Here is a 65,678-nt window from a genome sequence, read left to right on the forward strand (position 1 = left end):
ACAAGTACAAGTAATTTAAAGTATCGTGGCCTAATTATCGGAGCCAGAACTGAACCCCCTCCTGAGGATACCATTCAGCCAGGTTTCGCGCTCTTTAAGGAGGTGTATGAGCTCATGAACTGCTCTACATCCGTACCGTGAGGCTTAGCCGCAAGGATAAGACCAAAAAGAGTTGCTAGATTTTTGTAGTTCTGAAAGTCTGTCTGTATTTAACAAACCTCTAAAATCTTGATACTCGAGGTCTATTTCTGATAGAAATCACTGCCAATGATATTGATCAGGGACGGATTATTACATCATCGCGATCACCCGCGCCTGTTGTGAATTCTGTGGCAGAGCTCCCTCCTGTGGTCACAAGTGGTACTTCGGCTGGTTTTCTCTGTGAGCTTCCGTTGGTGGAGCAAAGTGGTACTGCGGCTTCTGAGTTTCCTTCCTCAGGTGATGTGGTGAAGTCGTTAGGTGCTGCTCTATTTAACTCCACCTAGTGCTTTGATCCTGGCCTCCAGTCAATGTTCTAGTATTGGACCTGTTTCCTCCTGGATCGTTCCTGTGGCCTGCTGCTCTGCATAGCTAAGTTCCTCTTTGCTATTTGTTTGCTGTTTTTTTCTGTCCAGCTTGTCAATTTGTTTTTTTCTGCTTGCTGGAAGCTCTGGGACGCAGAGGGTGTACCTCCGTGCAGTTAGTTCGGTACGGAGGTTTTTTTTGCCCCCTTTGCGTGGTTTTTGCAGGGTTTTGTGTTGGCCGCAAAGTTACCTTTCCTATCCTCGCTCTGTTCAGAAAGTTGGGCCTCACTTTGCTAAATCTATTTCATCTCTACGTTTGTCTTTTCATCTTAACTCACAGTCATTATATGTGGGGGCTGCCTTTTCCTTTGGGGTATTTCTCTGAGGCAAGGTAGGCTTATTTTCTATCTTCAGGCTAGCTAGTTTCTCAGGCTGTGCCGAGTTGCATAGGGAGCGTTGGGCGCAATCCACGGCTGCCTTTAGTGTGGTTGGAGAGGATTAGGGATTGCGGTCAACAGAGTTCCCACGTCTCAGAGCTCGTTCTTGTTTTTTGGGTTATTGCCAGGTCACTGTATGTGCGCTGACCTCTATGTCCATTGTGGTACTGAATTACCTTTCATAACACGCGCCCACAGGCTTTGCTCGGGAGATCGCTGCCGGCTGTCAGATGATTCTGACAACTGACACCCGGCACTTTAACCCCCGAAATGCTGCTATCAAATGCGATCCCAGCAGTCCGGGAGACAGCAGAGGGCTGACAGTCCCTCTGCCTTTGGATCGGAGACACGGCGGGATGACACGGGGTCTCGATTGTTTCCATGGTGACCCGATGTCGTCATGACATCATCAGGGTCACCAGAGCTAGGAAAGTTGCTGATCCTGTGCAGTGCATGACCAGCAACCTTTCCTATCAGTGCAGAGCTGACAGTTTCTACAGCATGGGGATGCTGCTGCATCCCCATATTATACAAGCAATCAGCCTGCAAAAAAATAAACTATTGTCCCATAATGGGACAAAGTAAAAAAAAAAAAAAAAAAAAAAATTTTTAAAGTTAAACATTTTTATAAAATAATTATAAAAAAATGTTTTTTTTTTAAATGATTCCATGAGATGTCAAGTTTCCAAAATGGTGTGACTTGTGGGGGGTTTCCACTGTTTAGGCACACCAGGGGTTCTCCAAATGGGACTTGACATCCCCTAATTATTCCAGGAAATTTTACATTCAAAAAGTCAAATGACGCTCCTTCCCTTCCGAGCCCTGTTGTGCGGCCAAACAGTAATTTTCTCCCTCATATGGGGTATTGGCGTACTTGGGATAAACTACACAACTTTTGAGTTACGGTACATTTTTTCCTGTTACCCTTGTAAAAAAAAATGTATAAAAAAAATGGTTCTGAAGTAATTTTATTTTTTTAAAGTTAAATGTTCATTTTTTTTTCTTCCCCACATTACAAAATTCCTGTAAAGCACCTGAAGGGTTAATAAACTTCTTGAATGTGGTTTTGCGCACCTTGAGGGGTGCAGTTTTTACAATGGTGACACTTTTGGGTATTTTCTGTTATATAGACCCCTTCACTTGAAATATGAGGTGGCCCCTAAAAAAATGGTTTTGTCAATTTTGTTATAAAAATGAAAAATCGCTGGTCAACTTTTAACCCTTATAACTTCCTAACGAAAAAAATGATGCTTCCAAAATTGTGCTGATGTCAAGTAGACATGTGGGAAATGTTATTAATTAACTCTTTTGGGTTCTGATTTAAGGGAATCAAAATTCAAAGTAGCAGAATTGCAAATTTTTCTAAATTTTTGCCAAATTTATGTTTGTTTTTGTCAAGTCATATCAAAGAAATTTTACCACTATCATAAAGTACAATATATCCTGAAAAAAAACAGTCTCAGAATCACCGGGATCTCTTAAAGCGTTCCAGAGCTATAACCACATAAAATGACAGTGGTCAGAATTGTAAAATTTGGCCCGTCCATTAACATACGAATTACTTTCGGAGGTAAAGTTGTTAAATATCTTGATTACAGGGTTAGAGCGGCTTCGCAGAAGGAAATAATTTGTAACAAAGATGCGACATGCTTGGTGGTTTGAGTCTCACAAGAAGCAATGAACTTGACAGTTTCAGTCACCACACAGAGATTGAGTGTTGGCAGTCACAACAATGGTGGACTTTCCGTTGTAACACTGTCATTAGCTGGCTGGGAATCCTAATGCTCCGGTCTCGGCAATCTCACTGGTGTGGAAGCTCTTCGCCCATGGGGACAGTCTGTAATGGCGATGGTGCAGGACAGGGCTTCCATTTGGGGTAGTGCAAAATGTGTAACTGCTTCCCACTTGATAGCCATCTGTGCCGCAGACACTTTCTCCCGGCGTCTCGGTGCTTATTCTTATTTCCGACCTATTTGCAGCCTTCTTACAAGACTGATTCACCTTTGAAGATTCCTTCACCTTATTATTTTAAGCTCCTTGCTCGGTTACTATAGGATGAGACTGGGACTGGTACTATGTGATGGCTTCGGACTGATGCAATATTTTGCCAGTTTGGGCAGTTTTTTATTTTTTAGGCATGAATGGTTTTAATAAATGGAGGCGTAGTCACTTTCCAGTGCCCCCGCGGATCCAGGACATGCTGCTCCAAGAGTGATGTCTGCTCTGATTGGAGGACCTCTGATTGGCTGCAGCAGAGCACGTCATCACATAGTTCTCTAACGACTTGTCCTTCTGGTCACCTGATTGGTTGCAGTGGTACTGTGACTTCTGAACAGAGCAGACATCGCCGCCTGCACTGGGTCCATGGGGGCACTGGAAGGTGACTATGCCTCCGTTTATTTGCTTTTTCAGATATCAAGAAAATCTGTAATACTTAATATAAGCCCATGGATCGCTGTACAAGTGTATTCCTACTTTTCCCGGGTCACCAATATCAGAACAGTGAGACCTCCCAAAACTCGGCGCCCCCAACGATCCGTTGTTTCCCCTGTGTTCCCAACAGCGCCACTCACTGTCCGGTGGCCGTTCCCAGGTACTGCAGCTTCAATTATTCAATCGACTAGTCCAAAGAATAGGCCATCAATATTGAGTCCTGGGCGACCCTTTAATGAGAGCGATCGCTGCTGTGTGAAGCGCCGCAATACTTACATCCATAATTCAGGAGAATTTGCAGCAGCCGGTATTATGTCATTCAATTAATCGATCCTAAATAAACCTGTGATCCTTGTTATACACTCCAGTGAAAGGGTTAACATCGCTCCCTCCATTTAGCCAGGAATCTCTCTCTCTGTACATTATGACAATGAACCTCCTCTGATCCGATGACGTCGTCTGCCGGCAATGGCCATATAAGTGCAGGATTCTCCGAGAACTGGGGAACCCCACTGTATGGTCATCCTGTGTGCATATCATGGCCTCCAGGGGTGGATGATGTCCCTGTGTGATAATGCAGGTGAGGACTTGGGGTCCTCGCTCACTGCACCGAGGCAATGCGATGGGAATATAGGATTATAGCGCCACCTGGTGGTCAAGGGCTGATGTGCACTACATTCTGCCCCAGTTCTAGTCTTCAGGGAAACTTCAGCTTTCTAATGGGCAATGAAACGTATTGCATGATACTTTGTAAGGTTATGGAAGGCGTGCGTCATGTGGCCGTTCTTGTATTCACCACACATGCAGTTATACATATAAACAAGAACTTCTCGAAGTGACCTCATATTCGTGAGCAGGGATTGGGGTTTTCCAGATAGTTTAATCCAATTCATAACTTACGACTCTTTAAAAAGAGGAATATTTTGTGCAAATGTTGCCACTTTTTAGCAAAATATACAACATTTTTTATTTAAATGTTGCAAAACAGGTTAGACTTTTTTTTTTTTGTTGCATTTTGTACGTCATTTTTTAATGAATTTTGTGCAAAAATGTCAACAAATGCAAAAAAAAATAATGTACGTTTTGACCTTGATATTTTTATTTTTTTTTATTTTTATGAGAACTATGTTTCCATGCACTTGTGGGGGTCACTATTCTCAGCAGCGCAGCAGAAAACTGATCCCTTTTTGTGCCGGCGAGCATTTTCAGCCGACTGGTATAGGCAATAATTAGACTTTCCGGATCAATACATGGCGGCCATTAGACGGCTCGATTACTGGAAGTGATTCTTTCTATATACTGGGGGATATATGATCCGTACATGGGATATCTATACAGAGGAGAATCCGCGCTTGCAGCAGTAAAAGGTCATGACGCATTTCTGCCTACTTAATGAGGGAGAAATCCCAGCGCTCGGGAATAGACTTACTGGAGGAGATGCCGATATTATGTGTCGTCCGTCGGGGATTTTTATAAGGCTTTTTTTAGAACACTGTTATTTTTATGTCTGCTAAATTCGTCTCCTTCACTTAAGTCCTATTAAAGTTTAATGTATCTACCCTGGAAAGTATCGGCTGACATTAAAGAGCTGCACAGATAAGCAGCGAGGGGGCTGGAAGGTCACTAGGACGCCTTTGGAGAGGTCATTGGGATGTTGTAAGCAACGGCTCCTACTATCAGTTACCCCATATTGAGGCCCTATAATATGGGTGAGAATTTCTGGAGGCGCTGGTTGTGGTCTTCAGATTGATTGGTTATATTTGGGAAAGGAGAGAGGTTATATTTTATGTTCTTTGGGGGAAATTTACGAAAAGACTTTTGCCAGTTTTCTGGATGATAAAAGTTGCAAATTTGGCACATATGTTTGTTTTTGTTTTTTTTTCTTCCAAAAACAACTATTTTTTCTTCACTTTTCTGAAGATTAACTTTTTGGCAGTAGCACACTCAACATTTCTGCCCATGGTGAGTGTAGAGTTCACTTTTTGGTACATGAACAGGTAAAAATGTATTAAGAGCAACCGTCCTAGAGTCAGTGGGACTTTACCAATTTGAGGGGTCAGTTCCTCCGTCCCGGAACTTAAGAGCTTTGTCCCGGCTTCTACTCGCCCCCTCTACGGCTTCTTCATTGCTCTCAAGTTCCTCCTCCCCAGAGGACAGCGCCACATCTCTGCTCAGTGCATACATTCAATTACACTATTCTCTTCTTTTCTTGTCTTGTGTTCTGCTCTCCCCAGGACTCAGACCAACTATCTCATGTTTACAGATTACTGTTCTAGGGATGAGCCACAGCCCACAGTGATGCAGATAGGAGAATTTGGTAATTTTGAGCTGTATTGCAGGCAGTAAACCTTGAAGGAGGTTATACATGTACATAGAGATACGTCGTATACAGCAGTGTATTTCTATATACAAGCACTTCTCACAATATTATTCAATACAAAAAGTGAAACTCGTATATTATATAAGTAGTATAGCCAAACTCCCAGAAATGACATGGGTACCATGTAGTTGAGAACGTATTAACCAAAATAGGTGTCTGTATTCTTCCATGTGAATAAAAGATAGTAAATGTATACTCCCAAATTTATGAAAACTAATGGAGCTCTATACACCTCTTAGAAAGAAAAACGTATCAAATTATCTTTATTAGGGTAAGTTCACACAGAGCGTTTTTGCTATTTTTTTATGCCAATTTTTAGCTGTTTTTTTCCAATTTATTATTATTATTTATTTATATAGCACAATTGATTCCATGGTGCTGTACATGAGAAGGGGTTACATACAACTTACAGATATTACTTACAGTAAGCAAACTAACAATTACAGACTGATACAGAGGGGCGAGGACCCTGCCCTTGCGGGCTTACATTCTACAGGATGGTGGGGATGGAGACAGTAGGTTGAGGGTTGCAGGAGCTCCGGTGTTGGTGAGGCGGTAGCTCCGGTGTTGGTGAGGCGGTAGCTCCGATGTTGGTAAGGCGGTAGCTTCGGTAGTGATGAGGAGGCAGCGGGGTCAGTGCAGGCTGTAAACATTCCTGAAGAGATGGGTTTTCAGGTTCTGTCCGAAGGATCCGAATGTGGTTGATAGTCGGACGTGTTGGGGCACAGAATTCCAGAGGATGGGGGATATTCGGGAGAAGTCTTGGAGGCGATTGGAGGAGTGAATAAGTGTGGAGGAGAGGAGGAGGTCTTGGGAGGATCGGAGATTACGTGAGGGAAGATATCGGGAGATTAGTTCAGAGATATATGGAGGAGACAGGTTGTGGATGGCTTTGTAGGTCAATATTAGTAATTTGAACTGGATACGCTGATGGAATGGGAGCCAGTGAAGAGATTTACAGAGGGGGTAAGCTGAGGAGTAGCGAGGAGAGAGATGATTTAGTCGGGCAGCAGAGTTAAGAATGGTCTGGAGAGGTGCAAGGCTGTTAGCAGGGAGGCCACAGAAAAGGATGTTGCAGTAGTCAAGGCGGGAGATGATGAGGGAATGCACAAGCATTTTAGTAGATTGGGGGTTGAGGAAAGGACGGATCCTGGAGATATTTTTGAGCTGGAGGTGACAGGAGGTGGACAGAGCTTGGATGTGCGGTTTGAAGGACAGGGCAGAGTCAAAGATTACTCCGAGGCAGCGGACTTCCGGTACGGGGGAAAGCATGATGTCATTGATTGCGATAGATAGGTCAAGTAAGGAAGATCTATGGGATGGAGGAAAGATGATGAGTTCAGGTTTGTCCACGTTGAGTTTGAGGAAGCGAGAGGAGAAGGAGGGTATGGCTGATAGACACTCTGGGATTCTGGACAGCAGAGCGGTGATGTCTGGGCCAGAGAGGTAGATCTGAGTTTCAGAGTGTCATCAGCATAGAGGTGGTACTGGAATCCATGGGACTTTGAGTTGTTCCAGGCCAAGTGTATAGATTGAGAAGAGTAGGGGTCTAGAACAGAGCCTTGAGGGACACGAACAGAGAGGGGGCGAGATGAGGAGGTATTATGGGAGTGGGAGACGCTGAATGTGTGGTTGTAAAAAAGTTTGAGGAGATCCAGGATAGGGCGAGGTCTTTGATGCCAAAGGAGGAGAGGATCTGTAGTAGGAGGCAGTGGTCAACCATGTTGAAAGCAGAGGACAGGTCTAGAAGGAGGAGTACAGAGTATTGTCCATTAGCTTGGCTGTAAGTAGGTCATTAGTGATTTTGGTCAGGGCTGTCTCAGTTGAGAGATGGGGGTGGAAACCAGATTGTAGATTATCAAAGAGCAAGTTAGATGAGAGGTGGGAGGAAAGTTCAGCGTGGACCTGCTGCTCCAGGAGTTGGGAAGCGAATGGGAGCAGCGATAGCTGGACATAGCAGTTGGATCGAGGGTTGGCTTTTTAAGGATAGGCGTGATTGTGGCATGTTTGAAAGCAGAAGGGAAGGTGCCAGACGTTAGTGATAGGTTGAAGAAGTGAGTTAGGGATGGGATAAGTGTGGTGGTGAGGTTGGGGAGGAGGTGGGATGGGGTCGAGCGCACAGGTGGTGAGGTGCGATTTGGAGAGGAGACAATTAAGCCCCCCGTCAGTGATGTTGGATAGGGAGGTTATGGGGTTTGGGCATTGGTCTGGTCGATCTTATTTTTAAAGTGTGTGGCAAAGTCCTCAGCAGAGATGACAATACCAGCAAAGCCTATGAGATTTCAGAAATCTCATGCACACACATTGTGCTTTTGTGTGATCAGTATTTTGTGCTTTGCTGCGTTTTTTGGACATAGAGCAATGTCACTTCTTTCAGCGTTTTTGCTGGGGTTTTTTTTTCAGCGTTTTTCACCCATTGACTTGAATGGGTGTTAAAAAAATGCTGCAAAAACGCAGGTATCATTATTTGCTGCATTTTGGCTGTTGATAATTCAAGGACATTAGCATGGACAAAGAGAAAAAAAACACACCAAATATGCAACAAAAAACGCACCTAATCCTGAGTTTTTGCCGCAGCCTCTTTACTGCCAAGAAGATCAGGTTTTGCTGCAGAAAAAAAAGCAGCAAAAACGCCCTGTGTGAGCTTACCCTTAAAATAATGCAAGAATGTAGCTCAAAGCACAAACACAGGGTATATGACTCTAGTAACAAAACATGGGTCCAAGGCATACGAAATCATGGTCCATATCATCATGGTAGTAGAATAAATGCACTTTCAAATCCTAAAAATATCAGTGCATCCTGTCGGCTAAATATAATTGCAATCAAATCCTGAACAAACAGTATGATATCATAATTCCGCTGACATGCTTGCACACAGTAAAAAAAAAAAAACAAAAACCTGTCATGAGAAAATCCCTGGGACTGTCATAGTGACATTACACACCCAAAGGGAAAAACCCATGCCTTCTATATATATAATTGTCTAAGGGTTTTTCCGTCTGTCTGTCTGTCTGTCTGTCTTGGAAATATCACGTTTCTGATTGGTCGAGGCCACCAGGCCTCGACCAATCAGCGATGGGCACAGCATGGCGACGATGATGTCATAAAGGTTGCCTCGACCAATCAGCGACGGGCACAGTCTGCCGCGAATTCGCCTCGACCAATCAGCGACGGGCACAGTATCGACGTAGATGTCATAATGGTTGCCATGGCGACGAAGATGTCATAAAGGTTGCCTCGACCAATCAGCGACGGGCACAGTCTGCCGCTAATTCTGGAATCATCATTGTCCATATACTACGGGGACATGCATATTCTAGAATACCCGATGCGTTAGAATCGGGCCACAATCTAGTTAATTAAGTGCTTACCCATGATGGAAGCAGGAAATTTCCGAGTTCAGTAAATGCACTCAATACTTGGTCCTTTTGCATCAATTACTTCATCAATGCGGCGTGGCATGGAGGCGATCAGTCTTTGGCACTGCTGAGGGGCTATGGAAGCCCAGGTTGCTTTGATGGCAGCCTTCAGCTCGTCTGCATTGTTGGGTCTGTTGTCTCTCATTTTCTTCTTGACAATAGACAAAGTCAAAAGACATGGTAGATGGGCGTGTATTGAGGTGTGGTAATGGACAAGGCCAATTTTCTGTGGCGCGCTACACATGCTGCATAATTTATTTCTCTTTCAATTCTAGGTAGGAGGTATGTAAGAGGCCTGTGGCTCTTTGTCACACTTCACTCCAGTTAATTTTTGGAGGTATTCATTATTTTTACCATTTTCGAGATCTCTGCTCGCTGGCATCAGGGCTCTTCACATGGAACTTCAGAATATTAAGGGTAAACTGGGATGCATAATGCTTACTGGGAGCAGACACTGGTAGATTGCACGGCTTGGAAAATAACAATCTGACGTGCTGAACCCAGCGAAACACAGAAGGCGCGTCTATGAATACCATTTACTGGCCCCTCGCTGATACTGTCAGTCAGCAGGAGGATATGCTAGGAAAATTGCAGGGTGCAGCCACGCTTGATTGACCTCCTAGATATTGATTAATTAGCCTCTTAAAATGCAGTGAAAGAGGGAATCTCATGGATACATCATCCGGATCACACTAAAGATCAACGCATGAGCGAATCCCTTCTATTACATGCAACAATAAGAACATTCAAAGGAAACAATAAGGCTGTAAAAAGTGTCCACTGGTGTAAGATTTACCAAATTCATTAAGAGGTCTCCAGTGAAGTTGGTACAAAACTTACAGTGCACCCGTCTCCATCCAGAAGACAACCATTCTCCAAGCCTCAAAAATAGGATACTCGCCAAAGATTTAGCATTTTGTTGTTGGGGCAATGTAGATAACATTAAGGGCAATGCGTTCCCACTTTTTTGGGGTCTTGTGGCTGACAGATGGTGAGTGTTATTCCCGAATCCCAGCTCAGGCGCTGGGTCTTGTTTCCTTACCCTGTAGCCATCTCTTTCTGCTTGTCTGCGCCACGTTACTGTGGTAGTTTGGAAAACACCTCTGACATTCTCGCGCAAAGCCTAGTAAGGGACTGCTCAGTCAGCTATGTGCGGTCTTAGTAGTCAGGGAGGATAACCTGCAGTTACAATGAGTTTGCTGCTGTGGAGGCTTCTCTTCAGTTTTCAGAAAAATCCCATCTGCTGCTCAACAACCTTTAACTACTTCCTAGCTCAGGCCTGTGAATCCTAGTGCTCTTGCACTCTCAACTCTGCTGCAGCAAGGATCTGTTAATGGACTCCTCTAAGCAAACACCATTGCAGTTATCAATGTATTTGCAAGCTAGGTACTTGTTCATTATTCTTCACTACTATTTCTCTGTGTAATCATCTTTGCTAGCAAGCAACCAGTTTGCTTTTTCAAAACTGCTATCCCAGTTAACAATTTTCCTGCTGCAAGTTCCTTATTGCATGTGTCTGCCATTAACCATTTGCCTGCTGCCATTCCTCGATTGCATACACCACTGCTGTTGACCATTTTTTTACTGCAAGTCCCAGATTGTCTACACTGTTCCTTGGTGTATCTGCACACCATGCTCTACATCTATTGTTGCCTGTCTGTCCCCTCTGTCCACATGTCAACTATTAGTACCCACTCCGCTGCACCATCACCTCCGGACAGCGCTGCTCACCCTAACCTACAGCTTAGAGTCCACCTCACCAGGTGAGCCCATTTCAGCTGGGACTATGAGACTTTGCAATGATCCTCTGTTTGCTCCATTTATGACTTCCTCTCTAGTTTTTGTAAACTTCATAAAGTGTTTGGGCGCAATATGATCGATATGTCATGTTCTCTTACAATTAACAACCTCGAATCCCACTTCTTTTGCAAAGTGCCACGGTGGATGACCAGGATGCCACCATTTAATCTTTGCAGCACATGTTACTATCTATTTATGCAGATCGGTGCCATCTACACACTTGTTCCAGCACGTTCCTCTGATGTAGAGACTAATGGCTTTTGTCATACAGCTTGGGCCAGTGGGTTCCATTAAGACCTTGCAGCATCTGGGAATAAGCCCTTTGAACTAATCTCTCCTCCTCTCAGCCCACCGGTGAAGCCACGCTTGCCGCGTTGCATATGAAGCGCTCTGCTTACCTCACTGATATATATAGATATTGCAACTTAAATCTATGAAAAAAACAGAACCCTACCATGTCAAGATTGACGGACTGATTCTGAAAATAGCAGCATTTATGCAAACGGGAAAATACAGTTTGTGCCGCCCCCCCCAGCGTCGGTCATAACCTTGTACTGGTATCTGACGCTGGATTCTCGGAGGTCTCGCTTCTATTTTCATCATTTTATTATCTCCAGCAAAACTCATTCCATAAAACACCTTTTCTTTCAACTTGTGAAAAGCCTTTAAGCTAAGTGGCGATTATCCCAGTGATGTACGAACACACGGAGATGACGGCGACATAGGGCACAATCCACATCGGAGCGATGCGCCGATGAGTCATAAGAAAATGATGTGGCATAATGTGTAATTAAATCCTGTTTAGCCATCACATCAAATAGCGCCACAAATCAAAGCAACCCTCATCTATTCATCCCGGCCGACGCCGTCCACTCTGCCGCAGCACTAATGAACCAATAAGGCTTACAAATCATAGACATGTATTCAGGCGATGATCGGAGATCCACGTGTGCGATGTGCTGCATGTGATGTAATGGAGGCTACACTGCCGAAGGACAAAGGATGTGCACAATGGGCCGCGTGAGGGCCATGGCGGAGAGAGGAGAGTTCATTGTAATAAAGAATAGGCTGCCGAGCTGAAGTTTAGGAAACACAAGCAGTCATCGAAACTGAATCAGGGACTTGTCATAAAGTGCGTTATCTGCCTTAGTCATAGCTGGTACACTAAGCCCCCCGCCTAATTACTAGACTTCAAGGCCCATCCAGTACACAGGACAGGAGGAGCGGTGCTGTGCAGTGTATATATACAGGAGGAGCGGTACTGTGCAGTGTATATATACAGGACAGGAGGAGCGATACTGTGCAGTGTATATATACAGGACAGGAGGAGTGGTACTGTGCAGTGTATATATACAGGACAGGAGTGGTGGTGCTGTGCAGTGTATATATACAGGACAGGAGGAGCGGTGCTGTGCAGTGTATATATACAGGACAGGAGGAGTGGTACTGTGCAGTGTGTATATATACAGGACAGGAGGAGTGGTACTGTGCAGTGTGTATATACAGGACAGGAGGAGGGGTACTGTGCAGTGTATATATACAGGACAGGAGGAGTGGTACTGTGCAGTGTATATATACAGGACAGGAGGAGTGGTACTGTGCAGTGTATATATACAGGACAGGAGGAGTGGTACTGTGCAGTGTATATATACAGGAGGAGTGGTACTGTGCAGTGTATATATACAGCACAGGAGGAGTGGTACTGTGCAGTGTATATATACAGGACAGGAGGAGTGGTACTGTGCAGTGTATATATACAGGAGGAGTGGTACTGTGCAGTGTGTATATATACAGGACAGGAGGAGTGGTACTGTGCAGTGTATATATACAGGAGGAGTGGTATTGTGCAGTGTATATATACAGGACAGGAGGAGTGGTACTGTGCAGTGTATATATACAGGAGTAGTGGTACTGTGCAGTGTATATATACAGGAGGAGTGGTACTCTGCAGTGTGTGTGTGTATATATATATATATATATATATATATATATATATATATATATATATATATATATATATATATATATATATATATATGTATATGTATGTATATATATATATATATATACAGGAGGAGTGGTACTGTGCAGTGTATATATACAGGCAGGGCTGCCACTTGAAATTTCGGGGCCGCATACTGGCAAAATTTTCGGGGCCCTCTTGAGACTCCGCCCAGGCTCCTTGCTATCCCCCCTCAAACTGTCCACAGTCCCACCTCTCTCTCTCTTGGAAAATCTCCACTTCTCACCTATCACACATTGACAGTTCCCATCACCAGATCACACATATAGCCGGCAGCTTTTGTTTTGACCAAAAGATTTTTTAAGCCGCCATCATAACACGGTAGACACTTTTGGCCGGGCCCTACTCTGCTGTAACCTATTAAATATTTGTTAAAATATGCAATACAATTTAGGAATATTATTTATTTTTCAATTTTTAAAATGACCGATAATATCACATACAAGGAACAAATACCCCCACACCATGTCCAGACCAAATATTACCACCACAGTGATCGAATAATATCAAATACATTGAACAAATACCACAACACCATGACCAGACAACATATTACCACCAATGCCCGAACAATATCACATACAAGGATCAAATACCACCACACCATGACCAGACACCATATTACCACCACATAGTGACCAAGTATATACACACTGCACAGCACCGCTCCTCCTGTCCTGTATATACACACTGCACAGCACCGCATTGTGGTATGGTGTTATCCAGACCACATATTACCACCACATAGTGACTGAATACTACAATACTGATTAGTAATAGAAAAAAAACACAATACTATCACCATCAGTGCCATTATACACAGGAGATCTGTACTTAGTATGCAGTGTCTGTGTACAGGTAATGGTGATCACTGGTGGTATTATACACAGGAGCTCTGTATATAATGTATAGGTAAAACAGTGATCACTGGTGACATTATACAGAGGACCTCTGTATATAGTATACACTGTATAGTGTCAGTGTATAGGTAACACACTGACTCACCAGTGACGTCTCTAGGTGAAGTACTTCATCTTTGTTTTTCATCCCGCACAGACCGCCATCACTTCTTCCAGCCAGGGCTCATCTCTGCTGGAAATAAGTTAGCTCGAGCACCGCTTGCAGAACACATTAATTAATTTTTCCCAACTTCTACATTACACCACATGAAGAAAAAAAGGCGACATAGTATCACTCTACACAGTAACAGGACCGCCCCCCCCCCCATTTAAATCAGTATACTCAAAAAATAAAATAAATACATCACTGCAGTAATAATATCCCTTAATTAGCCCCTATGGTAATAATATTCACCATCCTGGCCCCCATGTCTCACTCCTGGCGTCAGCCATATGTTCTCCCATCCTGCCCTAATGAGTATCCATTCTGCCCCATATGATCTCCCCATCTTGCCCCATCTGTCTCTGTCGTATCCATCCTGCCCCATGATCCAATCCTGCCCCAGTGTCTCCAGCATTCTGCCCCAGTGTCTCCAGCATTCTGCCCCAGTGTCTCCAGCATTGTGCCCCCAGTGTGTCCAGCATTGTGCCCCCAGTGTGTCCAGCATTGTGCCCCCAGTGTCTCCAGCATTGTGCCCCCAGTGTGTCCAGCATTGTGCCCCCAGTGTGTCCAGCATTGCCCCCAGTGTCTCCAGCATTGTACCCCCAGTGTGTCCAGCATTGTGCCCCCAGTGTCTCCAGCATTGCCCCCAGTGTCTCCAGCATTGTGCCCCCAGTGTCTCCAGCATTGTGCCCCCAGTGTCTCCAGCATTGTGCCCCCAGTGTCTCCAGCATTGCCCCCAGTGTCTCCAGCATTGTGCCCCCAGTGTGTCCAGCATTGTGCCCCCAGTGTGTCCAGCATTGTTCCCCCAGTGTCTCCAGCATTGTGCCCCCAGTGTCTCCAGCATTGTGCCCCCAGTTTCTCCAGCATTGTGCCCCCAGTGTCTCCAGCATTGTGCCCCCAGTGTGTCCAGCATTGTTCCCCCAGTGTCTCCAGCATTGTTCCACCAGTGTCTCCAGCATTGCCCCCAGTGTCTCCAGCATTGCCCCCAGTGTCTCCAGCATTGTGCCCCCAGTGTCTCCAGCATTGTGCCCCCAGTGTGTCCAGCATTGTTCCCCCAGTGTCTCCAGCATTGTTCCACCAGTGTCTCCAGCATTGTTCCACCAGTGTCTCCAGCATTGTCCCCAGTGTCTCCAGCATTGCCCCCAGTGTCTCCAACATTGCCCCCCAGTGTCTCCAGCATTGTGCCCCCAGTGTCTCCAGCATTCTGACCTGGGCCCCCCCGGACCGCCACTCTCAATAATAATAAAAAAAAAAAGTTCTTACCTGGCCGCACTCCTGTGGCAAAGGCGAAGCTCCCTCCACTCAGCTGAAGCGCGCACTCGCCAGTGACTGACAATGACGACAGATGCCGGCAACATGCGCGCTGCGGCTGACGTCAGCTGCCAGCTTCTGATTGGCATGGGCCCGCACATCAATAGCTTTGCTGCCGCAGCGCTGCTAAGGGCCTGGTTTAGCCTGCCGGTAGGGGCCCGGTGAGCAGATGTGACGCGGCCCTATGCGGGCCCCCTCTGCCCACCGGGCCCCATATGCCAGTAATGCCTTGATGGCGGCCCTGTATACAGGACAGGGATGGTACTGTACATGTAAGTGTGAATTTAGGGTTAAATCACTACATTTAGGAACTATTAAAAATGGATTTTGACACTGAATAGAATGTCTCTTTTTTTCTTCTCCACTAAATATCTAGAGTTTAAAAAAACAACAATCTCAGACATGTAAGAGCTGGAGACACCTTTCTATTGGGCAGCACGGCTTTCTATCAGCGCCACCTGGAGGACATTACTGGCACTATAATGTCAGAAATCTTTTGCTCAGGAGAGGCTCCACACTGCCACCTGCTGTTAGTTGACTGCAGTTGAAAGGTTATTCTGAGCTGAGGAAAAAAGTATGCAGGCACTGCAGACCCCCGAATCCTGACTGTCCACACACTGTTGTATTTGCCCTCATGAGATGACATCACTTTACTTCATTATGCTATTTGCCCCGGTCATGTGCCAGCTAGACTCTCATCCGGTTTCTCACACGATTTGGCAGTCTGATAAGAGACTGTCTATGTTGTTGGGTCTGATCCACCAGGTTATCATTGTGTCGGTTGGTCATATAACAGTACCATTATATTTCTTGTGAAGTTTTGCACGAACATCCTGGCGTGTGGGGACGGGTGAGATGGCTGAGAGCGGTGGGCCAAGGCTGTGAGAGAGAGAAAAATTCTTACATCCTTGGCTCAGATAAGAAAAAAACCCGCTCCTGTCCAGTGGTAGCAATAGGGAGACCTAGGAATATCCACACTTTTTTGGAGGAAAAATAAAAAAAAATTGTAAACATTTTTTATTTGTAGAACTAAATAAGACAGAACATTCCCAGTACGACGTGAATGTGAGTCCTGACCCTGAGAAACACATGTAGCACAAGCTCTCACATTAACGCTGGTTTTCTATAGTACTGGGAATGTTCTGTTTTTATCTAGTTCTACACACAAAAAATGTTTTCAATTTTTTTGTCAAAAAAAAAAATCTAGATATCCAATTCCTTACCTTTCCATATCTCAGTGGTATTCTAACACTGTAAAAGATGAAAATTCATTTAGAGGAAGCTTGTCAGCTACAAAAGCACGATCTGCTGACAATGACAATGAAGTTCTATTCTCTGCGCTATGGCTCGCTCCCAGTCATCGGGGCGGCGCAACGAGCTAACGGTCACCGTGCTGTAATTAGTCCCCAGGACTTTGACTGACAGCCTGCTCTGCACACACACACTGCACACATGCTGCACATACACTCCTTATACATTCTGCATACACACACTGCACACATGCTGCACATACACTCCTTATACATTCTGCATACACACACTGCACACATGCTGCACATACACTCCTTATACATTCTGCATACACACTGCACACATGCTGCACATACACTCCTTATACATTCTGCACACACACTGCACACATGCTGCACATACACTCCTTATACATTCTGCACACACACTGCACACATGCTGCACATACACTCCTTATACATTCTGCACACACACTGCACACATGCTGCACATACTCCTTATACATTCTGCATACACACTGCACACATGCTGCACATACACTCCTTATACATTCTGCACACACACTGCACACATGCTGCACATACACTCCTTATACATTCTGCATACACACTGCACACATGCTGCACATACACTCCTTATACATTCTGCACACACACTGCACACATGCTGCACATACACTCCTTATACATTCTGCATACACACTGCACACATGCTGCACATACACTCCTTATACATTCTGCATACACACTGCATACATGCTGCACATACACTCCTTATACATTCTGCATACACACTGCACACATGCTGCACATACACTCCTTATACATTCTGCATACACACTGCACACATGCTGCACATACTCCTTATACATTCTGCACACACACTGCACACATGCTGCACATACACTCCTTATACATTCTGCATACACACACTGCACACATGCTGCACATACAGTCCTTATACATTCTGCATACACACACTGCACACATGCTGCACATACACTCCTTATACATTCTGCATACACACTGCACACATGCTGCACATACACTCCTTATACATTCTGCATACACACTGCACACATGCTGCACATACACTCCTTATACATTCTGCATACACACTGCATACATGCTGCACATACACTCCTTATACATTCTGCATACACACTGCACACATGCTGCACATACACTCCTTATACATTCTGCATACACACTGCACACATGCTGCACATACACTCCTTATACATTCTGCACACACACTGCACACATGCTGCACATACACTCCTTATACATTCTGCATACACACTGCACACATGCTGCACATACACTCCTTATACATTCTGCACACACACACTGCACACATGCTGCACATACACTCCTTATACATTCTGCATACACACACTGCACACATGCTGCACATACACTCCTTATACATTCTGCATACACACACTGCACACATGCTGCACATACACTCCTTATACATTCTGCATACACACACTGCACACATGCTGCACATACACTCCTTATACATTCTGCATACACACTGCACACATGCTGCACATACACTCCTTATACATTCTGCACACACACTGCTCACATGCTGCACATACACTCCTTATACATTCTGCACACACACTGCACACATGCTGCACATACACTCCTTATACATTCTGCATACACACTGCTCACATGCTGCACATACACTCCTTATACATTCTGCATACACACTGCACACATGCTGCACATACACTCCTTATACATTCTGCATACACACTGCACACATGCTGCACATACACTCCTTATACATTCTGCATACACACACTGCACACATGCTGCACATACACTCCTTATACATTCTGCATACACACTGCACACATGCTGCACATACACTCCTTATACATTCTGCATACACACTGCACACATGCTGCACATACACTCCTTATACATTCTGCATACACACTGCATACATGCTGCACATACACTCCTTATACATTCTGCATACACACTGCACACATGCTGCACATACACTCCTTATACATTCTGCATACACACTGCACACATGCTGCACATACACTCCTTATACATTCTGCACACACACTGCACACATGCTGCACATACACTCCTTATACATTCTGCATACACACTGCACACATGCTGCACATACACTCCTTATACATTCTGCACACACACACTGCACACATGCTGCACATACACTCCTTATACATTCTGCATACACACACTGCACACATGCTGCACATACACTCCTTATACATTCTGCATACACACTGCACACATGCTGCACATACACTCCTTATACATTCTGCATACACACACTGCACACATGCTGCACATACACTCCTTATACATTCTGCATACACACACTGCACACATGCTGCACATACACTCCTTATACATTCTGCATACACACTGCACACATGCTGCACATACACTCCTTATACATTCTGCATACACACTGCATACATGCTGCACATACACTCCTTATACATTCTGCATACACACTGCATACATGCTGCACATACACTCCTTATACATTCTGCATACACACTGCTCACATGCTGCACATACACTCCTTATACATTCTGCACACACACTGCACACATGCTGCACATACACTCCTTATACATTCTGCATACACACTGCTCACATGCTGCACATACACTCCTTATACATTCTGCATACACACTGCACACATGCTGCACATACACTCCTTATACATTCTGCATACACACTGCACACATGCTGCACATACACTCCTTATACATTCTGCACACACACTGCACACATGCTGCACATACACTCCTTATACATTCTGCATACACACTGCACACATGCTGCACATACACTCCTTATACATTCTGCATACACACACTGCACACATGCTGCACATACACTCCTTATACATTCTGCATACACACTGCACACATGCTGCACATACACTCCTTATACATTCTGCATACACACACTGCACACATGCTGCACATACACTCCTTATACATTCTGCATACACACTGCATACATGCTGCACATACACTCCTTATACATTCTGCATACACACTGCACACATGCTGCACATACACTCCTTATACATTCTGCATACACACTGCACACATGCTGCACATACACTCCTTATACATTCTGCACACACACTGCACACATGCTGCACATACACTCCTTATACATTCTGCATACACACTGCACACATGCTGCACATACACTCCTTATACATTATGCACACACACACTGCACACATGCTGCACATACACTCCTTATACATTCTGCATACACACACTGCACACATGCTGCACATACACTCCTTATACATTCTGCATACACACACTGCACACATGCTGCACATACACTCCTTATACATTCTGCATACACACACTGCACACATGCTGCACATACACTCCTTATACATTCTGCATACACACTGCATACATGCTGCACATACACTCCTTATACATTCTGCATACACACTGCTCACATGCTGCACATACACTCCTTATACATTCTGCACACACACTGCACACATGCTGCACATACACTCCTTATACATTCTGCATACACACTGCACACATGCTGCACATACACTACTTATACATTCTGCATACACACACTGCACACATGCTGCACACACTCCTTATACATTCTGCATACACACTGCATACATGCTGCACATACACTCCTTATACATTCTGCATACACACTGCACACATGCTGCACATACACTCCTTATACATTCTGCACACACACTGCACACATGCTGCACATACACTCCTTATACATTCTGCACACACACTGCACACATGCTGCACATACACTCCTTATACATGCTGCACATACACTCCTTATACATTCTGCACACACACTGCTCACATGCTGCACATACACTCCTTATACATTCTGCATACACACACTGCACACATGCTGCACATACACTCCTTATACATTCTGCACACACACCGCACACATGCTGCACATACACTCCTTATACATTCTGCACACACACTGCACACATGCTGCACATACACTCCTTATACATTCTGCATACACACTGCACACATGCTGCACATACACTACTTATACATTCTGCATACACACACTGCACACATGCTGCACACACTCCTTATACATTCTGCATACACACTGCATACATGCTGCACATACACTCCTTATACATTCTGCATACACACTGCACACATGCTGCACATACACTCCTTATACATTCTGCACACACACTGCACACATGCTGCACATACACTCCTTATACATTCTGCACACACACTGCACACATGCTGCACATACACTCCTTATACATTCTGCATACACACACTGCACACATGCTGCATATACACTCCTTATACATTCTGCATACACACTGCACAAATGCTGCACATACACTCCTTATACATTCTGCATACACACTGCTCACATGCTGCACATACTCCTTATACATTCTGCATACACACACTGCACACATGCTGCATATACACTCCTTATACATTCTGCATACACACTGCACACATGCTGCATATACACTCCTTATACATTCTGCATACACACTGCTCACATGCTGCACATACTCCTTATACATTCTGCATACACACACTGCACACATGCTGCATATACACTCCTTATACATTCTGCATACACACTGCACAAATGCTGCACATACACTCCTTATACATTCTGCATACACACTGCTCACATGCTGCACATACTCCTTATACATTCTGCATACACACTGCACACATGCTGCACATACACTCCTTATACATTCTGCACACACACACTGCACACATGCTGCATATACACTCCTTATACATTCTGCATACACACTGCTCACATGCTGCACATACACTCCTTATACATTCTGCACACACACTGCACACATGCTGCACATACACTCCTTATACATTCTGCACACACACTGCACACATGCTGCACATACACTCCTTATACATTCTGCACACACACTGCACACATGCTGCACATACACTCCTTATACATTCTGCATACACACACTACACACATGCTGCACATACACTCCTTATACATTCTGCATACACACACTGCACACATGCTGCACATACACTCCTTATACATTCTGTATACACACTGCACACATGCTGCACATACACACTGCACACATGCTGCACATACACTCCTTATACATTCTGCATACACACTGCACACATGCTACACATACACTGCACACATGCTGCACATACACTCCTTATACATTCTGCATACACACTGCTCACATGCTGCGCACACACTGCTCACATGCTGCGCACACACTGCTCACATGCTGCGCACACACTGCTCACATGCTGCGCACACACTGCTCACATGCTGCGCACACACTGCACACATGCTGCACATACACATTGCACACACATTGCACACACACTGCACACATGCTGCACATACACTCCTTATACATTCTGCACACACACTGCACACATGCTACACATACACTCCTTATACATTCTGCACACACACTGCACACATGCTACACATACACTCCTTATACATTCTGCACACACACTGCACACATGCTGCACATACACTCCTAATACATTCTGCACACACACACTGCACACATGCTGCACATACACTCCTTAAACATTCTGCATACACACTGCACACATGCTGCACATACACTCCTTATACATTCTGCATACACACTGCACACATGCTGCACATACACTCCATATACATTCTGCATACACATTGCACACATGCTGCGCACACACTGCACAAATGCTGCACATACACTCCTTATACATTCTGCACACACACTGCTCACATGCTGCACATACACTCCTTATACATTCTGCATACACACACTGCTCACATGCTGCACATACACTCCTTATACATTCTGCATACACACTGCACACATGCTGCACATACACTCCTTATACATTCTGCACACACACTGCACACATGCTACACATACACTCCTTATACATTCTGCACACACACTGCACACATGCTGCACATACACTCCTTATACATTCTGCATACACACTGCACACATGCTGCACATACACTCCTTATACATTCTGCATACACATTGCACACATGCTGCACATACACTCCTTATACATTCTGCATACACACTGCACACATGCTGCACATACACTCCTTATACATTCTGCATACACATTGCACACATGCTGCACATACACTCCTTATACATTCTGCATACACACTGCACACATGCTGCACATACACTCCTTATACATTCTGCATACACACTGCACACATGCTGCACATACACTCCTTATACATTCTGCATACACATTGCACACATGCTGCGCACACACTGCCCACATGCTTCACACACTGCACTCACACTTCTCACACATGGTGCACACGCTGTTCACTCATAAATGCACACACGCTGCACAGATATGCTGAGCGCACATGCTGCAGAACAGGCTGTCAAAGTGCCAGGTTGTGATTATACCCTGATGGTCATTGTGAAGTGTAACCTTTCTGCACTGTCCTGATGGTGGGAGCGAGCGGCTGCAGAGCATAATAATAATTTTCTCCCTGCATCCGCTGCTCCATATTATTCAGCTTCAGATTAACACTGTGCTCCGTTGACAGCATATTACATCCCCCATAGCGGCACGCTCCATTGCAGGCACATCGGGTCAGTATCAGGGGCTGAATATAAGTCTAAGGGTATGTTCCCACTGTCAGTAATCGGCAGCGCTTTGGACACCGCACACGTCCGCTCTGTCCAAAAGTGCTGCTGGCTTCTGAGCGCAGGTGATTCCACATGTGTTCATTGAACCGTGCAGAATTACCGTACCCAATACATTGTACAGGTGATATTTATCTTACGGAGACTGATAATAAATAGACATGCTGCAGTCTGGAAAGACACGCCACATGTCCGTCTCTGCAGGGAAGCCGGAGGCGTCCATGCATGCATTGTGGAGATGGGAATTCTTGAAATCCCATCCACTATGCTGTAACATCTGGCCGCAGTGTGATGGATGCTGTGGATGTACTCAGTGTTCAACCCACAGTGTTTACTGACCGTGGGAACATACCCTTAGAAGGACGACGCTCCACAGTAAAGCAAGGATGGAGGTGATGTAATGAGAAGTTGCCACATTCCTACACATTGTGACAAGCTCGCTGTTTCCCTGTGGCTCGGCTGCTATAGGAACACGTCCTATTAAATTTATTGCTGATTAGACGTAGAAGCAACGCAGCACGGAACAGCAGCCTACCGGGATAAACACTGCGACCAGGACCGTGTCAGAAACCAGGAGCATCGCGCCATAAAAATAACCGAGGAACCGCTCTGGCAGCTCCTACAGTTCATGTAAATGGTACTGTGGATATTATGGTATCACGCAGCCCATAACTTCAGCCCACCGACAGCGGACATACCCGGGATATGGCACTGCTCATTACTACGATGGATCCTATTGAAATCCTGCCTCCAGATTTCGGGCGTCTCAAATTTTTTGGGGCTTATGACACGGCAACCCGTGACATCAAAGCACAAGATGCATTTACACACTGCGGTGGAGGGGTAGACAAAACCACTCCTGGACATATTCATGCCTATTTTAAGAAAGGTGAGGGTTTTTTTTGTTTATTTTACAGGTGAAATATACTAAAAAAAAAGGTTAAAAAAAGAGCAAAATCAACTGCTCTTTCTGCTGCCACTTAAACCACCTATCTGATGCACTGTTTGAATACATCGTAAAGACCCCCATAGACTTTAGATGAAAGCTGGCCTACCATATGATCTATATGGGGGTCTCTGAATCTCCCCTTACAGATGACTTAGAGGGGAAACAAGGATCATTGACAAACCACTGCCGGAGGTATCTGCCACTTTCCTCTCCCCACATGGATACGCGACCAATCCTATATATGTCTGTATAGGATGAGACAGACGGACGTCGAAGATCGCAACGTAATGCTTGGACTAGCTGGCGGCCCGCCTTACAGCATATATTTCTATGCTGCTGCAAATGCTTGGTTCAGGAGAACTGCCATCCAGTCCAAGCATCATGTTGCAATTCTTGTCCAAGTTATGTTACCGTTTGACTGTTCCCTATGGGGAGTCTGGAGAACAAGAATTCGACCATTATCTGTGTATGGCCAACTGAAGACCCTTACTATCAGTGTCACCAAATCCCCGGCCTGCAGATTGTCAGGAGCAGAAGTTTGACCAAGGACCTGGAGCTGAAGGAGACTCTTCTACTACCTAAGATATGTCATGGTAGATGGGGACTCCAATTCGTTAGCACCAGTGTTTTGTACCCCAATCTTAATGACCTTGGTGCATCTTTTAAGAAATTTGGCGCATCTTTCGGCAGATTGTACACTATCCAATTCTAATTTCCACCGCAAAAGTGTTATGAGGAATTTGTCGTTGTGCTAGGTCATGCTCAAGTTTTCCAAAAGTTATCAGATCTTGCCTGGACCAACATAAAAATGCCAAAAGTCATTAAAAAAAAAAAAAAATTGCAACTTTTTAAGTTGTTTAAAAATTGTGACAATTCATGAAGTTTTACAACAGAATTGTGCTGATGAATCCGGGGCCTTTGCATTGGGGCAGCGGAGCGGCAGGAAAAGCATCAATTTCCTGGAAATCCCTTGAATGGTCCACACTCGGGCAGAGATACATATATATGTGTTAAGATAACTAATATCTGGTTATCAGGCATTAAAACTTCAGGAAAACTGAGGAAAAGCCCACCGGTGACCGGGTTCTGCAGCTACCACTCAGTGATGGGCCCTTGATGATGATGATGGTGACCTGCAGAAGCCTCTTATGATCTTTGAGGGGGATTTATCCAGCAGGTGAAAAAGTGATAAAACGACGTACGTGTGTGCAACGTGCAGAATAAATGAGGCGGCATTGCGTCTGACCGTAGCCACCATATATTTACATACAACACAGTATCTGGAGCAGAATTACACATTTGTTTTTTAAAAACATTCTTAAAAACAAGAAAAACCTCCCCCAATATGTGATCTCAGTGATGGATCCCTACAATCAGCAGAACGATGGGAAGTCAGCACTTGCTGTTCCTTCACTGCTGAGACTAATATAGCACCATCCGAGTTTGCGCCATTGTATCCGGCACTGCAGTTCTGCCCCATTGACTGGCATAGGGCTATGATATAGCACCAGGCACACAGATGGCCATAGAAACAAGGGGAACTGCGTCTGATCAATGAGGTGTCTGGAGATCGGACTGATCGCTGATTTTGTTTTTCCCAGAAAACTCCTTTAATTTTTGTTAAATACATATATACACATATCAGCTGTGCAAAACGTAGACTTTCCCTATATTATTCCCCTCGTTCCTCCTTGTAATGAGACTCGATAGCATTTGTGTTAAATAAGACAACAGTCACGGTGATGTCGTCTCTGTACATCCGCGACAAGTCCTCAGGCAAGCTCAACATGGCGGCCAATTTCTCCTGCTCGATCTCACCGTCCTCGTTGCTGCCGATAGCGTGCCGGATCAGGTGCGTGGCAACGTTCTGATCCTGTAGGCTGATCCTCCTTGTTCGCCTCTTCAGAAGCAAATTGTGCATGTACCCAAGGCTCCGCTTCTCCACGGAAACCTGAGGTTCCTGCAGTCTGACCTCGGAGAGGTGTTCGGCCACCAGCCTCACCACCTCCTGGTTCTCCAGCATGTCCCATAGTCCGTCGGAGGCCATGACCAGGAACTTGTCCTGAGGTCGTAACTTATGGTAGGTGATCTCTGGCTTTGCAGTTAGATATGGTGGGGTGTAATAGTTGGCGGGATAATACTGATAGATATTGAGAGGTTCGATGTTGCAAGCGTTTTTCAGAACACTTTGCTGCAGCTCCTCGCTCCATTTAAAGCGGACATCGCCAAAAGCCCGAAAGGGCATCAGGATACCCAGCAGCCTCTGGTCAGTCACTACAGTTTGCTCCTCCGGAGTCGGGTGTTCTGATCGTATTCTCTGTACCTCCGATTTATTAAAAGCATTGTGGTCGGCCGTAAGAGGCAGCGCTGACCAGGCGCCATGTGCATCCTGAACGCCCAAGACGGCCCGGCAGTCTCCAGTGTTCGCCACATGCAGGTTCACCCCATGTATGTGCGACACACAGGCAGTCGCCCCAGAAAATGCAATTTGCAGTGTGAGGTTCTTGACCATCTCATTCTCCGCCGGCACTTGAGCTTCCAGGGAGATATCAGAGTCCAGTCTCTGGAAGGCGTAGGACATGGCGTCAGCCGGGCTCATCCCAGATTCATTGTCTAAGTCTATCAGCTCTTGCCAATAAACCCGCAGGTGGTCAACGTAGAGCGAAGCAATCTCACGGTACGTGTAGTCATTCTTATGTTTGTGCCATTGCATGATGGGCAGCACCGGCCTCATGCGTTCAGTGGCTGACTCGATCTCCTGTAGAGTGTCTTGAGACATGAGGGAGACTGCAATGTAATAAAAGAGGCGCTCGCTGACAGAATGAGCACATGCTGAGCCGGCATGGCCATCGAAAATGCCAAACATGTGGCCTTTGGTCTGTAGGCACGTGGCAGCGCTCCGGCGGTCTTCACAAGGCGTGTTAGAAGCAAGAATATTGCTTTCGAACTTGAGGACCGTATTTGGGTCTGGTAACTTGTAGGACTGCTCGTTGGCTCTGAGGATGTAATTGATTTGCTCTGGAAGCCGCTGGAAGTGTACATCTTCCGCCGTGTGTCTGTAGGACCTGTCCCGGGAGATGACGGCTTGGTGCACCGGGTAGCACAAACATATCGGCGCGACCGTCTTACTCTTCCATCTCAAGTGGGTCTTTCGGGTCATGCATTGTGAATAATCCCGTCTCCCGCGTCTCACCAGGACAGCACTTTGTTTAACACTGGTCAGGATCCATCCAGAGACAGGTCTGGACATCATAAACCGGCTCCAAGCTATGTTGTCCTATACGCTTCTAGAGCAATTTAGATCCCAGAAATCTGTGTATGGAAAAAGAAAGTCATTAATCTGCCCGGTTCATCTACACAACTTAAGGGAGGATTAGATACAGCAAAACTGCAGACAGCATCACTCATGAATCGCTTAGATGCAGCCGCTCTGCAGAAAGTATCAAACCTAATAGGATTAGATGCAATAGCTCAGACACACAACATGGGATTAGATACATCTGCTTAACGGACAGTATCACACAGGACAGGATTTAGATACCCCAACTACAGAGATTGCCACAGAGATTATCCCTGAACTATCAGCACATTACAGACAGTCATTTATATTCAGGGGGAAAGAAGAGGCGGAATCATCTGTAATACTCGTCATCTGTAATACTCGTCTGCAATTTACTGCTCTGGAATAGGACACAGTTCACACACGGGGTGGCTGTATAACGCTAAGCATTTACATATATAGAGAAAAGTCTATCTGCTCTGCTTTCAAATGCTTAGTTAGGTCGAAGTAAAAATGGGAAGTGCTCGGATGAAAAATCCCGGAATGTCTGGGACTTGGAAAGTTAGTGAAAATCCAGCACTTGACTTAAACAAAAACTTTTATTGCTCACCTATATTAAAAAGAACCTGCACATTTCAAACCGTTTTTTCAAAACGTGTAGGATTTTTTGCTACCATCTTTTATTTGTTTCTAACAATTTTATTGGATAGTTCAGTAAAAGATTTATAATTCTCACTGGAAATCAAGTGCTGGATTTTCACTAACTTTCATTTTTCCTATTTGCCGCTCTTTTTTTTTTTTCTTGCTCTAGCATGGACTTTTCTCTGTGGCCGCTGTTCTTGGCGTCGAATCTGCTCTGGGATTTGGGAGTTGTTAGCTGACGCTCAATTAACCGGCTTTTTCTGCTGTTGAATTTGGCAGAATATGCCGGTGCTGTAATGATGATGTCGAGGTTTGATGGTTTTCGGTAAGGAAGGGAGGCCCTCAAACTGTCCCTGTAACTGGGACCCTAACTATCCCTGTCCTGGAGGTACTCTTGATGGTAGAGAGGCCTGAGTCTCTGACCTTATTATGCTCCTGCTAAACCATAATCAGTTCTGTCAAACACCCCATGAGGCCTGGGACAGAAAAGCAAAACAAGACATACAGACAAAGCAAGAGTATTAGAAGGTAGCAAACATAAAAACATTCATCAAAGGTAGAGAAGTCTATACGGAAGGATAGGAATGTACCAAGCAAATGGGAAAAGGGACACAGGGGAAAGCATAAACCCAAAAACAGCATGCAATAATCTCCAGTAGCAACAATGGTCTCCTATACATCAGAGTCTACAAGAAGCAAGGAAGAAAAGTGTTCACAGGCAAGGGAGAGAAGGTCTGTACAGGTTTTATAGGGAGAGGCATATCCATGTCAGCTGCTTCTGATCTGGTCATTACAAGTTTCTGACCAGCATAGAAAGGGTCATTAACCTTTTCTGCACCAAAGGAAACCAAATCCTTTTAATATGGGACACAAACAAACAGGCTAAATGGAAGATCTGCGATTCACAATACGTAAGTGATCTTCTAACCCACATCTCCCAGATGGACATGACACACTCGTGACAGGTAACCTAAATTAAAACTAAATTAAAAGCGCAAGTTCATTCCGAATCTGAAACTTCCAAAAGGTGGAAGAAGGGCCTGTGCACGTAGATATTGCACAATGAGTGTAGGAAATGTCCCGCTGTTCACACTTCTGGTGTATATACATTGTTCTTGTAGGAGTCTCCACAACACCCGAAGGTTCTGTGGAAACTCTGTGGCCGGAAAGCTCATCTGCTGGGAGTGAGGCAGCAATATACGGGGTGACTGGGTTCACCGCCGCCTCCTCGGCTGCTTATATACAGTGTGACACTTCTCATACCAATCTTATCAGCAACTCAATAAATAGGAGCAAAAAAATGTCTTCTTCCCGAGAAGGACAAGACGCTCCAGTCTGGAGGAATTTTCCATCCTCGGCTCGACAACGAGATCCATTCAGCTCAAAATGCAAAAGTTCTGGTTGTGCTGAATGCCTGCGTCCTCCTCCCCCCGACGCACCTACATCGGGAGAAACTTGGCACTTTTAAAGAAAACGAACAAGGTTAATTTCATACGTTGCAGGTTTTGCTTTTCAGCTTATCTGCAGCAAACTTCGCACATGATGCATTTTGGGGCGGATTTGGCGCATATTTCACCTTTTCATTTACAAAGAGTGTCAATTCCTACGCGGATTCTGCACTAACTTTCAATCGACACACGTGTAGGCGAGAATTGTCGAAAGTCGTCTACTATTTGTGCATTGCTGCGTTTCTACACACAAATTCATGTAAAAATCTGCACCGAATCCGCAACATGTGACCATTCCCTAAGGCTACGGTGGTGATGGTGACATGTCGTCAGATGATAGGAGTCAGTCTTTCGTTATGTCAGGCGGTTTCTGTATGAGGCGCCTCATTGCTGACCGCAGAAGATCCCCAGGATCACGTAGGATCAGATACAAGGTATCACTGGACCCTCCCCACACGAGGCTGATCCCCTTCCTAGGAATGTGTGTGGCCGCTCACACCCTAAATCCTGACAGATAAAGTCCCGTAAAGTTCTTCCTGCTTGTTACATGGATAAAATGTGAATTTCTTACCAGTTTGGGCTCAGTATGGAGTCGTCCGGGCTCCTGGGCTTCTGCTTCTAGCACTGGATTGGGACTGGCAGCCGAGCCCTTTATGTCCGGGGCCTCCTCTTCCCTATGTGACTGTCATGGCCCCCTCCTCCTCCTCCTCCTTCTCCTCCTCTTCCTCCTCCTCCTCCATGTCACTGACAACAATAGCTGAGGCGTGCTCAATCCTTGCAGACTCATAGTTGGAGATGTAAATTATTTGTTAATTACCGGTAATTCCCGTCATTCTCTTCTCATAAAAACTTTTTGACAGGGAGGTTGTTCACGAGAGGTGGTGAGTTCTCCTTCAATGGAAGCGCTCAAACAGAGGCTGGACAGACCTCTTTCTGAGATGTCTTAGCGACTCCTGCGTTGACCAGGAGGATGGACACGACGACCCTGGCGGTCCCTTCCAACCTTAACGTTCTAGGATTCTATGATAAACCACATCCAAACGGCTCGAGTGATGGCGCCCTCATTACATTACGGAAAATTGCAGCATTTTGGGGGGCAGAATGGTGTAAAAACAACTTTCCGTTGTGCGGCTATAATCGGGATCATCTATGAGACCCTTGTAAAGACAGAGCAGCGGCCTCACCATCACATTGTCTGAAGATCCACGTCCATCGATAGAGACCAGTGTATGGGGTACAAGGAATTTCTGGACAATCTGTAAAAGTCAGCGCGCTTTTTCCCTTGTTTAACACACAAAATGTGTCCATATTTTTTTTTTCTAAATTGGAGAAACTTTTATAAAGATTATTAGTATGGCTGTATTCAGTATTTTAGGCCGAGTGCCCACTATCCGGACGTATCAGCATATGTTCTCTGCGTCCAAAGCGTTGTGTTCTTTAGAACGCAAGTAAATCCGCAAGTAATCACTGAACCGTGCGGACTTACCGCATCCAATACAATTTATGTAATTTTCCTTGCGGAGATTAGTGTCACAGGGTCACAATGCAGTCGGGGGGTAACATTCTTCTGAAAACCCAGACTCCTCCATAGACAAGTGCGATCCATCACTGCACAGAACACGTCTCCTCCAGAGTCCAGTGGCGGTTTTACACCACTCCATCCAACGCTTGGCATTGTGCTTGGTGATGTACGGCTGCTTGCAGCTGCTCGGCCATGAAGCTCCCGGCAGGGGCGCAGTGTTTGTGCTGACACCAGAGGAGGACTAGTTAGGGGGTCATCGGAGCAGTGGAGCATTTGGAGTCTTGTCCACCGCCTGCTTGGTCACTCATTGGTTTCTTCTCCGTCCAACACCAGTGGATTCATGGTTTACATAATGGCTCCTGTTTTGGAGCTCTGCTCTGTGCCGGAGGCAGCCGGTTACACGTGCCGGCATATTGTTACTTTGTCTTGCTTTCCCATTAATTCAGCAGGGATGTGTCTGCCTTGTGTCATGTATAAGCAGGGCTCCATGTTGTCGTATCCACTGGATTCATCTGTTGTCAGTCATCTCCACAATCTACATGTCAGACATTTTTCTCTTTACACCAGTTCTTAGTTGTCGTCCTTTATGCCATTTTAGTTTTACCGGTGGTAATACATTTTACGATTCCTCTTATTTTTGCCTCTTTTCGAGACTGTCGAGGACGACACAGAAAAGACTCTTATAGAACATGAGACCCTTTTACATCGTCGTGCACGACGTGCTCCACATTTTGGAGCAATTTTTTGCAGAATCCTGGTACATTTTTACGGAGTATTTCTCTACTCTGGACAACGGAATTATGGACATTGCTGCATCATAAGAACATTTTGGGAAAGAAATTCCATTAAGTTTTCTTAAAATCTCCTCTTTAACAATTTATCATGTCTCCTACGTTCCTGTTTCCGGGCTACAATCTCGTAACTTGCAAAGATCGTTGTTCTATTTTCATAGGTTATTATTCAGTCAATCAGGGGCAGTTTCCTGACCACATTTTTGTGCGTGACGGAAAAATACGAATACAGCTGGGATGGAGGCCAGAAAGTGTCCAGTGACTTAGTTGGCTCTGTCAGAACCCTGTTTTTCGGGGGGATTCCGACGGACATTTTGACGTAGTCCTCAGCGGTTAGTACTGGATTAGTGTGAACCTAGCCTTACCTGCTCATCAGTAATTATCTGCTTGTATAACCTGTCATCAGCCCGCGGCACAACCCCACGTTGTCAAATTCTGTTCTATCTGAAATTGCCTAAAGGCAAATATTATAAGTGTAGAACACAGGTGCATAGCAAATTAAAATGCAAAACACAACTACCCAACTACTACAAAAGCAAACAGAATGAAAACCCTGCCCTCTTTTTTTTTTTTTCTCCCAGTTGCACAGAAAAATAAAAACTACATTTGCATTCCCCCAGTATTTTTAGGAACATCGGATGACGCAGACCAATCTCCCTGTTTAGGAACATATGTCAATCAGTCGGTATTCGATAAAGTGGGGCCCTGGGCAAAATTATGATTGCAAACATGTCTACACCTATTTATTATTATTTATATAGCACCATTGATCCCACAGTTGTAATGCTGCTGCAGTACAGTATAGCGCAACTTCCACTAGGGGATGCTGGTGAGGGACAAGAGGTAGCACACACAGCGTAACACTACTGAGAAGCAGTACAAGCGCCACCAAGTGGCGAAAGAGTGGTCAGACAAGCCGAGTCAGAAACTATCATTACAAGAAGTAACAGAGGTCACAGCAATAGACGTGATCAAATACAAGCCAGAAGTCAGAGCCAGACGGGCGCAGATATAACCGAGACGAGAGACAGTAAAACAGGTCAGAAGCCAAGCCGGGTCACATACCAGGAGGTCTAAGAACAGGGAGCCAACATTAAGACAAAGCAGGAAGGCAGGAAAGGGAAGTCACGGGAACAGAGTACACGGGCAGAGGACAAACACGATATCAAGGGGTCAGCTGCTCTAGCCTGGAAGCATGAACGATAACTACCACTGGTCTGCAGGTCGCCGCAGACTGAAATAGCCACACGGAATCCAAAGCGAGGCAGAGAAGGTTAACCCCTGCATGACCAGACTGGGGAGAAAATAACAAGAAACCAACCCCGGCCTGGATCATGACAACAGTGCTGTACAAGAGAAGGAATTGCAATATACAAATATAAATTACAGTGAACAAACAATGATAGCCTGGTACAGAGGGAAGACATTGGACTATTCTGAAGTGGCCTTCTATGAGCCCTGACCTAAATCCTACTGAGCGTCTTTGGAAAGAGCTGAAACCTGCTGTCTGGAAAAGGCAACCATCAAACACGAGACAACTGGAGCAGTTTGCTCTTGAGGAGCGGCCAAAATACCTGTCGAGAGGAGCAGAAGTCTCATTGACAGGTACAGGAATCGTTTGATTGCAGTGATTGCCTCAAAAGGCTGTGCAACAAAATATTAAGTTAAGGGACCATCATTTCTGTTCAGACCGATTTCATGAGTTTTATTTTTTTTTTAAATTCTGTGGAGGCATGGTTGAAAAGCAATGTCTGACTTTCATTTGTTCATTTTCATAGATATTTTAGAAATTGTATTACTTTTGTCAGATTCAAGTTTTCTGCTACCATTGTGGGTTTTTCTGTCATTAAATGAGGGATACCAACAATTTTGAACATGTGTGTACATACATACAGGGCAGCAGTGTATACAGCACCCCTATAACACAGCACATGTCACTGTATATAAATACATAGATACAGGGCAGCAGTATATACCGCACCCCTATACCACAGCACATGTCAGTGTATATAAATACATAGATATACGGCAGCAGCATATACAGCACCCCTATACCACAGCACATATCAGTGTATATAAATACATAGATACAGATACAAGCAGAAGATTGATAACATCAGAGACAGTTTTGGTCGACAACCCCCAGAGCCCTTCCTCCCGACTTCCCAGCCCTCCACCTCCAAAACCAACTTCTCCACCATTACAGAAGATTGACTCTCCAGTCTACTCTCAAGATCGCATCTCACCACCTGTGCACTTGACCCGAACCCATCCCACACCTCACCAGTCTTCATCCCAACCCTAACCCATCTCTTCAACCTATCACTAACAACTGGTGTTTCCCCTCAAGCTTTAAACATGCCTCCATCACACCTATCCTCAAAAAGCCCTCTCTTGACCCATCCTCTGTATCTAGCTATCGCTCCATATCACTTCTCCCCTATGCCTCAAAACTACTGGAACAACACGTCCATCTTGAACTGTCCTCCCATCTATCTTCCTGTTCCCTCTTTGACCTCTTACAATCTGGCTTCCGATCACACCACTCCACTGAAACTGCCCTAACTAAGGTCTCCAATGACCTCTTAACCGCCAAGAGCAAGCGACACTACTCTGTCCTCTTCCTCCTGGACCTGTCCTCTGCCTTTGACACAGTGGACCATTCCCTGTTACTGCGGACCCTCTCATCCCTTGGCATCACAGACTTGGCCCTATCCTGGATCTCATCATACCTAACAGACCGGACATTCAGCGTCTCCCACTCACACACCACCTCCTCACCTCGCCCCTATCTGTTGGAGTCCCACAAGGTTCAGTCCTAGGGCCCCTGCTCTTCTCCATTTACACATTTGGCCTGGGACAGCTCATAGAATCTCACAGCTTTCAGTATCATCTCTATGCTGATGACACACAGATCTACATCTCTGGACCAGATATCACCTCCCTACTAACCAGAATCCCTCAATGTCTATCCGCTATTTCATCCTTCTTCTCCGCTAGATTTCTGAAACTTAACATGGAAAAAACAGAATTCATCATCTTTTCCCCATCTCACGTGACCCCCCCCAACGAACCTATCCATTACAGTAAATGGCTGCCCACTCTCCCCAGTCCCACAAGCTCGCTGTCTCGGGGTAATCCTTGACGCTGATCTCTCCTTCAAACCACATATCCAAGCCCTTCCTACTTCCTGCCGACTTCAACTCAAAAATATTTCATGAATCCGTTCATTCCTCAACCAAGAATCTGCAAAACCCTAGTCCATGCCCTCATCAGCTCCCACCTGGACTACTGCAACCTCCTGCTCTGTGGCCTCCCCTCTAACACTCTCGCACCCCTCCAATCTATTCTAAACTAAGCTGCCTGACTAATCCACCTGTCCCCCCGCTATTCCCCGGCCTCTCCCCTCTGTCAATCCCTTCACTGGCTCCCCATTATCCAGAGACTCCAGTACAAAACCCTAACCATGACATACAAAGCCATCCACAACCTGTCTCCTCCATACATCTGTGACCTCATCTCCCGGTACTTTCCTGCACGCAACCTCCGATCCTCACAAGATCTCCTTCTCTACTCCCCTCTTATCTCCTCTTCCCACAACCGCATCCAAGATTTCTCTCGCGTATATCACCCCTACTCTGGAACCCTCTACCACAACATATCAGACTCTCGCCTACCATCGAAACCTTCAAAAGGAACCTGAAGACCCACCTCTTCCGACAAGCCTACAACCTACAGTAACCACCGATTGACCAAACCGCTGCATGACCAGCTCTACCCTCGCCTACTGTATCCTCACCCATCCCTTGTAGATTGTGAGCCCTCGCGGGCAGGGTCCTCTCTCCTCCTGTACCAGTTATGACTTGTATTGTTTAAGATTATTGTACTTGTTTTTATTATGTAAACCCCTCCTCACATGTAAAGTGCCATGGAATAAATGGCGCTATAATAAATAAATAATAATAAGATACAGGGCAGCAGCGTATGCATGACTCCCACCAGGACATGGATGCTCCTCCATTGTCTGATGCTTGGGCATTTTGGAGGGATTACTGAGTGGTTGTCTAAAGACCCCCATACCATGAGACTAATCTCAGCATGCTGCCCGGTCAGCTGATCTGAGACTAGAGGTGTTTTGGAGAGATGGCTGTTGAGCAGAGGAAAGCCGGTCATAAATAGAGCCAAAGGCATCACCCTGCTCTCCCAGCGCGTTCCCCCAGATATACTGCTGGACATGAATTAGTGGGGGCTCACCACTGGACATGAATTAGTGGGGGCTCACCGCTGGACATAAATTAATGGGGGCTCACCACTGGACAGTAATTAATGGGGGCTCACAGCTGGACATGAATTAGTGGGGGCTCAATCATCTGATTGTCAGCTTCTGGGATCACGTTGTCCCTTGAAACCACAACTCCCATCATGCACGGAGGGAAACTATATGTCAAGGGGAGGGGTGCGCTAAGCTTACGGGGCAGTGACCCTTGTGTAATGATGCTGATAAGGACGGGACTGCGCGTCCCAGGACAGTGGCACTAGGTGAAGGGGCAATGCAGACCAGCAGGGGGTCCGGCCTCTCTTGGGCTGCTGCACCTCCCTATATTTTTTTGTATATTGTGCATTATCCTTTTTTACATTGCATCTGGCAATGTGCGGAGATGTGGACAGGGCTGATTCTGCACAGCTCTTCCTCTACAGCCCCCCATACACATGCAGAGCTCGGGAGAAGCGACATGTGGGGAAGACCCTGACCATAAATGCTTTATGCTATAAAACACTGGAGGAAGATGTCTCCTGTGATGAGAAGCTCCTGTCTCTAGGTGAGGAGGCTGGATTGTGAGCCCCTGGGGTGGCCCTGAGATGTGTGCACCCTCTGTATAGCTGCAGGATCACTACCACACCTGGCCACTAGATGGCAGAATTGAACAATGATATAATCACTTCCCCAGACAAACCAGCAGCGATGTCACCTGTCCCATATCAATAAGCTTTTATAGCGCCAACAAATTCCGCAGCACTGTACAAAGATTGTAATATAACATCATGGAAATGTCCATCAGATATGGATTGTATCATCACCGTATAGGCTATCGCTATATAATCAGTCCCAGCATTGGCCGAGGACGCTCATCGCCCAGCACCACAGACATCTCCATTGGTTTTCACATGGTGTTCAATGGAGACAAAGAAGGAACAAAAATGACCCATCGCCATATTTATATCCGCATCTGACACGGGACTGCCCAAACGGCCCCTGTGTAGCCAGGGGGGCTGAAGACGGGTCCGCGCCGCTCCGTTCTGGATGGTTTTATTCTTTTTACCTTATTCTTTCACAAGTTCCAGATCTCTTTGTCATCTGAAATCAACTTAATAATGTAAATCCGTTCCCCCAAAAGAGGGACCTTGGGTGACCTCAGAGTCGCGAAAGATTCAAGGAATTTGTAATTTTATTTTTTTTCTAGTGTTTGAATAGATATATTTCTGACATTTCTTATGTCCTGACTCCTCCGTCCATGGACGTGGTCATGGGGGCACAGAGACACTGATCCTTCCCCGTGTGGGGGGCTCTGGAGGAGAGGTCCCACCTGAGCCGAGGAGACCTCCGGGAGGTCAGGCCGCTCACTGCTGCAATATTTATACCGGAGCCCAGATCTGTTTCACCCTCATTATAATGCAGAACTGAGGGTCCGCTCTCGGCACTAACCCTTCTAGTGCAGGGGGGACAGGACTTGTGTTTGACAGATTGAGGATAATTCTGATACCTCTCTGAAGTCGGCCGTCAACATATTACTATTGAAACGTGGAAACCATCAGCAAGCAGCTGTTGACGGATCCATTCTTCATTTCCGATGCTTTAAGTGACCTGCTGAGTAACAGCTGCGAGTCTTGCTGACTTTATAAAGGGGTTGTCGACCTCATTTGTTAGGTTTTTTTTTTGCCTTTTTCCGCCAAATCGATCCCGGTCCTGCACACTTGGCACATTTTGCAAACGTTACCAGGATGTTCCCAACCTTACTATTCCGTCTCTATCAGGTGTTTACATCCGTATTTTGTGCCCATAAATGGGTCCAAAAGCTTTTTTTTCACCCGTTTTTAACCATTTGAACAGGACCCTGGAGACAATCTGGGGGGGTCCAAAATGTCCCTTTGCCCCATAAAAAAAGCTTTTAAAGACTAGTGATAGTTGGGGGCCTGTTGGAGACTCTGCACTGGGGGCCACAAGCCTGGAGTTTCCCCCCGGCCGCTTCTACACCACACTTAGGTTTTCTTCTAGGAAAATGAAAACCAGAGCAGGATCCTTTATAAACAGAGAATGAAACTCAACCCCCGAGGAGCCCTCCATGCTGTAATCTGGAGGTGTGAGCTTGTGCCCTCCGCTCAGCACTGGCATCGGGGGTGTGAGATGCCCACCACGGATTAAATACCCGGCTCTGTTTTCACAACCCGCACCCAAGACTGTGGATGAAATCCAACAGCGCAGATCCTGTTACTCCAAGAGCGGCCGACAATTAGCAGAAGTGGCTGCACTTACCATAAAAAAAGAAAGTGTGAAGTATCTAAACCTCTGTATCTAACCTTGACAAGTGTGACGCTGTCTTCTGAGCCGTGTATCTAATCTTATCCTGTGTGATACTGACTGCTGCACTGTGTATCTAATCCTATCCTGTGTGATACTGTCTGCTGAGCTGTGTATTTAATCCTATCCTGTGTGATACTGACTGCTGAGCCGTGTATCTAATCCTATCCTGTGTGATACTGACTGCTGAGCCGTGTATCTAATCCTATCCTGTGTGATACTGACTGCTGAGCTGTGTATCTAATCCTATCCTGTGTGATACTGTCTGCTGAGCTGTGTATTTAATCCTATCCTGTGTGATACTGTCTGCTGAGCCGTGTATCTAATCCTATCCTGTGTGATACTGACTGCTGAGCTGTGTATTTAATCCTATCCTGTGTGATACTGACTGCTGAGCCGTGTATCTAATCCTATCCTGTGTGATACTGACTGCTGCACTGTGTATCTAATCCTATCCTGTGTGATACTGTCTGCTGAGCCGTGTATCTAATCCTATCCTGTGTGATACTGACTGCTGAGCTGTGTATCTAATCCTCTCCTGTGTGATACTGACTGCTGAGCTGTGTATCTAATCCTCTCCTGTGTGATACTGACTGCTGAGCTGTGTATTTAATCCTATCCTGTGTGATACTGACTGCTGAGCCGTGTATTTAATCCTATCCTGTGTGATACTGACTGCTGAGCCGTGTATCTAATCCTATCCTGTGTGATACTGACTGCTGAGCCGTGTATCTAATCCTATCCTGTGTGATACTGACTGCTGAGCTGTGTATCTAATCCTCTCCTGTGTGATACTGTCTGCTGAGCTGTGTATTTAATCCTATCCTGTGTGATACTGACTGCTGAGCCGTGTATCTAATCCTATCCTGTGTGATACTGACTGCTGAGCCGTGTATCTAATCCTATCCTGTGTGATACTGACTGCTGAGCCGTGTATCTAATCCTATCCTGTGTGATACTGACTGCTGAGCCGTGTATCTAATCCTATCCTGTGTGATACTGACTGCTGAGCCGTGTATCTAATCCTATCCTGTGTGATACTGACTGCTGAGCCGTGTATCTCATCCTCTCCTGTGTGATACTGACTGCTGAGCCGTGTATCTAATCCTATCCTGTGTGATACTGACTGCTGAGTCGTGTATCTCATCCTCTCCTGTGTGATACTGACTGCTGAACTGTGTATCTAATCCTATCCTGTGTGATACTGACTGCTGAGCTGTGTATTTAATCCTATACTGTGTGATACTGACTGCTGAGCCGTGTATCTAATCCTATCCTGTGTGATACTGACTGCTGAGCTGTGTATCTAATCCTCTCCTGTGTGATACTGACTGCTGAGCCGTGTATCTAATCCTATCCTGTGATACTGACTGCTGAGCTGTGTATCTAATCCTCTCCTGTGTGATACTGACTGCTGAGCCGTGTATCTAATCCTATCCTGTGATACTGACTGCTGAGCAGTGTATCTAATCCTATCCTGTGTGATACTGTCCGCCATAGGACACAGCGGTGTTGTGTGGCTGTATGACTGGCCGCCTATTGGTCCATATATCGGGGTCTGATCCCCCATGTTTGGTTTTGTGCGGCTGCGGTTCACTCTACTAAATACTAGACCTTGGAGGAAGAGTGGAGGCCACAATCCGAGCTGCTGGAGGTCTAGTGTGAGGTCTCCACCATCAGTGATGGTTTGGGAGCCATGTCATCTGCTGGTGTAGGTCCACTGGGTTTTATCAAGACCAAAGTCAGTGCAGCCGTCTACCAGGACATTTTAGAGCACTTCATGCTTCCCTCTGCCGATAAGCTTTTTGGAGATGGAAATGTCATTCTCCAGCAGGACTTGGCCACCTGTCCACACTGCCAGAAGTACCAATACCTGGTGTAAAAACAACAGTATCACTGGGCTTGATTGGCAGCAAACTCGCCTGACCTTAACCCCATAGAGAATCTATGGAATATTGTCAAGAGGAAGATGAGACACCAGACCCAACAATGCAGACGAGCTGAAGACTGCTATCAAAGCAACCTGGGCTTCCATAACCCCTCAGCAGTGCCACAGGCTGATCGCCTCCATGCCACGCCACATTGATGCAGTAATTAATGCCAAAGGACTAAGTATTGAGTGCATTTACCGAGCATACATTTTAGTATGGAACATTGCGGATTTTACAATAATTTTTCAATCTAGTGTGTTAATATTCCAATTTACTGAGATAATGACTTTTGGGTTTTCATTGGCTGTAAGCCAGAATCATCAGCATTAACAGAAATAAACACGTGAAATAGTCATTACACATTGAGTGATTTATATAATGTTTTTTTGTATTGAAGAACTGAAATAAATTAACTTTTTTGATGATATTCTAATTTTGTGAGATGCACCTGTATATAGCAGGACAGCACAGTCCGCACCGTGGGGACACGTGACGGTACAGATCGCAGGTCGTCTTCTAGGATCTATCCATTATAAGAATGCTACATGGCAATATCTGACGAGAGCGTGTTGGCGTCCATCATCCTCTGCAGACAGACGGGTTCACGCACCTTTTATTACACGCAGATTCGATACCAGGACAATCACGTCACTGACTCTAGAATCTGATGACCGGCGATCGCTTATGATCAATGATGGATGTGACACAATTTAGTAAAAAACATAATTTATTTGCAGGGGGGAGGGGGGGGATCATACACCCATAATGTCACCTATTTCCACAAACCGAGCGACATAAATAATCATAAAGCGTCCCGAAATGAGGCAGTGAGACCCTCAGCTCTGTGCAGACCCTGAACAGGCAGCTCTTGCCGAGGGATTTCAGCTCTGAAGGAGCAGAATTATGACTATAATACAGAATTCTATTCAGGACGGAGCAGATTCTTTTTCTCATTAATGAGGACGGTGAAGCTGGTGCGTTATCTACAGAAAATCCATCATTACCATTCAATTATTGCAAATATTCGGGTCAAATCACAAGAGAAGAGCGAGAATCTAGAGCGGGGCCCGAATCTGATTACTGTAAAAAGAGAAGGCAAAGTGCGGCCCCCAGGGGCCCGGCAGACAGCAAGTTTGGTCCTTGATAAAGTCTCCAGTCTGACTGACATCAACACTTGAAGGAGGCCTGTACTTTTCTCCCATTCAGAGGCTGCGGAGGCCGGAAGTTGTTCACCATGTGGACCCTCTCGTCCTCATCTTCTCCGTTAATCAGGAGGGTCTTCCTGAATCTCTCCATCTAGAAATACACAGGGGCCGTCAGACACCGATCGCTCCATTACCAAAAACAATACATTTTTGAATTATGTTTTTTTTTTTATTCTTTAGTGTAACTGCTCTAAAAAAACGCAATTTTTTTCCCCTCATTATTTTGAAGTTTTGAAACATGACTGGTGAGGAAAAAAGAAAACAAAAACTGACATTTCATCGAAGCGGATCCACTTCCAAACCTCTTTAAAAAAATGTTGCCGAAAAACTTTTACAAAATCTCCACAAAAAAGGGACCATTTTTAAACTCAATAAAATCCTGTTTTAACATAGCCTTAGCACTGTCTCCAACTTTCTGATATCACTGCAGCCAAGACAAACCCACCCACGATCAACGCAAAAATGGTCATCTTGTAGCTTTCTGGCTGAACTACAAGTTCCAGCATACTTTGCCCCGTTCGCTTCCTGCGTCTTACCTGTGTTCACACATATGACTATAATGTAGCAAAGCAATGAGGGTACTCCCAGCTCAGGGAGTGTCACCCTTTCCCTATCATTGAAGATAAGTGACTGCTTCGCCTCCTTCTTGTGACATGCGTCACCCTGTCAGCTCCTCGGTTCACGTAATAATAGGCACCAACGCCATTTACACAGCTCCTGCCCTGAATGTACACGGCTCGGACCCTGCAAACCTCAGGTGGCAGTAATATCAGTTTACTCCTCGTCACTTTCCACCTTCACAATCTGAAGGCAAATACACAATGAGCGAAAACATTAATCCTGACACAACCAAAGTCGGAAGGAGGGGAGTTAATGCCCCCACTATTCCCTACTTCCCAAATATGATGTCCAGTGTTGAGACCCCCACTTGTAGCTTTCATTGCAGGGTCTTATTCCACCTGATTAGAATCTTACAGTAAAATGGCTTTGGTCAAAAATAATTAATGAAGCAATACTCTTACTGTAATAATCTGCCAATTTGGCACTTGCCTAGTCCTGGTCTGTGCTTCCAGGTACCGTCCTCGACACCCTGAAAATATCTGCTCTGCCAATCAGTGGCCTCAATGATGACCCGACCCGCCCCACCTGTGATTGGCTGGGCAGACGTTGACCATATTAAAGGGTGTCAAGGACCAGGAAGCTGAGAAAAACGTGGACCGGAGAAGTGTCAGACCGGGACTTGCGGGTGGTCGGGGACAGAGTATTCCTCCTTTTATTATGTATAACCCCCTCTGGGCCAGGTTATTGGACTGGAAAATCTATTTAAGTGATGGCACTATGCCAGGTTAAGAAGTGACCAGTTCATAAGGCCCCTGTCCACCATGTTTCCTGTAACTAAAGTCATCACAGTTCACCATCGGAGAGGAGGCAGGAGGAAGACAGATGAGTGTGCAGGACAGAGGAGTCTGGAAGCCCGAGGATTCTGGAGAGGGGAGGACAGAGGAATCTGGAGAGAGGAGGACAGAGGAGTCTGAAGAGAGGAGGACAGGAGGAGGAGGACAGAGGAATCTGGAGAGAGGACAGGAGTCTGGAGAGAGGAGGACAGAGGAGTTTGGTGGAAGGAGGACAGAGGAGTTTGGCAGAAGGAGGACAGAGGAGTTTGGCGGAAGGAGGACAGAGGAGTTTGGCGGAAGGAGGACAGAGGAGTTTGGCGGAAGGAGGACAGAGGAGTTTGGCGGAAGGAGGACGGAGGAGTTTGGCGGAAGGAGGACGGAGGAGTTTGGCGGAAGGAGGACGGAGGAGTTTGGCGGAAGGAGGACGGAGGAGTTTGGCGGAAGGAGGACGGAGGATTTTGGCGGAAGGAGGACGGAGGAGTTTGGCGGAAGGAGGACGGAGGAGTTTGGCGGAAGGAGGACGGAGGAGTTTGGCGGAAGGAGGACGGAGGAGTTTGGCGGAAGGAGGACGGAGGAGTTTGGCGGAAGGAGGACGGAGGAGTTTGGCAGAAAGAGGACGGAGGAGTTTGGATGAGAGGTGGACAGAATACTCTGGCAGTGGCTCTCCTAGAGAATACAGGAGCGCTCGACCATGTGTTCCTGTGATTGGCGGGTCAGGAGAGAAAGCTGTTGGATCAATGATCGAATGTATATTGGGGCCTATAGTCCAGAGATTCTTGACCTTGATACTTTGCTGCCAGTCACAGCTTTAGGGATCACATAGCCGCTGTGGCTGTCTGTGCGGCTGATCATGAAGCCACATTACATTGTGTGTGATGGCGCCGTCCATACAGTACACCCCACTTACCTCTGCATTATCCTCTGAGAAGTCTCATATCTTAGCCAGAGTGGAGAATGGTGACAACGATTGTCCCTTTCTATGGAGGACCCCTCCTGTCTTGTATTACACAGACCTCCAATTTATGCAATGTTTTATTTCCCCTGTGGCGGCGCTGCAGGAGAAAACCCCACAGACTGGAGCTGATGCTGGGGTTCCCAGCAGGGGGACGTGTGTTATCTGCATGTTTTCATGTAGCACCTCCAACAACTTGGGATTTTACCTGTTTTTCTGAAACTGTTATCGGCTCTTTCAGGACAATCCACGTGACACTTTCATTCAGGGGCGGAGTGGTAAGAGAGCCGGGATACGTCCAGTATTCCAGGCTGGATGGCAGCAGACATTTTGGATTGAAGCTGTTAAATTGCGCTTTGGTTCCCTTAACAAGAGCAAAACGTCAGTGGTGAATATCAGACTCGAAGACAAACCGATATAAACCCACCAGTATCGCGTCCGCCCCCTCAGCGCCACACCAGAGGGTCACATTATGTTCTAATGAATCTGTGATTGCTGCATGTTCTCGATAACGGAGCCAGTAATTAGGCAGCTCCCCATAGATATGGCTGGCAGCTTCTCACTGCTCTGTCTTTAGCTGTGGTTGTTATGGGGGCTCTTCATGTGCAATGGATCATGGATATAATGGGGTTCCCACGGGTTTACCGCAACAGAGAGGAGCCAGAAGACCGTGGCCTTTAATTTTTTTCCTACTCCTGCACTGATCTGAAACACTTCACCTTCATATTAAGCTGTCCAGGTTTCTTTCATTGAGAGCTCTTGGAAGCTTTCCTGCATTAAGGCTCTGAGCTGTTCACTATTGGCCGCTTCACTTCTCCTATATATTCTGGGCCCCGGCAAGCACTCATTGCCAGAGATAGCTTCATGCTGCATGGTTTAGGAGATGGTGGCTTGCTGTTGTTGTAGTTGTTGTTTGAGTATGTTTGGATTTATCTAAGACTATTGCAAGGTTTTGGTGGAGTGCTAATCCCCTTTTTCTTCTACTTGGCTTTTTCCCATCCTACACTCCCGGTGTTTTCCTCTGTGGTATATGTGTGTATATTTGTATGATTGGAATTTTCCTTTATTCCTGTTTGTATTACCTTGTTAGTCTGGTGTATTACAGTACACTCCTACTCTGCTATTCCCTGGGTCGTGGAAGGGTACAGACTGTGGGCGAATTCAGGAGCTGAAGGAAGGTATGTGGCCCTGGTGTCTTCACAATCAGAAGTAATGCGGGGAACAAGGCTAGCTAGGGTGCACCTATATTTGTGTGTATGTGATCTGTGTATACGTGTGTGTGTGATCTGTGTATACATATGAGTGTGTCTGTGATCTGTGTATACATGTGTGTATGTGCTCTGTGCATACATGAGTGTGTGTATGTGCTCTGTGCATACATATGAGTTTGTTTGTGATCTGTGTATACATATGAGTGTGTCTGTGATCTGTGTATACATGTGTGTATGTGCTCTGTGCATACATGAGTGTGTGTCTGTGCATACATATGAGTGTGTGCATGTGCTCTGTGCATACATATGAGTGTGTGCATGTGCTCTGTGCATACATGTGTGTGCATGTGCTCTGCATACATGTGTGTGCTCTGTGCATACATATGTGTGCATGTACTCTGCATACATATGAGTGTGTGCATGTGCTCTGTGCATACATATGAGTGTGTGCATGTGCTCTGTGCATACATATGAGTGTGTGCATGTGCTCTGTGCATACATATGAGTGTGCATGTGCTCTGCATACATATGTGTGCATGTACTCTGCATACATATGTGTGCATGTACTCTGCATACATATGAGTGTGTGCATGTGCTCTGTGCATACATATGAGTGTGTGCATGTGCTCTGTGCATACATATGAGTGTGTGCATGTGCTCTGTGCATACATATGAGTGTGTGCATGTGCTCTGTGCATACATATGAGTGTGTGCATGTGCTCTGTGCATACATATGAGTGTGTGCATGTGCTCTGTGCATACATATGAGTGTGTGTATGTGCTCTGTGCATACATATGAGTGTGTGTATGTGCTCTGTGCATACATATGAGTGTGTGCATGTGCTCTGTGCATACATATGAGTGTGTGCATGTGCTCTGTGCATACATATGAGTGTGTGTATGTGCTCTGTGCATACATATGAGTGTGTGCATGTGCTCTGCATACATGTCTGTACTCTGTGCATACATATGTGTGCATGTACTCTGCATACATATGAGTGTGTGCATGTGCTCTGTGCATACATATGAGTGTGTGCATGTGCTCTGTGCATACATATGAGTGTGTGCATGTGCTCTGTGCATACATATGAGTGTGTGCATGTGCTCTGTGCATACATATGAGTGTGTGCATGTGCTCTGTGCATACATATGAGTGTGTGCATGTGCTCTGTGCATACATATGAGTGTGTGCATGTGCTCTGTGCATACATATGAGTGTGTATGTGCTCTGTGCATACATATGAGTGTGTGTATGTGCTCTGTGCATACATGTGAGTGTGTATGTGCTCTGTGCATACATGTGTGTGCATGTGCTCTGCATACATATGAGTGTGTGCATGTACTCTGCATACATATGTGTGCATGTACTCTGCATACATATGAGTGTGTGCATGTGCTCTGTGCATACATATGAGTGTGTGCATGTGCTCTGTGCATACATATGAGTGTGTGTATGTGCTCTGTGCATACATATGAGTGTGTATGTGCTCTGTGCATACATATGAGTGTGTGTATGTGCTCTGTGCATACATGTGAGTGTGTATGTGCTCTGTGCATACATATGTGTGTGCATGTGCTCTGCATACATATGAGTGTGTGTATGTGCTCTGTGCATACATGTGAGTGTGTGTATGTGCTCTGTGCATACATGTGAGTGTGCATGTGCTCTGTGCATACATATGAGTGTGCATGTACTCTGCATACATATGTGTGCATGTACTCTGCATACATATGAGTGTGTGCATGTGCTCTGTGCATACATATGAGTGTGTGTATGTGCTCTGTGCATACATATGAGTGTGTGTATGTGCTCTGTGCATACATGTGAGTGTGCATGTGCTCTGTGCATACATATGAGTGTGCATGTACTCTGCATACATATGTGTGCATGTACTCTGCATACATATGAGTGTGTGCATGTGCTCTGTGCATACATATGAGTGTGTGCATGTGCTCTGTGCATACATATGAGTGTGTGTATGTGCTCTGTGCATAGATATGAGATTGATCTACTAGTGATTGTTCTGTGCCCATAACTTTTCATCAGACGGTATAAAGAGGCCGGAAACGAGCATCAAACGACTTCATTATTATCGATTACTCTCGTTTATTGTCCTGAACTCAGCGCATGTAAACACAACCGAAATGTTTGTGTGATGGAGCAATATGTGAGCATTTAGTTCCCCACTTAAAATTTTTGCCTAATACCGGCCCTGATGAGAGCACGGGGCAGGTTTATGGATAGTCTGATGTTATTATATCAGTTTTCTCTGCCCCAATGATCCCCAGATGTGAGGGCCGGTGTGACGGCAGTAGGGGCATGACCCTGCGTCCTCACCGCTCCTGTTCCTGCTTTTTATGACCTCGGCTCTTGTCAGATGTGATATTCTGTCGCTCCGGACCTTCATATCACCACCCAGCACTCCAGCCCCAAATGAAATTCCCATCAGCAAACACTGGGCCGATAACATAATGTGCGGCGGATGTTATGTGATCTGTATGTGTATATGATCCCCAGAAAGTGACATAAGCCGAACCATAATACCCGAGAAGTGAGTGCACGGGATGTGAAAGGGGGAATGGGTGGAATAATACACTGTTCTAGAAGGAAAAACACGCAATTCACGTCCGGACACAAAGACGGGAGAATTCACACAATGCGCCGGTGACAAAGACTCCGCGGTCCGCGGCTATAAATAGGGAGATGTATGGGGACAAGTACGTGCGGGAGGAAACCTGAGAGGACGCATGGAATAAAGACGATATGGACATTTCTCTCTATATAGGAAGGCATAGAAAGCGTACAATGCAAGGCGTGCCCCCACACACCTGACACCGCACAATGGGGGGCACCGACAGCTCGCAGCGTTCACTCACCCTAAATCTGACCATGTACAAGGCGTCTGTCAGTCGGTCCAGTCCCGGATGCTTCTGCCCAATCTGAACACAAAAATAAGACTATCCATGAAGGAGATACAAAGTAACGAATCATACACTGCACCTGAATGAGGTCTGTCTGGGCATGCTGGGAGCTGTGGTTCCCCAAGATTTGGGGAGCCGCAGGTGTAGCCCATGTGATAGTCTTGCCCTCTCTACACTAATTTCCTCTCCTGTGGTTTACCACCTAGCTGTAATAATCTGCGGATTACATGATCGGTCCTTGAAGGACACTTTGATTTTAGAACTTAATTCTTTCCTTCTGTCCATAGAAAGTTTTCTACAAGTGCAAAATTCCTGAATATGGAACATTTAATACTGACGTCCAAGAAGACCCCGATGACCACGAGTCCGTCCGACGCCGCTGCTGCCTCTCCAAAACTGAGGAAGGATTTTGCATTCCAATGAACCAGGTGAAGCTGCGGGCACAATGAGAAAAAGTCATAAAAGTTTGAGAAGTTGTAAAAAGTTTAAGGCTGTAAAGTGTGAAATTCATAATCGGTGTTATAATGGGTTGTTAACGCTGCTGTAAAGGGTCACGAGCCCATGAAATGCGTAATGTGGAGACTATTTCAAGAGCCCACACCTAGAAAACTAGAAAAATGCCCCGCCGGAGCTTCTGGTAATAAGGCTCATCCATACCTCGCAGGGGTAAGACTTGCCGTCCACCGTGTGCTCAGATCCTCCATTGTGTTGGGTTCCCCAGTGGAAGTGGAACTGCTTGAGGCGATAGGAATCATTCAGTGGTCCTCCGGTGATCACTGCAAGAGCCAAACAGCAAACTTGGCAGAAATCTAATACTTGCATTTTTTTAAAAATATTTTTTGCATTGAAGATGCCATAAGGCCCATGTGGTGGGAAGATTCACTGAGTACTTTGGAAGGGTGCAGGGATAGAGCCTGGCATGGTGGCTGCAAACAGTGTAGGAAACACTGTGAACATCCCACAGAGGGATGAGCCACAGGATGGAACTCCTCATCCTGAACAGCCTGCCACTTGTAACTGGGGGACAGATACATCAGCAGTATATGGTGTGCCACCACAGGTAATATCCCAGGATGGAACTCCGCATCCTGAACAGCCTGCTACTTGTAAGTGGGGGACAGATACATCAGCAGTATATGGTGTGCCACCACAGGTAATATCCCAGGATGGAACTCCGCATCCTGAACAGCCTGCTACTTGTAAGTGGGGGACAGATACATCAGCAGTATATGGTGTGCCACCACAGGTAATATCCCAGGATGGAACTCCGCATCCTGAACAGCCTGCTACTTGTAAGTGGGGGACAGATACATCAGCAGTATATGGTGTGCCCCCAAAGCTTATGTTCCAGGATGGAACTCCGCATCCTGAACAGCCTGCTACTTGTAAGTGGGGGACAGATACATCAGCAGTATATGGTGTGCCACCACAGGTAATATCCCAGGATGGAACTCCGCATCCTGAACAGCCTGCCACTTGTAAGTGGGGGACAGATACATCAGCAGTATATGGTGTGCCCCCAAAGGTTATGTTCCAGGATGGAACTCCGCATCCTGAACAGCCTGCCACTTGTAAGTGGGGGACAGATACATCAGCAGTATATGGTGTGCCCCCAAAGGTTATGTTCCAGGATGGAACTCCGCATCCTGAACAGCCTGCCACTTGTAACTGGGGGACAGATACATCAGCAGTATATGGTGTGCCACCACAGGTAATATCCCAGGATGGAACTCCGCATCCTGAACAGCCTGCTACTTGTAAGTGGGGGACAGATACATCAGCAGTATATGGTGTGCCCCCAAAGCTTATGTTCCAGGATGGAACTCCGCATCCTGAACAGCCTGCTACTTGTAAGTGGGGGACAGATACATCAGCAGTATATGGTGTGCCACCACAGGTAATATCCCAGGATGGAACTCCGCATCCTGAACAGCCTGCCACTTGTAAGTGGGGGACAGATACATCAGCAGTATATGGTGTGCCCCCAAAGGTTATGTTCCAGGATGGAACTCCGCATCCTGAACAGCCTGCCACTTGTAAGTGGGGGACAGATACATCAGCAGTATATGGTGTGCCACCACAGGTAATATCCCAGGATGGAACTCCGCATCCTGAACAGCCTGCTACTTGTAAGTGGGGGACAGATACATCAGCAGTATATGGTGTGCCACCACAGGTAATATCCCAGGATGGAACTCCGCATCCTGAACAGCCTGCCACTTGTAAGTGGGGGACAGATACATCAGCAGTATATGGTGTGCCCCCAAAGGTTATGTTCCAGGATGGAACTCCGCATCCTGAACAGCCTGCCACTTGTAAGTGGGGGACAGATACATCAGCAGTATATGGTGTGCCCCCAAAGGTTATGTTCCAGGATGGGACTGTCCCGGGTGAGAAGGACCAGCTGGTGAGTGGGAGTGACCAAGGAAATAACTGGACATGTGCACAGCCCCATAGAATAAGATGGGTACAAGTGCTGTTCGTCATTACCACAGACAGCCCTCGTCCAAGTTAAAAGATCATCTGCACTAAACCAAAGGGTAAAAAAAGGCAAATGGCGTCTCACAGAAGTTGTCAGGTGCGACATTTCAGAGGAAATCTGCAATGTCTTACTCAGTTTTCTGGCAGCTTCCTAATCAGTTCATTGCTCCGAATCCACCCGCTCAGCAAATATTTGGCCGCCTGGCACCACATGAATGTAATCTGTGTTATCCATGTGGGATCTCACAGGGAAGCAGAATCCGTCACCTGAAGAAAGGGCCGGACCGTTGTGAAGTTATGGGGGTGTACTGAGGATACATCGCTACTGCTATGGTGCTGCCATAGAAAACGTGTCCTAAGATCCAACTGTGATGTGTGTGGTCTTCACTGAATATGGACGTTGGGTAACTGAGTATATTAATATTCGGACAGAAGGAGACGAGAGTTGGAGCAGAGGGGGTCAGTCTCTGGGGCCAGTAATGGACGCACACCACAGATGTCAGACAGAATCCCACCACCCTTGGATCTCACCTGTCTTATCGTCATTGTCGTCAAACTCCACCGTGACAGAGTGCCCGTTGTTGGACATGTCGATGGACGTGCACTGATCATAGGACACCACCAGAGGCTTCAGGCCGGGATTGAAGACGGCCTGACTGGCGACTATATTAATAGGAGACTGACGATTGCCCTGGGCGATGGGGAAGTATCGGTACCACTCGGAGGGACCTACGGGAGGAACAGCACAAGATGAGCGCCAGATAAGAGGACTAGAGATTCACAAGACGATCATAATTTATCATAAAGTGCAGCCCTCGCTGTGCCCCCCAGAGATCAGCCGGCGCTGTGCCCCCCAGAGATCAGCCGGCGCTGTGCCCCCAGAGATCAGCCGGCGCTGTGCCCCCCAGAGATCAGCCGGCGCTGTTCCCCCCCCCCAGAGATCAGCCGACGCTGTTCCCCCCCCCCCCCCAGAGATCAGCCGGCGCTGTTCCCTCCCCCCCCAGAGATCAGCCGGCGCTGTTCCCCCCCCCCAGAGATCAGCCGGCGCTGTTCCCCCCCAGAGATCAGCCGGCGCTGTTCCCCCCCAGAGATCAGCCGGCGCTGTTCCCCCCCAGAGATCAGCCGGCGCTGTTCCCCCCCAGAGATCAGCCGGCGCTGTTCCCCCCCAGAGATCAGCCGGCGCTGTTCCCCCCCAGAGATCAGCCGGCGCTGTTCCCCCCAGAGATCAGCCGGCGCTGTTCCCCCCCCCCAGAGATCAGCCGGCGCTGTTCCCCCCCAGAGATCAGCCGGCGCTGTTCCCCCCCAGAGATCAGCCGGCGCTGTTCCCCCCCAGAGATCAGCCGGCGCTGTTCCCCCCCCAGAGATCAGCCGGCGCTGTTCCCCCCCCAGAGATCAGCCGGCGCTGTTCCCCCCCCCAGAGATCAGCCGGCGCTGTTCCCCCCCAGAGATCAGCCGACGCTGTTCCCCCCCCAGAGATCAGCCGACGCTGTTCCCCCCCAGAGATCAGCCGGCGCTGTTCCCCCCCAGAGATCAGCCGGCGCGGTGCCCCCCAGAGATCAGCCCCCTGCCGTGACCCCCATTGATCATCATCCCCCTGCCGTGACCCCCATTGATCATCCCCCTGCCGTGACCCCCATTGTTCATCCCCATGTTGTGACCCTCACATCAGCCGGTGGGTGACCCCCAGCGATCAGCCCCCGCTGTGACCCCCAGCGATCAGCCCCCGCTGTGACCCCCAGCGATCAGCCCCCGCTGTGACCCCCAGCGATCAGCCCCCGCTGTGACCCCCAGCGATCAGCCCCCGCTGTGACCCCCAGAGATCATCCCTACAAATGGGGGTTATAAAAATGGGTTCTCCGATTTTCACAACCCTTTTAAGTTGGACATTGTCTGCTCACAGCAGATGGTTTGGTACAGTTGTTTAGGTAATTGTATTAATATAATTGTGTGAATATATTTCCATAAGCCTGTACAGAAAATCCCCGCAGCGGACGAGACGGACCCCGAGCAGCATGTCCAGTTTGCATGGGGCTGTGATATATTGTGACTCAGCACTTGACAGGTCCGTGTCACAGAATACGCACATTTCTGCATCTCTTGGCAGGAAAAATGCAGCTTAAAATACAAGAGCTTCTCGCTAAATTAGGATTTCATCAAAACGTTAATTTATTTCAGTTCTTCAGTACAAAAAATGAAACTCCTATAATAATATTTTGTGGCTTCCCCTCCTTGTGGAGTGTGTCAGTGACGCCTTCTGGACATCTGTCAGATCAGCAGTCTTCCCCATGATTGTGGAGCTACTGAAAGACTAAGGGACCTTTATAAGCACTTAGGAGCCTTTACAGGTGTTTCTTGTTAATTATTCTAATTTACGGAGATAATGACTATTGAGTTTTCATTGGCTGTAAGCCATAATCATCAACATTAACAGAAATAAACGTGAAATAGATCACTCTGTGTGTAATGACTCTATAGAATATAGGAGTGTCACGTTTTGTATTGAAGAACTGAAATAAATTCAACTTTTCGATGATATTCTATTGTGAGCAGCACCTGTAGATGCTTTTGTTTTGTTGCAGATTTTTCCCCACTCATTAGTTTGGGTGAAATCTGCAGAAAGAATTGAGATGCTGCAAATTTAATTTTTGCACCAAATCTGCATGGAAAAACTAGGATCAGGGTGCCTCCTAGGTTAGTGCAGCCCTCCGCACATAGCCGGCGGTCCGATCTCTGCTGTGGGTAAATTGCAAAAAAATTTGAAAAATGATCATACAGCACCATCCTGCACTATTATATATTACTTTCCTTACAGCACCATCCTGCACCTGTATATTGTTTTCTTTTCAGCAATATCCTGCACCTGTATATTGTTTTCTTTACAGCACCATCCTGCACCTGTATATTGTTTTCTTTACAGCACCATCCTGCACCTGTATATTGTTTTCTTTACAGCACCATCCTGCACCTGTATATTGTTTTCTTTACAGCAATATCCTGCACCTGTATATTGCTTTCTTTACAGCACCATCCTGCACCTGTATATTGTTTTCTTTACAGCAATATCCTGCACCTGTATATTGCTTTCTTTACAGCACCATCCTGCACCTGTATATTGTTTTCTTTACAGCACCATCCTGCACCTGTATATTGCTTTCTTTACAGCATCGTCCTGCACCTGTATATTGCTTTCTTTACCTCACCATCCTGCGCTATTATATTGCTTTTTTTACAGCACCATCCTGCACTATTATATTGCTTTCTTTACAGCACCATCCTGCACCTGTATATTGCTTTCTTTATAGCACCATCCTGCACTATTATATTGCTTTCTTTACAGCACCGTCCTGCACCTGTATATTGCTTTCTTTATAGCACCATCCTGCACTATTATATTGCTTTCTTTACAGCACCATCCTGCACCTGTATATTGCTTTCTTTACAGCACTGTCCTGCACCTGTATATTGCTTTCTTTACAGCACTGTCCTGCACCTGTATATCGCTTTCTTTACAGCACCATCCTGCACCTGTATATTGCTTTCTTTACAGCGTCATCCTGCACTATTCTATTGCTTTCTTTACAGCACCATCCTGCACCTGTATATCACTTTCTTTACAGCACCATCCTGCACTATTATATTGCTTTCTTTACTGAACCATTTTGCACCTGTATATTGCTTTCTTTACAGCACCATCCTGCACTATTATATTGCTTTCTTTACAGCACCATCCTGCACAATTATATTGCTTTCTTTACAGCACCATCCTGCACTATTATATTGCTTTCTTTACTGAACCATTTTGCACCTGTATATTGCTTTCTTTACAGCACCATCCTGCACTATTATATTGCTTTCTTTACAGCACCATCCTGCACAATTATATTGCTTTCTTTACAGCACCATCCTGCACTATTATATTGCTTTCTTTACAGCACCATCCTGCACTATTATATTGCTTTCTTTACAGCACTGTCCTGCACCTGTATATTGCTTTGTTTACAGCACCATCCTGCACTATTCTATTGCTTTCTTTACAGCACCATCCTGCACCTGTATATCACTTTCTTTACAGCACCATCCTGCACTATTATATTGCTTTCTTTACACGGTAGAGGCATGCTTTAATCTTTCAGGCTCCGGAACTAAATGACTGTGGTGCAGTGTAGTGCAACGAGTCTAGCATTTCATATTGTGCAGCTAATGAGATTACCATTCACTTGGGGCCTGAGGAAAAGACGAAAAGCGAGTAGAAATGGTGTCTGTGCCTGTGATAAATGGCGAGCAACACCAGCAACCTCCAGCGATGATCAGGGGATATAGAACAGGTATATAGATACGTGATATAAAGCTGTAATCATGGAGGGAAGGGAAGTTCCTACATTTTCCATCACTTATTTTATGAATCGGTTTCACCCCAGTCTGTAATGGCTGATAACAGAGAGCAATAGATTATATTCACCTGTCCTAAAACCTGTCTCTGCTAACAGTAAGCAATAATCCACATTCTCTTCTCCACAATCTCTTTGGACATCAGTTCTTTAGCAACCTGTTATTGCTGATAACAGAGAGCAATAAACCACAGTAATATGGATCGGGACCCGCACAGCCATAGCTCCTCTACAGGATGGCGCGGTGCAATGCCACCCTTCAACTTGGGACAAATGTCATCTCTCCTGATCTCTCTGTTTTATCAAACCCCCCCCCCAATGATTTTTTCTTAGGGGGCTGCTCGGTGCCGTTCCTCTGTTACACCTCCTGGAAATTCAAGAATAAATTGGCAACTGGGTGTGACAATCTAATACTCTCAGCCCTGATTAGACCTGCCCCCAAGATGGTAATTGTCACCATTATCGGGTCATTCGTTAATTTCCAGGAGGAATAACAGAGGAACGGAACAACCTGCTGGAAACAGGTGCTCCAGATTCGTTATTTTCTGGGAGAACGGTGCTTATTTCTGCGGGAACTGATCTGTCCAGTGGGGGTTGTAGTCTTCGTCTCATCTCTCCAGCCGAGACACTTCTGTCCTTTTAGTTTTCATTCACCTTTCACCTTTTACGATTCTACATTTAGAAACAATAAAGGTTCATTCATCTGTTGTGGAAATACAATCAGAGGCGGAAAAGCAAAGACACCAAAGAACGAACCTGTTCTGCCTGTAAAGAAGCCATAAACGCTAAACTGAGGGAGCAGCGATAAGTGACAAGTGTACCTGCTGGGCGGGCTATTGTTCTCTGTTATCAGGTATTCCTGGCTGTAGGCTGAGAGAATGGCTGCTCTTCCTGACCTCCACCGATCGACAGCCTTCCATGAGCATGCATACGGAGAGGACTGCCAGTCACTGATTAGGACCGCCCACTGGACTCCTAATATTAAATATTGGACTCCTGTTTTCTCAGGAAATGTTGGGGCATGGAGTGATTGGGCAAGGTGAATGTCAATATGACCAATCCTTCATTCTCAGGGTAGATAAGCAGCTTCCAGAGGGATCTGGAGGAGGATGAAGGAGTCTGGAAAGGGTAGAGGGGTCTGGAAGAGGAGGACTGTAAGTGCAAGGGAAAGACGAGCCTAAAGGAGTCTGGTGGGGGACAGTGTAATCTGGAGGAGGACAGAGGAGTATGACGGTGACAGAGGAGACTGGAGGGGGACATTGTAATCCAGAGGGGTCTGGAGGGGGACGGGAGTATGACGGGGGACAGAGGAGACTGGAGGGGGACAGTGTAATCCAGAGGGGTCTGGAGGAGGACAGGGGAGTATGACGGGGGACAGAGGAGACTGGAGGGGGACATTGTAATCCAGAGGGGTCTGGAGGGGGACAGGAGTATGATGGTGACAGAGGAGACTGGAGGGGGACATTGTAATCCAGAGGGGTCTGGAGGAGACAGTGTAATCCAGAGGGGTCTGGAGAAGGACAGGGGAGTATGACGGGGGACAGAGGAGACTAAAGGGGGACAGTGTAATCCAGAGGGGTCTGGAGGGGGACGGTAGTATGACGGGGGACAGAGGAGACTGGAGGGGGACAGTGTAATTCAGAGGGGTCTGGAGGAGGACAGGGGAGTATGACGGGGGACAGAGGAGACTAAAGGGGGACAGTGTAATCCAGAGGGGTCTGGAGGGGGACGGTAGTATGACGGGGGACAGAGGAGACTGGAGGGGGACAGTGTAATCCAGAGGGGTCTGGAGGAGGACAGGGGAGTATGATGGGGGACAGAGGAGACTGGAGGGGACAGTGTAATCCAGAGGGGTCTGGAGGAGGACAGGGGAGTATGACGGGGGACAGAGGAGACTGGAGGGGGACAGTGTAATCCAGAGGGGTCTGGAGGGGGACGGGAGTATGACGGGGGACAGAGAAGACTGGAGGGGGACAGTGTAATCCAGAGGGGTCTGGAGGGGGACGGGAGTATGACGGGGGACAGAGGAGACTGGAGGGGGACAGTGTAATCCAGAGGGGTCTGGAGGAGGACAGGGGAGTATGACGGGGGACAGAGGAGACTGGAGGGGGACAGTGTAATCCAGAGGGGTCTGGAGGGGGACGGGAGTATGACGGGGGACAGAGGAGACTGGAGGGGGACAGTGTAATCCAGAGGGGTCTGGAGGAGGACAGGCGAGTATGATGGGGGACAGAGGAGACTGGAGGGGGACAGTGTAATCCAGAGGGGTCTGGAGGAGGACAGGGGAGTATGACGGGGGACAGTGTAATCCAGAGGGGTCTGGAGGGGGACGGGAGTATGACGGGGACAGAGGAGACTGGAGGGGGACAGTGTAATCCAGAGGGGTCTGGAGGGGGACGGGAGTATGACGGGGGACAGAGGAGACTGGAGGGGGACAGTGTAATCCGGAGGGGGACGGGGACGGGAGTATGACGGGGGACAGAGGAGACTGGAGGGGGACAGTGTAATCCAGAGGGGTCTGGAGGGGGACAGAGGAGACTGGAGGGGGACAGAGTAATCCAGAGGGGACTGGAGGAGGACAGGGGAGTATGACGGGGGACAGAGGAGACTGGAGGGGGACAGTGTAATCCAGAGGGGTCTGGAGGAGGACAGGGGAGTATGACGGGGGACAGAGTAATCCAGAGGGGTTTGGAGGAGGACAGGGGAGTATGACGGGGGACAGAGGAGACTGGAGGGGGACAGTGTAATCCAGAGGGGTCTGGAGGGGGACGGGAGTATGACGGGGACAGAGGAGACTGGAGGGGGACAGTGTAATCCAGAGGGGTTTGGAGGAGGACAGGGGAGTATGACGGGGGACAGTGTAATCCAGAGGGGTCTGGAGGAGGACAGGGGAGTATGACGGGGGACAGAGTAATCCAGCGGGGTTTGGAGGGGGACAGGGGAGACTGGAGGGGGACAGTGTAATCCAGAGGGGTCTGGAGGGGGACGGGAGTATGACGGGGACAGAGGAGACTGGAGGGGGACAGTGTAATCCAGAGGGGTCTGGAGGAGGACAGGGGAGTATGACGGGGGACAGAGTAATCCAGAGGGGTTTGGAGGAGGACAGGGGAGTATGACGGGGGACAGTGTAATCCAGAGGGGTCTGGAGGAGGACAGGGGAGTATGATGGGGGACAGAGTAATCCAGAGGGGTTTGGAGGAGGACAGGGGAGTATGACGGGGGACAGAGGAGACTGGAGGGGGACAGTGTAATCCAGAGGGGTCTGGAGGGGGACGGGAGTATGACGGGGACAGAGGAGACTGGAGGGGGACAGTGTAATCCAGAGGGGTTTGGAGGAGGACAGGGGAGTATGACGGGGGACAGTGTAATCCAGAGGGGTTTGAAGGAGGACAGGGGAGTATGACGGGGGACAGAGGAGACTAGAGGGGTCTGGGGGGGACAGATGTTTGGAAGAGGCTTCCCCCTCACTGACGAGACATGAACACTCGGCTGATCGGAGCGTGCATGTGTATGAGGAATGTAGCTGAACCCTGTAACATTACAGCCTTTTTTTTTACATATTTTAATATCTCCAGTCTTGTGGAAATTTCTATAGTTCAGTGTTTTCTGCCATAATCTTATTATCTTCCCCCCGGGCTCCCAGTAATCTGGTAATGAAGCAGTTTGGAGTGATAATCTGCACACAACGCGAGCGCCTGGGACCGGCGACAAATACTAATTAATACATTGTGTTCTCATTTCCAGCACCGCCAACCAGGAGGATAATAGCGGGGATTGTTCTCGCTGCAAGGAATCCTGATGTGACGGACAGGTGAGAAGGGAAATACCGGAGCGGAGAAACCGGGGGAATCAGATAATCAGAAATACAGGGGGTGATCACTAAAGCTCCCACCGCACGGATCGCAGGGGCTCGGGGGGGCCAGAAGGCTACTAATTCTATTACTGATAGACCACCCTGAAGGAGCACATCTGGAGCATTTCACAAAGCTCATTAGACCCTTCTCCAAAGTGTCCGGTGAGAAGCAAAAAGTGTCTGATAAATGTCGCAGATGGCGGATCTAGAATGGAGGAGGATTGATAATAGATGAGGCGGATGAGCGATGGTGGATGAGAGCTGAGATACCTGACACATTGTGACAAGAGGCGAGTGATGGGCGAGATACGGAACGCTGGGTGCTATCCGATGGTACAGGGATCGCTAGCTGCATGCTGGATATAGTCACCGGCGCTGCAGACGATCACGGACCCAGGGATCTGATCTCCTACAGATAATATTACACCTAGGAAGGAAGGAAAAAGGATGATGAATTACCGTCCTCCTCTCCGTATCCCCAGCAGTGTTGGCCGGTCATGGTCACAGGCTGCAGTCAGTCTCCGGATCTGTCCCCGCTCTCTAGACCTGTAGCTTTATATCACACGGTACCTGTTCTCAGCCTCTTAAAGAGACAGTAACAGGTGGGGGGGGGGGAGTCTTTACCCACCTCTCCTCCCCTCTGGGTGTATGCCACTATGGAGGGCCGTCCTGTGCTCTCTGGGGTCCATTCACATACAACTCTGCGCTATAATCCTTCACTATCTGCTTGCTGGCAGTGAATAGAAACTTTTTTTTTGTTTGTTTTACCTCTAGAGAAAACTACAAACCTAATGCTTCTCACTGCTGAAGATTTGTTCCAATGGTATCAGTCCAGGCAATGCTACGAATGGTGATGGATAACGTCAGTCGGAGTCCGGGGAGGTTACATCACAGGTATCCTATGGACTAGATACGATTGTGTGCACTGGGGGCGTGTCCAGGCACATGGAAGAAATTCACACACGCCCCCAATGCACATCCAACCCGATTTGCATATGATTTCTACGCTAGATTTCTCATGACTGGTGCATTGGATCTCTGCAGAAAAGGTGTCATTTTGATTGGGAGACACAGTGACACCATTACGACCAGGTGTAAAAACCTGCTGACGAGCTCCTTGTGAAGGGTATGTGCCCAAGGGACCCCCAGCAACAAATAATAACCAAGCAACGTCGGACTTCAAAGGATGCAATGTGCAATGGTATCTGCAGCTAAAATCGACACTGGATTTTTATTCCGCTGCATCGATCCATTTACCCTGCAGATTCTCTTTGCAGCAAAAATATCACATGACTGCAACATGCGAATAAATCTGGTGTTCAGCGAATGTCTGATGTTGGCCGCGGACCCCTGGGATGAGGCCGGAAACAGGGGTCCTTAATATGGTGCAGACAGGGACGTCGGGGTCTGTCCAGGCGTTGAAGGGTTACAGGGATCCAGTGTCAGACAAATAATGGGGTGGAAATAGCAGCGAGAGGAGATCTGGCCATTGTGTGCACACATATACCGGCCCCTATAGACAATGTATAGAGGACAGGACAAAGGGTCTCCAGAAAGCGGCTGTGTGCCGGGGGGGATCACATCGCATTTCCCATTCTTCAGGGTTAATGGTAACGTATTGACACAAAATCACCATTGTTTCCAGGGAAGAATACGCTTAAAGGGCGACTCCATACCCAGAGACGATGAGCCCGGACAATGGAGGATATCCGCTGGTGATCCGTATTACAGCGCTGACACATTGTACCGCCATGCTGGAATAAAGAGGAAGAGGCTGACGAGCTGTCACCGGGACGTTAATCATCAGCTCAGCGCTATGTGTAATCTCAGGGCCATCCATCCCCTGTCACCCGGACATTCGGGAGGGTCCGCCGTGTGCTCCGGCCAGGACCTGTCTCCATAAGCCAATTATTAACAGATCCGAGACATAAATCTCCTTACCGCAGTGAAAGCCATGAGAGCCGGGGCCGGCGGTGCCCACAGGGACCGAGCGTTATGGGGGCTCCTGTATTATGGCCGGTGGGCAGCGTATAGGGAGCGGAGTCATGAGAAAACACCATTACTATTAAAGACTTGCAATAATCGGGGGCCCCGTTGGAGCTTTTGCATTGGGGCCCACAGGATTCAAGTTTCGACACTGACGATCGCTCACTTGTTTCAGCGGATCTGGACTCCCAGAGATCGGCTCATTGCAGGGGGCTTAATGATGGAACAAACTCATTCCTCTGACCCTCACCGTCCTCCATGCTGACAAGGCCACAAATATGCTGCTCTCCATTGGCTTCTATGGGATAGAGCAGAACAAATGTATGAAGGAAATACTTTTTTTAAGATGGCAATCTTTTGAGGGTTTGTCTAGCAGCTATTCCTCCCAACTCCCCAGTACAAATACACATAGGGGGTCTACTGAGCCGGCTTGTGTTCTTAATGGGGAGAGGGGAGTAAGCTGCTATTAGACACGTCACCTCCAGATTCTTCCAAACGCCGTCACCCCCCAGACACCTGTTACCTCCAAGCCCCCATCACTCCAGACTACTCTGTCCCTTCCAGAATCCTCTGGGGGCAGCAGGAGCGGACAGACAGAGGGTCCCTGTGCCAGAAGAGTATAAGGACCATTTGCACACCAATAGTTCATTTTAATGCACATTTTCACCTGCTTTGTGAATAGATGTGGGCCCCCTACCTCTTGGGCCCTTGCGTGGCTGCATACGTTGCCCCAATGGTAAGTCTGACCCTGGAGGGCAGTTTATCTCCCGGGAGAACCCAAGATTGGGCATATTAAAACCCAAATTGGACAGCGCTCTCCCAACTCCCCCATACATAGGAGCACTTGTCTCAGCCAAACATTCCTGTGTTCTATGAGACTCCTCCACCGGCGACTTATCTCACCGAGAACAAGGGGATCGGCCATCCGAAATCACACGTACTAGATCCTTCTCTCCCAGACATCATCTGCCGGGGACGAGTCAGGACGCCCCATGCTCATCAGACTGCAACGGAGTCCGTTATCCAACCCTAGTAATGTGTATGGGGTCATTAGACAGGTCAGAAGAGGATCCCATGCTGAACAACAACTCCCAGCATGCTTTCCAATAGAGAGCCATGAGTGTAGTGTAACTTCTGTCCCTTGGGTAGTGAATGTGCCGCGTATAGTAGGACCCGGCGCTCTGATCGTGGATGATCCCTGGAATAGGAACGTGTCCTTACTGCTGATGATGGATTGCTGGGCCAGACAGATTAACAGCCGCCATACTGGGCAGGATCATGTGAAGGTAAATCCAGGCTGGCTTTATATCTCTCATGTTATTATACTTATATATGTACAATCCATCTAGGAGCTGTAAATCTGCTGATAAGAACCAGTGGTGACTATGGGAATAGATAGAAGGACTGGTCACCGGGTTGTCCTCGCCTGTCACTAATGCTGGATTTACGCTGCCCCACTATCCTAGGAACACGATAATAATGGTGCCGTGTAAATGAGCTGCCAACCCTCATCATTCTCGGCAGCACATCATCACGTGTGACCGTGCTGCCGAGAATCGTGGCGACCTGTGCGCGCTAAACGAAAGATTACAGATCCATTTCAGGTCGTTCTATGCGCATATTAAATTGGGATCCTGCAAATCTTTTTGTTCAGCTCTCGGAGTAATACTGTATATTCCCTCTCTAATGTTATTATAGGACCCGGCAGAACTTTATCCGGCGCCATTGGAAGGTGCTGCCATATTGGTTTTTACCCAGAGAACCCATCAAGCCAAATTGATGCACTGTGCTACAGGGTTAGTCCCTAGAGAATAGGTGGTGGAGGACTGATCCCTAGGGGTCTGATCACTGGGACCCCCACTCATCCTGAGAACCACAAGAATGGGGCTAAGCCCTTTAGTCCTAGTGCGGAGCCTGCTGTATACAAGGCACTGACATCGTGCACGAGCTTACACTTGTCCGGTGATAGTGGTTGTGGGGGAGGGGCCGTGACAACCTTTAGTCGATATGAAAAGATAAAGGTTGTCACCGATATAAACACCGTTAAGTCCAGAAATATTTGGACGGTTACACACATTTTGGCATTTTACCCATTAATCAAAACTTATTCCAGATCCAGTTCTATAATCAGTCTGAGCATAATGTAAACATGGAACAAATGGTGCTATAATAATAATAATAATAATAAAGTGCCGGCTCTAAGCTTTAATTTGAGGATATTAACATCCTAATTTGAGGAAGGGTTTGGGAATTAAAGCTTTAATATGTGGCTGCCTCTATTTAAAAGGAGCAAAGGTAATTAGAGATCTATATCAAAAGCTCTTTAATGAGCATCATGGGTTATTCCCTCATTAATCAATCATCAATTAAGCAGATAAAATGTCTGGAGCTGATTCCAGGTGTGGCATTTGCATTTGGAAACTGTTGCTGTGAACCCACAACATGAGATCAGAGGAGCTCTCATTGGGAGAGAAGCGCACCATCATTAGGCTGAAAAAAAAGAAATAATCCATGAGAGACATAGCAAAAATGTTAGGAGCGGGTAAATCAACAGTTTGGTACATAATGCAAAAGAAAAAGAGCTTGGGAACTCAAAACGGCCTGGACGTCCACGGAAGGCAGCAGTGGTAGATGATCGCAGAATCCTTTCCATGATGAAGAAAAATTACTTCACAACATCCACCCAAGTGACGAACACTTTCCATGAAGTCAGTGTCTCAGTATCTAAGTCAACGAAAAAAGAGAAGACTTCATGAGAGCAGATACAGAGGGTTCAGCACAAGATACAAACCATTCATCAGCCTGAAAATAGAAAGGACAGATTAGACTTTGCCTAAAAAAATCTAAAAAAGCAAAACTAAGATCAACCTGTGCTAAAATGATGGGAAGAAGAAAGTGTGGAGAAGGCTTGGAGCGTCTCTTGATCCTCGGCACATCACATCCTGTGTAACACATGGTGGAGGCGGTGTGATGGTGCGGGCATTCATGGCTTCAAATGGCACAGGGTCACTCGTGGTTATTGATGATGTGACTGAAAGCAGAAGCAGCCGGATGAATCCTGTGTGTACAGCGCAATACTGTCTGCTCAAATTCACCAAATCCGACAAGGTTAATTGGACGACGCTTCACAGGACAGATGAACAATCACTCAAAACATCCTGCGAAAGCAAAAAGTGGAATATTCTGCAGTGGCCGAGTCCCCACCAGATCTCAGCCCATCGAGCCGCATTTCACAGGCTGAAGACAAAACTGAAGGCAGAAAGAGCCACAAACAAGAACTGAAGTCACTGCGGTAAAGGCGGCAAAGCCTCACACTGGAGGAAACCAGCGATGTCCATGGCCTCCAGATTTACTGTCACTGCTGCAAAGCCTCACACCGGAGGAAACCAGCGATGGGGACGTCCATGGCCTCCAGATTTACTGTCATTGCTGTAAAGCCTCACACCGGAGGAAACCAGCGACGGGGACGTCCATGACCTCCAGACTTCAGGCCGTCATTGCTGCAAAGCCTCACACCGGAGGAGACCAGCGATGGTGACGGCCATGGCCTCCAGACTTCAGGGCATCATTGCTGCAAAGTGTTTTCTACAAAGGATCAATAATGAATATTTTAGTGCATGGTAAAGTTAATTTGTCCAATTACTTTTGAGCCCTGAAATGAGGAGACTTTGTAGAAAAATGGTTGTAGTTCTAAACGTTCCACAGGACATTTTTATTCAACCCCTTGCCCTTCGCTGTCTTTTATTGGAACAGTTTAGTAGATTGTATCCAGTGAAGACATTTCTTCCAATTCCACTGATTGTATGACACAAAAGACTGCTCTTCCATAAAAATGGACATTTGGCGTGTCCCAGTACAGTACTGGGATACTGGTGTGCCATCTGGTGGCGGATAGTAGTATCTGCGTGGCAAAACTTTAGGGGCATTTCCACCCTTTATCTGCATGGAGACATAGATAAGGCAATAGGGGTCACAGGTCGCAGTGCGACATTATAGGGAATGATGCTGCCATGATCCCTACGTTGCGCGACTCGTCGCCGTGCAGCTCCTGGGTAAATCGTGCCGCAGACGGCGCTGCCCAATATGAAGGCATCCAGTGAAAACGAGATCTCTGCAGTGAAGGACTCGATATTAGTAAGGAAGCCAATGTGCCACAGATGGTGGCGCGCATCAGGGAATCCGGCAGGGGATCGCCACGACGTAAACCCTGTAAACGGCAGCGCTCACTGACAGCAAGCGGAGATCTTAAATAGGGTGAGGAATTGAAGACAGAACATTTCTGCAGATCGGGGTTAACCCCTTCTGGACAAAAGCCTCAGGAGCCGCGACATTGAGCCGTGAGCGCCAGGAAAACACCATTATATGGAAAATCAAAAGTACAAATCATCCTGCAAAAACCGAGCCCCGTAAGATGGCGACGTCTGCGGACAAATACAAAACTGCGGCTGACGGAAGGAGGAAACCGCAAAAATGGGAAAAAGACGCGGCGGGAAGAGGAGAAACCGGAGCAACATCGTGGAGAACCCGGAGCAACATCGTGGAGAAACCGGAGCAACATCGTGGAGAAACCGGAGCAACATCGTGGAGAAACCGGAGCAACATCGTGGAGAACCCGGAGCAACATCGTGGAGAACCCGGAGCAACATCGTGGAGAAACCGGAGCAACATCGTGGAGAACCCGGAGCAACATCGTGGAGAAACCGGAGCAACATCGTGGAGAAACCGGAGCAACATCGTGGAGAACCCGGAGCAACATCGTGGAGAAACCGGAGCAACATCGTGGAGA

General features: G+C 46.8%; 2 protein-coding genes across 3 annotated transcripts; both read right to left on the minus strand.

The window, feature by feature from the left end:
- Positions 1-25,890: 25,890 nt before the first annotated feature.
- On the minus strand, positions 25,891-30,388 carry PDP2 (pyruvate dehydrogenase phosphatase catalytic subunit 2). The gene is made up of 2 exons (XM_069739375.1): positions 30,251-30,388; positions 25,891-27,621 (listed from the first exon to the last, which is right to left on the minus strand). The coding sequence occupies exon 2, from the start codon at positions 27,560-27,562 to the stop codon at positions 25,982-25,984; it is 1,581 nt and encodes a 526-aa protein (XP_069595476.1). The 5' UTR covers positions 27,563-27,621; positions 30,251-30,388; the 3' UTR covers positions 25,891-25,981.
- Positions 30,389-41,209: 10,821 nt separating this feature from the next.
- CA7 (carbonic anhydrase 7) lies at positions 41,210-59,482 on the minus strand. 2 transcript variants are annotated; one of them, XM_069739378.1, is made up of 7 exons: positions 59,366-59,482; positions 51,197-51,394; positions 48,842-48,960; positions 48,523-48,618; positions 48,140-48,202; positions 44,260-44,415; positions 41,210-41,796 (listed from the first exon to the last, which is right to left on the minus strand). In XM_069739378.1, the coding sequence occupies exons 1-7, from the start codon at positions 59,403-59,405 to the stop codon at positions 41,668-41,670; spliced, it is 801 nt and encodes a 266-aa protein (XP_069595479.1). In that variant the 5' UTR covers positions 59,406-59,482; the 3' UTR covers positions 41,210-41,667. The 2 variants fall into 2 exon arrangements, with proteins under 2 accessions (XP_069595479.1, XP_069595478.1); XM_069739377.1 differs by lacking the exon at positions 59,366-59,482 and adding an exon at positions 59,177-59,333.
- Positions 59,483-65,678: the final 6,196 nt, after the last annotated feature.

The sequence above is a fragment of the Ranitomeya imitator genome, chromosome 9 (genome assembly GCF_032444005.1).
Source record: "Ranitomeya imitator isolate aRanImi1 chromosome 9, aRanImi1.pri, whole genome shotgun sequence".
NCBI classification, from domain to species: Eukaryota; Metazoa; Chordata; class Amphibia; order Anura; family Dendrobatidae; genus Ranitomeya; species Ranitomeya imitator.

Coding starts and splice junctions, on each gene's coding strand:
- CA7 (XM_069739377.1), bottom strand. CDS start 59,261: ATGCAGCTAGCGATCCCTGTACCATCGGATAGCACCCAGCGTTCCGTA. Junction 51,395..59,176: donor CTCTTGTCACAATGTGTCAG/GTATCTCAGCTC, acceptor TTCCTCCCGTAG/GTCCCTCCGAGTGGTACCGA. Junction 48,203..48,522: donor TCATCGGGGTCTTCTTGGAC/GTCAGTATTAAA, acceptor TTTTGTGTTCAG/ATTGGGCAGAAGCATCCGGG.
- PDP2 (XM_069739375.1), bottom strand. CDS start 27,562: ATGATGTCCAGACCTGTCTCTGGATGGATCCTGACCAGTGTTAAACAA.